This window comes from Amblyomma americanum, chromosome 5 (genome assembly GCF_052857255.1).
Source record: "Amblyomma americanum isolate KBUSLIRL-KWMA chromosome 5, ASM5285725v1, whole genome shotgun sequence".
NCBI lineage: Eukaryota > Metazoa > Arthropoda > Arachnida > Ixodida > Ixodidae > Amblyomma > Amblyomma americanum.
This window is the reverse complement of record NC_135501.1, coordinates 32800391-32872479: the sequence shown is the minus strand read 5'-3', so window position 1 is coordinate 32872479 and position 72089 is coordinate 32800391. Positions and strand designations below refer to the sequence as shown.

At 48.1% G+C, this 72089-nt stretch overlaps 2 pseudogenes; both read left to right on the top strand.

Moving 5' to 3' along the window:
- The first annotated feature begins 31430 nt into the window (after nucleotides 1-31430).
- LOC144133788 (uncharacterized) lies at nucleotides 31431-33095 on the top strand (annotated as a pseudogene).
- Nucleotides 33096-33134: 39 nt separating this feature from the next.
- Nucleotides 33135-48489, top strand: LOC144133787 (uncharacterized; annotated as a pseudogene).
- The last annotated feature ends 23600 nt before the right edge of the window (nucleotides 48490-72089 follow it).

Here is a 72089-nt window from a genome sequence, read left to right as displayed (position 1 = left end):
AGCTCTTGTGAAGTGATATGCGTGAGGAGAAATTGAATTCAAAATACTGGCGAATACCAGCAGCTCTGCGCTATACACATGCTGTTTCGCGAGGAGAAGCTCTATCTGCTCAACCAGAAATTTCAGCAAAGAAGACTGTTCTTTCGTCGTATCACTGTCCTCAATGAGGTCTGCAAGCAGTGAACCGACAAACTGCAATACTTTAGTATGTTTCGACTCTTTCGTCACCTCAGGTATATTATGCAAGCCTATCTCGAGTTCTTCTAGCAGCAAGGACAGGCTGGAGGTGTCGCATACTTGAGCTGGCAGAATCCTGCCTGAAGGAAGCGACAGAAGCTTCACTCCATTCAAGAAAACAGAAAGTGACAGATCAGGGAGAACTACCAAGGCGCATTTCACATTAGGTGAAGGATCATTCTCGATGAGAAGGAACCTAACGCACTGCTCATCGACAGAAACGGTCCAGAATTTCGTGTTGCAGATTCCAGGCAACTTAGATTTGAACTCCTCGTAAGATGAAACTTTGTTTCTTTTCTGTTCAAGCTCATTAGACTGAAGTGACTTCCTCATAGCCTCCTGCAAAGCAGCGTTTTCCCTTCTTGCTTTTTTCGTCTCTGGCGATTCACTCCGTCCAGGCGTTGAGGACAAGTATTTTGGGCAGTTTGGAAAAACAGAAGGCGCAGCATCAATCTTCAACTGTAGCCTGTCACGCTTCACCTCTATTATTTTCCCTGTCAGTTCATCTTGGTGTGACAACGTCGTAATGAAGTCGCCTGCGTGGAAGTGCAGTTCACACACCTGCACGAGAAAATGAAGCAAGGCCATTCGCCATGACTCTCCATTGCCTAAAACACTAAGTAAAAAGAGTCTGAATAGTGAACAGCTTTTACATATTTACACAGCTTTTACACAAGCCTTATGCACATCCACAGAACTAAATGCTTCCTGGACAATTCATACATAAGTGTAAGAAGTGATATCATTGCCTACAAAGACAGCATGCCTTTCCGGGAGCGACAGCTCACAACTAAGATAATTACCAGCGCCTATTAAGAAATATTTCAGAGTCTTACCCTCGAATGCTCTGTAGGTGTGAAATCCTTCCGTGGAATGGCTCGCAACCAGGCTTTTCTTCGTACTTCGTCTCTTGGGAAGCAATAAACACGTACTTTGGGACCATTCTGGTAGTTCCCGCGGCACCCGGGAACACAGCACCGGCCCATGTTTCACGAAGTTGCACTCGCTACACGGCAGGCAATCAGTTTCCCATTCGTGCGCTAGCACAGGTACGCACGCCACACAAGAAACGGCCACACGAAACAGACACAGCCGTGCGAGGAGCGAACGGAAATGCACCCAACGCCAGGCTGAAAGACTCAAGCAGCAGCTAGACGCTCACTGCAAGACTGCGTTCGTGTCTGTGCTTGCCCGGGCAAGCGCGAGCACATCGAGGGAGACAACCGAGCGGAGCGGAGCCGCGCTTGGTGAGCAGCCTGACCGGACACTTGGCGTGACGTAGCGCGTGTGGAAAGGAGGGCCTGGAGAGGCCTGAAGAAAGTATTTAGAGGGTGTTGGACCGACTCGCGGATTCTTGGTCGCATGTAACTATAACCGCGCGTCAGCGATCCGTTCCGCTTGTCTGAACCCACCTTATCGTCCCGGCGACGTAGACGGCTCCGGCCGACTCGCTCCGTCGATCGCGAGAACTACGATGCGAATTCCGCGTGAGCGGCGCCGGCTCCTTTTTTAGCAAACGGCGAGTCACGTGGCCACAGCTGCCAAGGCGACGGTCGGCACAGCGGTGGCGTGCGTATGCACCTGCGGCGAGTGACGGAGTATGTCATGTGGCTGCCACACCTCCACTGCTCCTGCACTTGAAGATCTAATTGCGGCGCCGATGACCTTGGGTTGACTAGGCCAGTAAAGCTTTCGCTTTCATAATACGCAAAACGCTGGCTCCAGCGATCTATGCGTTAACAGGTGTCTTTGTTCCCTGTTTCATAATAAAAGGCTTATCTTGCTTAGTGGTTGGAGCCCATCTTCTTGTTATATCGGTGCGACCCGTCGGCGCACCGATCACAATGTTGTCAAGGGACAAAGAGAATAGGCACAGTACACAAGTAGCGTTTTAGCTCCAAGAGGGCGCGAGTCTTCAACGGATGGAATGGATGGGTGGATGCTAGCGTCCCCTTTGAACAGGGATGGTGGCAGGTACCACAATGCTCGGTAATTCTTTTTCTTCATATTTCTCTAATTTGTCAAATTTAACAGTATAATCAATACATCCGCCTATACACTTGGTAAGCATTGACAGGCTAGCATCTAAGCCCCTACCACTTTTTAACCCATTGTGAAGTTCTCCCAGTACGCTGATACTTTCTGTCATTGTCTATTTTTAATTTTACCGCTTGCATTGCCAGCCTATATGCAACCTAAGTTACCATATCAAATGTCCGAAGAATTTCTTGTTGGTCCTATCCCCTTCCCTTTTGTAGATCACATTCATTCTACTCTGTCTCCAGTTGTCCACATTTTGCTTATTTCATGTGAATGTCTGCACGGCTGCTAACCACGCTTCAATTGGAGCAAGTATAACAATCAGCTTGATTGGAAATCTGTCTGTCCCTGCGGTGAGTTAGGAATATATCCCTCCGCCTATTTTCAGTTACGATTGTTCAATCCTAAATTCCTATCCGTTGCGCTGTCCTGCGATACATCTTCATTTAGCGAAGCAACTATCTTAACCCATACCCTGTCCTCAGGCGCTATTTATGGACACAAGTATGCATTATTGCTTAACGGAATAATGGCGCAGATCAAGTGACAGGACAGCAGGAGAGTACAAACGCGCACAAGCGCCAACGTCAACCGATAAAGCCCAGAGCTTTCTACAACAGTGCGTTTGTAAAAAAACCAATGACTGACAAGTCATTGACAAGAATGAGTGACTTGTCAGTCATTGGTTTTTTACAAACGCACGGTTGCAGAAAGCTCTGGGATTTATCGGTTGACATTGGCGCTTGTCTGTGTTTGTACTCTCCTGCTGTCCTGTCACTTGATCTGCGCCATTATTCCGTTAAGCATGTCTGACCAACTTGTACAATCGTTTACGCTTCTGGATGCATTATTGCCCCTCCCGAAAAAAAAATTGCAGGCTTCGAGTGAGCCCCTGGCTAAAAAAGAATAAAGGGCTCTGTGTTTCTGCGTGAAGCAGAGCGTCTTGCCGTGTGTGTGAAATGCCTGAGGCTGAGGTCGACGGCGTTGGCTATGGACAGTACCGTGGGGGGGCAGTCCTAAGCCATATCTTCGATGCGGCGCAGCGCTTTGTAGGATCGAAACTAGCAGCTTCGGAGTGATCCACACCCATGCTGGGCTTCCTCGGCATGTGGAGTGAGCGCCTGGTAGACGGTAGTGCACCGAAACGCAGCATCCGACTCCATAGAACAGGCGGAACTGCGTAAAGCCAGACTCTTCCTTTACTGTCGTGTCATACGTGAATGTCACGTGTGGGGGGATCTCGTCCCAAGCCCTACGCTGTACTATCTTTGTCAAAAGTTCAAAGCCCAGGGGGCTTTATTCTGAGCCGCACATTACGGTTCCTAGAGCATCACCATCGTTACAACCTGAAACTAAACAAAAAAATATCGCTTCCTGCCTCCTGCAATGGTTAGGGCTTCCACGAATGCTAGAGAAGCCCAACTACATGGCTTACACTCAAACACCCTTGGCTGTGAACTTGAGAAAGAATTTATGAGAGAGGGCGCACACTGCGAAAATTTTCACTTTGGTTTTGTTGGGTAGCTCCGTCAGCCTATTGCGCTAGGGGAAACTAGTAATCTTTTGATGGCGGGCTACTCAACTGTAACGCCTTGTGCGCGAGCTACGATCAACGACGGCTCTCAGATGGTTGATTAATTCCGTCAGTAAGCATATGCTTCACCTGCGTCTGGATCGCGTTCCTTTCTTTCGGCGAAATTCAGTACGGCTGTGTATGGCGCGGGCATTAACGGACGTTATGATTCGGTGCTTCGTGACAGCAATTTAGCACACTTTCGAAACAGACGCGAAGCAGTTACACTTTATGCTTAGCGAGTTGGTTCATATCTCTACTGCAATATCGGTATTGTAAACACATGTAGCGATATTCACTTGTACTTGGCGTCTCAGTCCCTCTTTTTTTTTGTCACGCTGCGTGCATTTAGAAACCTGAAGCAGGTTGTGCATAGGAGCTAAAAGGCACGCAGCTAGTGATGTTGGACCGCCGATATCCCGTAGTTTATGTCAATGGGATATAGAGACGTGTCCGAAAGTTCCTAGGCGCCGGATGCAAAACATTCAAGAACATCTGCTAATTGGCCCGCAAGCGCGATGGCAGGAGCACGGGAGAGGCGGCAAGGTTCGTTCCTGTAAATCACAGCCTGTGGTTCTAGCTTCCAACCGACCGTTAGGATGGTGGACGAGGCTTAGGGCCGCGCAAATGCCGTGCGTCAGCAAAAGTGAAAGCCGGCCCTCGACTACTGTGGTCTTTTCACGTAGTCCGTCGCGTTCGACACTCACGAAAACACTGGCGCGTTGTGGAATCGAAACTGTGGGAGGAATTTCCCAAGAGCAAAGCTGCGTTGATGATAGTGGGACTTATGAGCTTGTCAACAAAAAAAAATGCCGCTGTCCACTTTCGGAGATCGATGATCGCCTCATTATAACGGCGGAAGTGAACTCTCAGAGTCAGATCAGGGGAATAGTCACAGAGAACCAGGCAGCTCCCAATTAAAGCGGAGTTGCGCATCTGGAGCCCAGCTGCCGAAGGCTTCGGAGGCGTGAATGCATGTCAGTCAGCCGTACGGATATGCCTGCCAGACCTTGGTGTCGTACTCGTTAAGAAGCGCTGCCAGTATGCCGCTTAAAATCGAGCAGTCTACTCAGATTCCCGCAAGTCTGCCAATGTTATGACCGTCGAAAAGCATGGGTATGTCTACTGAGAACCAATCTCTGGTTTGAGACCCGAGATTGGTTCTCTCTGGAGAGTTGAAGCGATGTCGCCGAAATAGTCCAGTACCTGTCAGCCGATGTCAGCGTCATCGGCGGGACTTTATTGCGTCCAGTTCCAGCGACCCCACCTCCGTGCGTTTCTGTATTCAGTTTTAAGGGGAAAGTCTTCAATGGCTCATCGTTGTCCGTCCGTCCACGAAGTCTATCACACTATAGCTGTCAATCGAACGACGTCAACTGGGTAAGAAAGAAAACATTGTTCACGGTGGGATTCGAACTACCATCCTTCCGTTCCGCAGCCGAGCGGGCTAACGACTACGCTACTTCCTGCCAACGCATATGACGTTCTCGTGGGGCTGGGCAACATTATTTTTCCTTCTTTTTCTCTGCCCACACTAAAATATGCGTAGCGTAAGGACGCTGGACAGTGTTTGCGGAAAGGCGTCGCATCAGACGGATGCCTCCTAAACGCCCTACAGTGTCTCCAGCATATAAGATTCACAAACAATTGTGTACTTCATCAGCATCTCAACCACACATCGGTGACAACAGCAGGAACACCGCGCTATAGGCTTTCGCCTCACCGCACTTTGGGTCAGCGAAGTGCCCCTGAATTTTTCCCGGCCAGGGCTGTGCGACTGACCCTGCGCCTTTCGCGATAAGAACAGGACTGTTGCTGAGGATGACAGCAGCCAACCTAGGTGTCACGGAGAGTGAACTGCTTTGCTTTGGTTGAGTTAATGGAGTTTAACGCCCCAAAGCGAGCGACTCAGGATATGAGGGATGCTGTTCTGGAGAGCTCCGGATAATTTGAACCACCGGGAGTTCTTTAACGTGCATTGGCATCGTACAGTCGACGGGTCTCTAGCATTTCGCCTCCAACGAATTGCGACCGCCGCGGCCCGAATCAAACCCGCGTCTTTCGGGGGAGCAGCCGGGCACTATAACTACTAAGTACTTGCGGCGGTGGGGAGTGAACTACTAGGCAATTTAAACAGTTGCAATAAATAGAAGCAGGAATTTTGTCTCCCTTTTGTGAGTGGCTAAACTGAATCCTTTAGTTTTTTTTTCATGTTTCGTAACTCCGCCTTGCGAAGTTGATAAAAGTTGGAATAGCTGGCGCGGAGTTTATGCCTGCAGTAATACTGCGGTCACAGCAGAGCCACCTGCTTGCAGAGAAAAGCGCATGGTCGTCACAGAATACAGCTCGGCAGAAAGAACACATGCATTCGGTGAGCCCCTCCCTTTGGCTGCCTCGACACGCAAAGCGCTTTCAGAAAGCAAGCACTTCTCTCTCATCGTCCATTGAGCCGCCAAGCGACCCAGTCAGCGACTATAAGGAAACCTCCTCTCACATAGTTGCAACTTGTCCAACATAACTCGGTCTGTTCCACGCTGGAGCGCTTCCATGGTCTGCAGTCTTTTGTACTGCAGGCATTGCGGCAGATCACATATAGCGTAGCTTGGGGCTGTTCGTTAAAGGTCGCACCTCTGCGCTTGCTACGTGCGACGGTTCCCACTCTTCCCGCGATGCAAATCGACAAGATGGAAACCATAGCGGTTTTGACTTGACTTGTAGACCGCGCCGTTAGCGGTTATGCGCAGCTGTTTGCTGTACCACTTTTCCTCGTATTTAGCCGACGCTTTTTATTGTTTGGTGACGGTGACGCTGATGAAGAACCGCAGCTTGTCAAAGCGACAAAGTGGCGACATGTACGACGTAGCGGGTGAAATGACCGTTATTCTGTTCTGCCGTCACTGGGATTTGTTTATTTCTTCTTGAATTATCTTATGATCATGCTCGGCTCTTGGTGATGTTCCGCTCTTTCAAAAAACAAAGCTTTCGCAGCAATCTTCGCCACAATAGACTAGAAGCAGGAAAGGACACATACGTTTATGATCCGGCCAGCAAACAAGTTGTTCTTCGTTCAACATAGCTATTGGCACGTGCCAACCATGGCACTACAAAGAAAACCCTCTCTTTCATTTTCACTAACATTAGTAGCGTGATTACCAAATGCGACATCCTTGATAAACATATCGATTCTTCAGATTCTAATGTCATCGCCTTAACCGAGGCTTGACTGAATTCGTCTATAGATAATTCAGAGATTTTTCTTTCGCACCCAGACTTCCAAATCTTCCGTGCCGACCGCAAGAGCAGACGCAGCGGTGGTGTTCTCATCGCTGCTCATCCTGATTTGAATTGCCACCGAGTATCCATTCATACTTCTTTTGAAATAGTGTTCGTAAGCTTTAGAGTGGCACACCCCCATATCATCCTAGGCGCATGCTATCGTCTGCCTTATTCCGACAGCTCATTCGTGCCCCAGTTTCATGACTCACTTAACTCTGAAGGATCTCTATATCCGCATGCCCCTATATTTATGTTCGGTGATTTTAGCTTTTGTGATATTACTTGGTCTGACCTTGCCCTCTCCATCTCAAAAATAATACTGAAAGCAATTTTGTTAACACATGCCTAACATTTTCGGTATTCCAGATAGTTGTATCAGCAACAAGGCATACCCGTCATTCAGCTAACATCCTGTAACTTGTATTTACAACCCACCCCGATAGCATTCCTTCGCTGTCATACCTAGATGAAATTAGCGATCATAAAGTAAGCCATGGCACGTTCTCCACCAGACTGAACCACGCAGCCAAGAGCAATAAAAACTTACTTTGCACTAAAAGTTAATTATCGAGATTTCAACGAAGAACTAACCGGGTTTTGCTAATTCCTATCTGTTGATTCCTGCATGCAATCTGTCGAGCAAAACACGTAAAAGTTTAAGTCCAGAATGCAGAAACTAATCAATACCTATATTCCAACCATAGGCATTAGCAAGCATAGTTCCTCCCGTTGGTGTGACTGTGCACGCAAGCGTCTTAAAAACAGGAAGAATCGCCAATTCCGTACAGCCAAATCGTACTAAGAGTCCAGAGGCGTGGCAGAAATACCGCACCACGTCTAAATTTTATAACTCAGTGATTCCTAAATCTAAACGTTCCTTTTATGAAACCACCCTGCCTAACTTACTTCGAACTAACCGAAAACAATTTTGGAAAGCAATTAGTCAAAAAGAGAAAGTCAAATCAGTTTTATTAATGAATCAGGCAAGTCAGCCTGTCCATAGTGACGAGCTACCGGAAATACGCAATCTAACCTTTTCTTCTATTTTTAAAAGAGGACCAGATGATAACCTCCTGTACATTTCCTCGTATAACCATCGCATCATGCCAAATATCACATTTTTACCCCAAGCAATATTGAAAGAAATCGAAACTTTAAACTTGACTTCATCAGCTGGCGTCGACGGCTTCAATGCGAAGTGCTCAAAAGCACAAAGAAAATCACTAGTTTTATTTTGTCCCACATTTTTCAGCACTCATTGTCATCCGGCATCGTTCCTCATGATTGGAAGGTGGGTAGGATTGTTCCAGTTCGTAAGCCAGGTTCTACTAAGTACCGGCCCATATCTCTAACCAGCGTCTGTTCCAAAATTATGGAGCACTTTATTTATTCCCAAATCACAAATTTCCTTACGTCTGTTAAGTTCTCTAACCCAAACTAGCACGGATTTCAAAAAAGACTTTCATGCGATGCCCAACTTGTTCTGTTTCTTCACGACATTTCACGACATAAGTGCTAATATAGACCTTAACACACCTGTTGATGCTCCTCTCTTCATCGACTTCGAGAAGGCTTTCGACAAAGTCCCTCACAAACGCCTACTACTGAAGCTTTCACAAATAAATCTTGACCCGCTCGTCTTCAAATGGATACAGGATTTCCTCACTAACCGTCAACACTTTGTTGAAGCCAGCAACAAATATTCACCCTACCCTCTGACTTACTCTCTGGTGTGCCGCAAGGCATAGTTCTTGGCCCTCTCCTTTTCCTAATTTACATCAATGACTTGCCCGATCATATTTCATCAAACATCCGCTTATTCGCCGACGATTGTGTCATTTACCGCTCTATTATTAGTGCAGCAGATAATAATGTTCTTCAAATTGATCTATTAAGGCTGGAGGAGTGGCATCGTAAATGGCTGATGGTCTTAAACATTAGCAAAACTGCGCTTGTTTCCTTCCACAGATGACAAAATTACCCTACCCCAAATTATCTTCTGAATGGTTCTAGTGTCTTAGCCCGCAATTGCACTAAGTATCTTGGCGTCGACATCTCGGGTACTCTTAACTGGTCTACGCATATAACGCGGATAATTAACAATGTTAAGAAAATTCTCGGCTACCTTCGTCGTAATTTACGTTTAGCTTCACCAGCAGTTAAATTTATAGCTTATAAAACAATAATTCGGCCAAAGTTAAAGTACGCATTAGCCATCTGTAACCTCGCTCAACTTAACCTAACCAACTGTATTTAACTTGCTCAAAAACGCGCAGTTCGATTAATCTACAAACTACTTATACTCCACCCTTGTTACTTCTCTCAAAAATAATGCATGCCTACCTAACCTCGAGCAACGTCTGATGGTAACAAGGCTATGCTTGTATCACAACTTTCCTCACAACTGTCCTATCCAGACTGTTCATCATTCTTCAGCCCGCACACGCGACCACAAGGCCGTTTAGCCACCTCCTGCTCGCACCGTGACCAATCTTCATTCCTTCATTCAAACAGCGCGTGACTGGAGCAGTCTTCCCACCAGTGCCATCCTTCTTACAATCCCGGACCATTTCCAGAAAACCATCGAAACAATGTTTTATTAACACCAGGTTGCTAGCCAACCCGTCATGTAAAGCCCTCACCCAAGGACCCCTGAGGCATCTGTAATATATATATATATATATATATATATATATATATATATATATATATAACATAAGTTCCTGTGTACAAGCTTACTAAATTAATAAGGCAATGTTTACTCTTTGTACAAAAGCAGGAAAGGGGAAAATGCAAAGCAATAAAGGGGCGTGGATATCGCAGCCTTGCTCAGTGACCAACCATAACGGCGCATGATGATCCGGTACGCACGCTAGTTCAACCCTACTGTTGCGTTGCGCCTTTCCTTGTCGAGCGCCCAATGTTGTTCTGATTATGTCCACGTCGCATGACTGGTCATGGGTCCAGAACGTAGCTGGATAGCTGGATATTACACAAACATCTCTGGTGTTTATCGCAGGGGCATCATAGAAAGCCATCTGGACAGGAAGGTGGACCCGTGCGACGACTTCGCTGCCCACGTATGCGGCCGATGGGCACCTCGCAAGGAATTCTCCGAGCTGTCGCGCTCGGCACTCATGGACATGGTCATGGCATGGCTCAGCCAGCTACCTGACACACTGCAAAAGAGCGCCGACTAGCTGCCTGTGGGGAGGAAAGCAGCAGCCATGTTCAACAGCTGCATGACACAGACGGACTCGCAAGGGGGCGTTCTCAAGAACTTCATGCGAGAGCATGGTCTCGTATGGCCGGAGGACCCTACCGACAAACTCGGCCCAGCTGAAGTCCTTTTTGACCTGGCGTTTAACTAGAATGTGAACCTCTGTTTCTCGCTGAAGCTGCTCCCGAGTACCGCGGACGACCACGAGAAGCGACGCATATTTCTTGCCCCTAACGAGCTGATGTGGCAGTGGCTGAATATTTTTTATTTATATTTATTTATAAATACTGCGGTCTTATAACAACAAGACCATCGCAGGTGGGTACATAATTTGTGTAACACCAAAGGACAAAAAAAAGGAAATACAGCAGACTAGGCGTCACAGCAACGAAATTAGTACATCACACTGTACTGTATCTTTTCACAACCTCAGAATATATATACTGCAGTCATAGAGCCAAGCATATAATTAGGTAAATCTCAACAAATTACTCATCAACCGAACATTCAAAATTTCGTCACTTGTTGCAGCAGCGCCTCAAAATGGGACAAATTATTCTCTTCGACTATATGACCAGCAAGGTTGTTCCATTCGGTAATAGTTCTAGGAAAATAGGAATATTTGTAGCAGTTTGTTCTTGTGGATAAAGGTTTTACGGAAAGAGAATGTCTCAGGCGTGTTGCATAACCACTAGAGTAACTAACAATTTTCGAGATGTCAATGTTGTATTGCCCATGAATTAACTGGAAAAAGAATTTCAAACGACAGATGCGGTTTCTATCAGTAACGGATGGTAAGCCACTCTTTTTAATAAGATTAGTGATAGAAGTGCGACCATAGGAATTATAAATAAATCTTACTGCTTTCTTTTGAATCCTTTCTAATTTGTTAATGTTAATCTTGGTATATGGGTCCCAGATCATTACGGCATATTCTAAGATTGGCCGCACAATAGTGTTATACGCAAGGAAACGTGTTTCAGGAGTAGCGAACCGTAGTGCACGCCTCAAGAAGAATATTTTGCGCAGAGCATTTGCCGAGATGGTATCAATATGTTTGTTCCAGGAAAGATTATTGGAAATCCGTAGGCCGAGATATTTGTAGCATGTTACCTCTGAGAGTGCACTATCGGAAGTACCATACTGGTAGAGAAGAGGATTCCTTTTAAGCGTTATTCTCATATATACTGTTTTATCAAAATTTATCACCATTTGCCACCTATCACACCAGCGCATTACCTTCCGAAAGTCATTATTTAGCCTGATTTGATCTTTACTTGAGTTAATTCGTTCATAGAGGACACAATCATCGGCATATAACTTAACATTAACAGAGAGATCTTGGACGATATCATTAATATAAATAATAAACAAAAGCGGTCCAAGCACAGATCCTTGAGGAACTCCCGATTCAACTACAATGCAATGTGAGAGGGCACCATTTAGTGTAACAAACTGGCGCCTGTTTGTCAGGTAAGCCTTAATCCAGGTTATTAGTTTATCGTTTTTTATTACAGAACTCAATTTATATATTAGCTTGTTATGAGAAACCGTATCAAAGGCCTTGCGGAAATCTAAAAATATTACGTCAGTTTGTTTTCCTTCGTTTATGGCTTCTGCAAAATCATGAATTGTTTGTATTAGCTGTGTACATGTCGAATATCCTTTCCTGAAACCATGTTGAGCTTTCGATATTACGTTATGTTCTTCAAGAAAGGTAGATAAATGTTTATGAATAATGTGCTCAAGTATCTTACACGCTGTGGAAGTAAGTGAAATAGGGCGATAGTTCTGCACCTGTGTTTTGTCACCAGTTTTATGCAAAGGTTTAACTCTGGCAACTCGCCAGTCATCGGGTAGGGCGCCTTCCTCTATAGACCTTCTAAAAATGACACATAAATACTTGGAGCACCATTGCGCGTACTGCTTCAGAAAGGCATTTGGGATGTCGTCTGGGCCAAACGATTTCTTAACATCAAGATTTAGAAGTAAATTGAACACTCCATTTTCAGATATGGTAACATCAGGTATAGGTGGTAAAGACAGACTGAAAGATGGGAGATGACCATTGTCTGCAGTAAAAACAGTTTTAAAGTGGTTATTAAAGGCTACACAGGCTGCATTATCATCGCGAATACATTTTCCATCTATTACAAACATGTCGGCACTGCGGGAACTCGGGGTAATCGTCCTCCAGAATTTTTCAGGAGATTTTTTAATAAATGATGGGAAATGGAGACCAAAATATCTTTCTTTGTCAAGCAAAGTCTGATCTTTTAATTGTTGTGACACCTCCTCACCGAAACACGGGATACATTCATGAACCATGTTCTTGAAGATGAGCCACAAGTCATTAATACTGCAAGGATTCGTTTGGAAATCGTCATAACGAAGGTCAAGAATGTCAATGACGGACTCATTATCTGCTCGTGAAAAATTTGGAAAGGAATGAAGAGCATCTTCATGCTTTAAAGAAATATCATTTAGTGACAATAAAACTGCCTTATGATCTGATATACCAGTAGCAACATCACAAGAGATGTTTTCCGTAATGTTGCCACTTAAAAAGAAGAGATCTAGGATGGACATCGAACCGTGCTGTATTCTTGTAGGCTCATTTACAACTTGCAGCAGATCAAAGTTTAAGGCAAGGTCCAGCATTTCGTTTTCCATCAAATTAGAGGACTGTGAAGAAAAAGTGCACCAATCAATATTCGGGAAATTGAAATCACCAGTCATAATTATTCTGTCTCCCGGTTTTACATGACACTGGATATACTCTTTTAAATGGTGCAAGACAGGGACAGGAGAGTTAGGGGGCCTGTAAATGGCGCCTAGTAAATACTTGATGTTATCAGCATAAACTTTGCAGAATATGCCCTCGACTCCGGTGACATCAGGTAATCTTATAAGTTGTAGAGATGCTTTGTATAGTATCGCAACTCCCCCACCTCTTCTGTCACGATCTTTTCGAAAGACCTGGTAGTTATTTGGAACAAATTCACTGTCATATATATCTTCACTTAACCACGTCTCAGTTAGCACTACTACATCAGGGTCATGCGTAAGTAAAAGACCTTCCAACTCAACGACTTTATTAACAACACTGCGACAGTTAGTATTTAAAATTCGAAAACAACCTTTTTTAGTTTTGTTCTGTCAGGTGTGCTTGGTAATCCTGTAACGCTTGTTTTTAGTTTTGTCCCAGGCAAATAAAGTCCCGTTCACACTTAATTTATCGAAGAATAACTTGACCTTCGCACCGTTCGACCTTTCCTCTGCAGAGCTTTCCCATAGTTTTTGCCTTATCTGACGAACGCCAAGAGAAAAATCCTCTGAAATCGATATTTCAGAGCCCTTGAGTTTGGGACAGGCTTTCATTATCGATACTTTTTCACGGTAGTCTAAAAATCTCACAATTACTGGACGATCACCATCTTTCTTCTTTCCCAGCCTATGACAGCGTTCAATTCCACTAATGGTTAAATCAAGCTTTTCAAGAAACACACTTTCTTTTATCTTCTTGATAAGATCATCAAATGTTTCAGTGCTCTCTTCTTTAACGCCATAAATTATCAGATTATTCCTTCGACTCCGGTTTTCTAACTCATCAACCTTATTCAAGAGGCTGGAAACATTTTGTTCTAGTTCAGCTATAGTTGATTTCAGGCCATTTACCTCTGTCTTCAATGTACCAAGAGAAGCCATTTGAGTTTCTATGCCACTTATTCGTTCATGTAAGCTAGCTACATTTTTTTCAAGTTTTTCTTGTCTAGTCAGGACATTGTTGATTGAAGCAGTTATGTTATTTTGCCCCAAGAGAAGTTGTTGCAACATTTCCTGGTCTGTCGGCCCCGGATTCGACTCAATGTCACCACAGATCAAAAGGCTTATTTTGAAAGAAACAGCAGAGACAACACTTTGTAAGCCAAGTGGGCATGGCAGCAGCAATAGAAAACGGTCATCACTGCGAAAACACTTCATTCGAGAATAATCACTAACCTGCACGATAAAGCAGAACTGATTGAGCATCATGTCCGATGTGCTGCTGCCTAGCCCACTAGTTGAGATGGCCGGGGGACAGCTTCTTATAGCCGCAGGTATGTCCACGTGACTTGACGTCACCGATGAGGTGGCAGAAAGTGAAACGAAGAAAGGCTGGACGATCTCGATGACGGGGCAACGGCTGGCTCGTGCGAATGACTTGATGTCTGGTTGATACGGAAGAGCAGCAGTAAATCCTTCTTCAGCGCAACCAAGGGAAGGCTGAACTTGAAGAAAGAGCGCCAAGGCCTGCACGATAAAGCAGAACTGATTGAGCATCATGTCCGATGTGCTGCTGCCTAGCCCACTAGTTGAGATGGCCGGGGGACAGCTTCTTATAGCCGCAGGTATGTCCACGTGACTTGACGTCACCGATGAGGTGGCAGAAAGTGAAACGAAGAAAGGCTGGACGATCTCGATGACGGGGCAACGGCTGGCTCGTGCGAATGACTTGATGTCTGGTTGATACGGAAGAGCAGCAGTAAATCCTTCTTCAGCGCAACCAAGGGAAGGCTGAACTTGAAGAAAGAGCGCCAAGGCCTGCACGATAAAGCAGAACTGATTGAGCATCATGTCCGATGTGCTGCTGCCTAGCCCACTAGTTGAGATGGCCGGGGGACAGCTTCTTATAGCCGCAGGTATGTCCACGTGACTTGACGTCACCGATGAGGTGGCAGAAAGTGAAACGAAGAAAGGCTGGACGATCTCGATGACGGGGCAACGGCTGGCTCGTGCGAATGACTTGATGTCTGGTTGATACGGAAGAGCAGCAGTAAATCCTTCTTCAGCGCAACCAAGGGAAGGCTGAACTTGAAGAAAGAGCGCCAAGGCCTGCACGATAAAGCAGAACTGATTGAGCATCATGTCCGATGTGCTGCTGCCTAGCCCACTCTTCAGACAGATACCGGAGGTCTATTTCAAAACAGCGTATAGCAACCTCTTCAGGCTGTTTAATAACGACATAAATATATTTCCGTCAACTGGAAGAATACAGAAATACTACGATATGCTGAAGAACGTTTTCGACGTTCTCTTGCGGCCGCACTCGCGTAAGACCCGCGTTCCCGCCGTGATGCCGCTCCGCGATCTGGGGAGTCACACGGAGGCCACGAACGCGCAATACATCACAGATGCCATGAATGCCAAGCTGAGAATCGAGCCGCCCTTGACGATGGACGAACTGGTGCTCGTCAGCGACATGGTGCTGCTCAAGGCTGCCTTCGAGATTTTCGGCAGCGCTGAGGATGACGCTGTGCGCCGGCACCTTGCGCTCCTCTTCCTTCAGGCATACGCGGCCGTGGCGGATCCCGCGGCTGCGCTGCTCGTGTTGCTAGACAACAAGCAGCGGGCACAACAGCAGCGGCCCTTTTTCTGCGCCAGTCAAGTGGAGGCCAGCTACAGGCTCCTGGTGTCCGCAATGGCCACGGTTGCGTACTTCTCGCAGGACGAGCGGCGCCGCGTCGACAGTCACCTGGCCGCCATTCTGGAGGTTGCTTCACCTTTTTTGTCAAGAGCGCACCTGTTGCATGATAGGAACACTTTATTAACCGGCGCTGAGAGCTTTCTTATGCGCAGGGCATTTTTTAAAATGATAAATATACTAAGATGGTTTTTGATTTAGGCGCCCTGAAAATTCGCTAGCAACTCAGCATATGGAAGAAAAAAAAAATATTCTAATTTACTTGAAACGTAGCTAAGCAATGTTTCTTTTTATTTCAGTCAATCATACCTATTATTAACGTAAGTACGCGTAATGGGCATTTAAGAATGACTTCGAAGGTTCGCTAGAGCATAACGTTCCCGCTATTTTCGTACAAACGGCGATGATACAAGTGTTTTGAATTGTGTTCTAAGGATCTAGATTTCATGAAATGGCTGCACCAAACATCAATTTAGTAATGAGCCGCATTTTTTTAACGACGAATGTTGTAGCTGTCCACCCCTGTTGTTCGGCTAACTGCTTAGAAATTTATTGTAGTGCCTGCATTACCTTAAGGGACTATTACCTGGTGCCCCTGCACTCAGAAGCAATAGTCACATTTGCTACAAAGGCAGAACCTATAATTTATACCATTTTAGCAAATAAAAGGTTAACGGCTCACTTTGACCGAAAGAATGAGTTTTGCGCCTGAAGTTTGTTTCGCTTAATCAAGGGACACTGCAAGGCAGACATTTCTCATAGTTGTTTTTCTACACGATGCGCTACATGGCAGAGGCACGCCCTGACAGTGACGATGTTCCACTCGCAATAGCTATTTCATGTACTGTTTCTTTCCTGGGGCTCTTGCTCAATGAATAAGCTTGATATTGACAGCTTTACCGATCGACTTCTCTGAATATTTGTTCTTGCCCCTCAGTCTCATAATTTGACCTCAACTTATTTCATCAGTTTTATATATTTTCTTTCACGTGATGCTTTGTGTTTATGTTTGTCTGCCCGTTACAATTGCTCTCTTTTTGTTTACTAACAAATTTACGTCTCCATGAATTGGTTTCTATTGAAATGCGAGGAGGGCCTGCATAAAAACAAACAGAGAGAACAAACTTTCACATTGCGCTCCAAACTCCGGGTTAGCATAGATTAGAATAGGGCGCAGAGAACACGGATTAAATTTTGCGACGATAAAGGTTCCGCTAAGTTATTACGAGCTGCCAAAAAGTTAATATAGAGATGTGCAGTCGGTGCGTGGACATAACTTCAGAGACGCGAGTTTGAGTTCAGGGCGATGGCTTTAGAGTCCAGTTCAGCGGAACAAGCGGCGCCGTCCCGTCGGCGTCGTCGTGCAGTGAAAGTCCGGCGTTACGTCACACGTGCATCTGTGGAATGAAACATGGCATTTAATGCGAATTACTCGTAATCGATTTTTTTCCAATGCTGTAACTTGATAAAGTAAACGAGAAAATTTTAAAGAACCCTATTAGAGATTAGAACCTGGGACTCTGGCTGCTAGTTACACAAGCTACCACCTCTGCCACGTAGGGACGTTCGCTTGGCGTTATTGCCATAGTGATGTATGTGTGGCACATGGTGTTACGACATTATTATTGAGTTATGTGCAAATCGCCCTAATTGCAGACGCCACTAGGTAATGAGTGATGTATGTACCACGTGATGTAGCATCCCGTGATTGGATGTGCTAATTATGCTCATCAGTGTACGCGTCTCTGCGTGAAGAGAGTCCGCTGAAGGAACCCATTAGCGCTATGACGTCACACCCTTAACGCGCAGCTTAAATGTCGCCATAATGTTTAATTTTCTGTCGGTGAATGCTTCGAACGAACAGTTGGGTATTATTCTCGTTTTTGGCCGTAATGCGGAAACATTTTCCATTTTTCCATGATTTCGTGCAACCTACAGAATAAGGCGCATGCTACTTAGTGCCAACTGCCAACACCGTTCCTTTATTTCACTAAGAGTTACAACGAATGCCTCGCATCCCACTTCGAGCCCATACATACTGCACAAAATTTCATGTGCATCTTGTGGAAGGTGCTCCAAAACTGCTGCACAGAGCTTCTTGAAGCGGCTGAAAGCTTGACATGCAGCCACCTGTCTTTCTTGTCTTGTGTGTTGCGCTGAGTAAAACCGCTTCTAAGTATGTACCAACTTGCCCAGATCTCCGCCTTGAAGGCCACCTGTCATGGACGCTTAGTATATATGCTTCGATGCCACCCTCACCTGCTGGCGAGTGCTGGTGTCGTTGTATGGAGACACTCTGAAATGGCCTAGAGAATGATGTGGCAAGCGATCAAGAAACTCATATATATGCAGTCGCTAGATTGGTGCTAAACTTGGTTTAGAAAAAAGAAACACCGCACATAAACGCCAGAAACACAATTTAGTGGATGCAATTAGCTGCCCTCAACTGAAAGAATAACGAGGCACAAAAAAAAAACCAGATTGACGGCGACACGTTGCCGGATTTGGATGAGATCAGCAAACCTCAAGGAAATTAAATTTCCTGTCCGAGGCCGCAAAGGGCTTAGCTAATGAGCCTGAACTAGTCGCCGTTCATGCCGAGATACTTATCCCTCTGCAAGATATAAATACACCTGTATTAACACCGCAAGGCAAAGTGACCTGTGACGGGGTTGTCTAGGTTGCATTCGCATTCACGTAATAATTCGTTACCGCCTTCAGCCCCTTCAGTCCGAAGGCTATAAATTTCCCGAAATGTAACCGAATGCAAGGTACCATGCAGCCGTACCAGATTACCAATCGCTTCTAATATTTTTTGAATGCGTGCGTTCCTATGCTGGGTTGCTGTATTTTAATCATCATCATCATCATTCGCCATCATTTATTGATCCCTTAAGGACCCTTCACAGGGTAATACATAAGGGGGGGGGGGGGGGGCGACGTACGTAGGACAATACAAGAACAAAGTCTAAGAGGTTGAAAAAAAAAGAAGAAATCTAGTAAAACATATATATAAACATACAATGAGGGCAATTAGGACAACGAATACAATCAGTAACATCAAATGAGAACCCATATAAAACAGTCACAAAAAAAATCAATCGAGTAGAGAAGGGGATTTACAAACGAGTGGCTCAAGCACATCAAACTATGGGCGAGAACAGAAATATACACACATTTAATGTTCAAAGAAAGACAGTAACCGGTCTTTGATTTTGACAGGGTCACTTTCCATGACAGTAGAATCTGGCAATTCATTCTATTCCTGTATTGCGATTGGTAGAAATGACTTATTAAAAGCAGATGTTGATCCATGCTGGCGCTGTATACTTAAGCTAATGAATAAGCGTCGAGATGAACGTGCTGGTGGATGAAAAAAGATTGGCGCAGATGCGTGAAATGATAGAATATCTTGTGAAAGAGGCATAGTCGTTATATCTTGCGGCGAAAGACCAATAAGGGGAGACCCGGTGATGATTTTATACTGCTGATACTGATTTTGTAGTCGTATTTTGAAGATATAAAGCGAGCGGCGCGGTTCTGCACAGATTATAAAGAGTTGATAAGTCTGATGTGGACACCAGATTGCGCATGCGTATTCGAGTTTGGATCGTACGAAGGTTTCATATGCCAGTTTACGGACGGCCGGGTGCGACAACGATAATGTTCTTCGAATAAAGCCCAGTGTTTTGGAGCACTCCGCGACCAGTATAATTATATGCTCGGACCAATTTAGATTGCTTGAGATTAGGATACCGAGGTAACGATACGTTAGTATTTGTGAAATATTGACAGAGTTTTAAGAGTAGACGTGGTTGATGTTAGAGCGTTTGCGCGAAACTTGCATAAACTTGCATTTTGAGATATTAAGCTGCATCTGCCACTTATTGCACCAGTCATCTATTAAAATTAAGTCATCGATTCGGCGGTAGAGGACACAGTCATCTGCGAAGAGACGTATTGTGGATGAAATGCCACAAGGAAGGTCGTTAATATAGATGAGAAAAAGAAGCGGACTGAGCCCTGTGGAACGCCAGAAAGAACCTTGGTTGAGGCTGAAGGATGCCCTCCTATGACGGTGAACTGAAAGCGGTCGGTGAGGAAGCATTTGATCCATGATAAGATTAATGGGTCTAGGCTGAGAGAAGAAAGTTTACAGATGAGTCGCAAGTGAGGAACACGATCAAAAGCCTTAGAAAAGTCTAAGAATATAACATCAGTTTGAAAAAATGAATCAAGGTTTAAATGAAGATAAGTCGTGAATTCAAAAAGCTGCGACTCACAAGAAAGACCAGAGCGGGAACCGTGCTGATTAGCGAAGAAGAATGCGTTGTTATCAGGGTGTACGGCAACTTGAGAAAAAATGATGCGTTCCATTAGTTATCAGTGAACATGTTATTCATTCTCATCCTTTACTATAAACTTGAAAGCCAAAAGATGGAATAAGGGAGAATCATATGACACATAACATGGTGCACGAACGCTACGAAACGCCACAGAGAAGAAAGACGCCCAGAAACATTCAAGAAGGCTGTCTACCACAGACAATATAAGAGGGTCAAGAGAACAGATAAACAACAGAAATGGCGAATAAGTTCACTTTAAAAGGTCAGTGACAGCAGATTGAAATTTGTTAGAAATAGTTGCGGTAACAACTCAGTCACGGGGCTATTTCCATGACTGAATGTTACAGTTAATGGTGAGGAAGAAAATGAGGATGTAAACGACATTGGAAAGAGAACTTTGCAAGAGCTATTGCTTCTACCAGCAACATGGTTAGGAGGCAAACAAAACAGCCGCTTTTGGTAAGGCAGGTTGTAAAATATTGTCAAAAAATACTTAACTTCGAATAGTACGCCCCTCAGCCAGGTTCTCTTGGTGTCAGACAAAAGATGTTCGGCTGTAATGGGAGAGAACGTACCAGTTGGGGCGGCTTCTGCAGGGACTCGAGGTGGTTGACGTGTGAGAACGAGGGTACAAAATTTAGCGGGCGTAGTTTATTTTAGGCCTGAGGTGGGCTCTGTAGGCAATGAGTCTACCGTTGGTGCCAGAAGTAACCAAATACCGACAGAAAAATGCGTTCTTGGTGTCTAGTTCAAACTTAGCGCGCACGCTGAAAGCGCCCGGATTTCAGCCAGAGTCGTCGCTCGTGGTGGTAACGCTGGTTATGGCCGGGACCTCTGTGACTCTTGAAGTAGGTGGCAGGACAGGGCCCTATAAGCCAAGCTATCTAAGCTGGCGTGCGGAGAAATGAAGATCGCTTACGTGTAAAAGGCGTGCGCTGTATACGCGACGTGGTCCCGCGTTGCGTACATAGCTTACCTGAGAGCGTAGGCAGAGATAAATTATTCGTGCAGCCCTCGCGAGCTTTGAACAAGATGGTGGACAAGAACTAGTAGGCGAAGAAGAACAAATATCGGTTGAAAACATGGGTTTATGTCCGCAATCGGCGGAATGGCATTCATAGCGCAGTTACGCTCAAGATTTTCCGCATGTATATAGTATTGTTTTAGAAATTGTCGGTAGGCAAAAGGAGTAAATTGTTACCACTCCAGGTCAAAGACCTGTTGAATGCGAAGCTTTCTGCCTATATGCAAAACGAATAATTCTTTTGCAGCTCAGTATACTATGCGAGGTGACTCAATCTACACGCTCAGTTTATTCATTGGGCGTTCAAAGACGGGCGATAAGAACACGCCGACAGGACAATGAATCCAGGTGTTGTTATCGGTGTTTGCGTCGTAGCGACCACCTAGCGCTGGCAGGATATTTAGTCATTTCCCAATGCCGCAGGTGACGGTAGCTCACTAGACATGTTTTGAAGTTTTGAACAAAAAACAAAAAAACATTCACCGACTCAGTCCCATTTAAGGGAGCCCCATGAATGATCCCATAGGCTTTGAAATACACAGATTATATTTTTGCTACACTTTTCTGTGACACAAACTCTCTGATAGAATCCCAGACCGTTTCGCATGGCTGGTAATCGAGGCCCTGTTAAGAGGGGTTCATAAAACTTCATTTTTAGCAGAGAGGGTAATAACACGTAGCAAAGATTCCAAGTCCAGAGAGCCTAAACATGGCGGAACTTCAGGACTTGTCAGAGTACTCTTGAAAATTGTAGCAGCTGTGGGCTTCAGTTATCAATGCCTCAGATGGCGTTAAAAATAACTACTGTGGAATCTGGATAGAAAGTGAATACTCTGGTGTATTCGGGCAGGTAGACGCGGCTTGGCGTCTCTAACGTTGAGTGCGTTCCGTACACCGAATAAGAAGCGCGCCCACCCTGATGGCCTGATGACCAAAACAATAAAAACATTAAAAAAATAAAAAATAAAAATAACAATGAAAACCTACCAAACAGTGCACAAGTTTCACACTTTCGCCCTCTGCTTGTGCACTGTTCGGTAGGTTTTTATTGTTTTTATTGTTTTTTATTTTTTATTGTTTTTATTATTTTGGTTTTCTTCTTTCCTTGACACATCATGACCTTGAGAAGATAATCATTGTTAGTTGTTTGTACGTGCGCAATACCTGAACTTTATAAGGCTGTCAGCGCCAAATAAAGACCATTCAGTGGAAGTAAGCGCTTGTGCTCTGTCCTGTGTATTCTGTGCGCTATGAATCCTCATGCTGATTACCCACTAGCCTCAACCCTGACTCTTCTAAGGTATGCAGACGCATACGTCGCTCTTTGGTCGGATGTTGAAGGCTTCTTCAATCTCCCTGGTCCGTTGATCAAAATATGACTTGATGACCATTGTGTTGATAAGCTGAGGAGAACATTCATGTTCTGTGCAATGTTTTGCCATTCTCTGCTGATGGTGCCCTTTAGGGATCTTTTGTGCTCTCGAAGCCGTTTATTTAAACAGCGCCCTGTTTGACCAATGTAGGTGCGTCCGCATGACAGAAGCATTTCGTAAAACCCGCTTTTCAGACATTTCACATGTTTTTTTTGGATGTTTTTTTCTTGCATTGTTTTTCTTCCTCGTTGTTGACTTTGGCGCACAGGCTTCTTAAATTGTTGGGCGCTGACATGAGCACTTTTACGCCAGCTCTAGCGCCTACCTTTTGAGACTGTGGGAAATGGCATTAATGTAAGGAATGACCGTGTACGGCTTGCTTTATTCTGATGTGGTTGTGACACATTTTCTGCCTTGCAGAATTCCTTCTGCGACCCTAGATAGCAGTCACGTCGGGCAACCTGCTGCTTTAAGCCGACTGTTTAGGGGCATCACCCGATCTAATACAAGAGACCAACACAACACCGACATTAAGGGGCTTTCAATGCCAGGAGAAAGGACGGATAGCAACCCTAATTAGCAAAGACCTAGTCACCATAGAGCACAATGAAATTGCGGACACGGGAATCGAACACATAATCACGGAGGTCATTCCCAAAAAGAAACGCAAACCCAAAAGCACGTTCATCATTAACCTATATAGCCCGCCCAGACAGAAGAACGGCAACTTCCAAAGACTGTGCGGAAGCGGGCAATCTAGCAAGATCGAATACCCTAATCATAGCTGGGGACTTAAACGTGAGAGACCCAAGCTGGGGCTATCAAAAAGGCGAGAAAAAGGGACAGCAAATATGCATAGCAGCAGAGAATACAAACTGCATCCTATTGACCGATTAAAATCAAACAACGCGCCTAGGAAATAGCGTCAGCCCGGACACGTGTCCCGACCTAACCTTTGTCACAGGAGCGAGACAGACTGAGTGGGAGAACCTGCTGGAGAACCTAGGGAGCGATCACCACATAATAAAACTAGAGGCGGAAAGGATCAAAAGGAAAATAGGATCAGCCCACATTACCGACTGGGATGCATTCCGAGACAGCAGCAGACAAATAAGGGACAAAATCACCTCGATCGAAGACATGGAGCGAGCAAATCAGACAAATACAGGAGCGACATACGCAAGAAATAGACAGGACGGAGACCACACCGGAAGTGGACCCTAAACTTCTCAGGCTATGAGAGGCAAAACATGGGCTCACGAAGAGATGGAAAATACAGAAACTAAACAGAAAGCTGAAGAAGAAAATAGCGGAGATCACGCAGAAAGCAGAAGAGTACGCAACGCAACTGGCTAGGCAGGGCTGGGAACAGTTCAGCAGCTCACTGAATGGTACGCTCAGCACAGCAAGAACGTGGCGGATTCATAAAGCGCTAATGGATCCCAACAAAACAAAAGCAGTAAACGGCAAAGCCATACAAAGACTCGTACACCAATTCAAGGGCAGCAACGATGACTTGATCGAAGCGATCATGACGAAATGCTACGGCAACAACAGGCCCCAAGAATACAAAGGAGAATATCAGGGAGAGAATAATTCACACTTAGACAGGCCGATAACAAATGAAGAAGTCTACGCAGCAGTTAGAGCGATCACCAATTATACGGCAGCGGGAGCAGACAAGATCAGGAATTCGCTCATCTGCAATCTAAGCGATGAAGCAATAGCCCAGCTTACGGAATACCTAAATGAACTATGGGCCACAGGCACCGTCCCCAAAGACTGGAAGCACGCGGAAGTGGTCATGATACCAAAACCAGGCAAAAAGCTTCAGATAGAGAACCTAAGATCCATCTCGTTAACATCATGTCTAGGCAAACTGCACGAAAGAGTCATCACGAAAAGAATACAGCAACGCCTTGAAGACGAGGAGCAATACCCCCAAAGTATGTTCGGCTTCAGAGCAAACTTGTCAACCCAAGACATCCTCCTACAAATCAAAGAGGAAATAATAGACACAATTCCCAAAACAGGAAAAAACATCGTAATGGCCGTGGACATCAAGGGGGCTTTTGGCAACACCAGTCATGTAGCAATCATGGAAAGAATCAACAATACCAGGTGTGGGAGAAGAATCCACAACTATGTAAGGGCCTTCCTGTCAAACCGCACGGCCATGGTGGGACTGGGAGACCTAAGAAGCGAAACATTTAACACACCAGACAAAGGAACTCCACAAGGATCGGTGATCTCACCGGTCCTGTTCAACATGGCAATGATCGGCCTCGCACGCAAGCTGAGCAAGATCGAAGGTATCCAGCATGCCATGTATGTGGAGGACATCACTGTCTGGGTCAACCAAGGGTCACTTGGCCGAAAAGAAGAACTATTGCAGAAAGCAGCGACATGCGTGGAGGAATACGTCAGGGCTAGAGGACTCGCGTGCTCAACCGAGAAATCGCAAATTCTGCGGGTCGGAAAGAAGCCAACGCCGGAAGAATTGGAAGTGCGTTTGGAAGGGCAGACCATTGCAGAACGAATTATGATAAGAATTCTGGGTATGTGGATCCAAGGATGCAATAGATGCAGCCACACACTCAGTCTCCTAAAACAATCACCACAGCAAGTCAGCAGAATGATCACCCGAGTCTCACAGAAAAGGCACGCGATGAAGGAGGGAGATACAGTAAAGCTGATTAAAAGCCTCGTAATCAGCCGGATCACCTATTCCCTGCCGTATCACCACATTGCAAAGAATGAGAAGGAACAAGCGGACGCGCTTATAAGGAAAGCCTTCAAAACAGCGCTAAACCTACCAAGAAATACATCAAATGAAAAACTCTTGGTGCTGGGCATCCTCAATACCATCGAAGAGCTACGAGAGGCGCAAGCTGCATCGCAACTAACCAGACTCCAGCAGTCGACCACCGGCCGTGCGCTCCTCCGCAGGTTAGGGTATAGCAGTAAAGAAACAGAAGGCAGAGTAGCAAACATACCAGACGAAGTCAGACAAACCATCAGAGTCTGCCCCTTACCGAGAAACATGGACCCAAACCTGCACGCTGCTAGACGAGCCGCTAGGGCAGAGTACGTAGAAAAACACCTAGCTACCAAAGAAAACACGGTGTACACGGATGCAGGCCTCTATCCGTGGAACAGGGACACCAAAGAACATAGAGTTACATCAGTGATCGTCAACCAGAGCCTAGAGGCGGTCACGTGCGTAACAACGAAAAAGTGTTCGGTAACCGAGGGGGAAGAAATTGCCGTAGCTCTGGCAGTAGCTGAAGGGAACCGACTAAATAAATCACTCACGATTCTGACGGACTCGAACGCCGAGTGTAGAAGCTACACGGCGGGAAGAATATACAAGAGAACACTGCAAATCATCCTCCAGGCAGGGTCTCCCAATACATCATTACAACACAAAATTTTCTGGATACCGGGACATGCCGGAGCGGAAGGGAACCTGAGGGCAGACAACCCACATATGCAGAAATACTAAATTACCACAGAGGAAGGAGACTGACGTATCCTCCACCACACCCGTAGCTGACACAGCACGAGGCAGTGGGATGGCGAAGATTACAAACAGGTACCTTTACAAACCTATACACACTACATAAGATGTATCCAGGACAATACAATGACAAATGCACGTGGTGCGGGGCAACCCCCAATCTATATCATATTGTCACGACTGAAGTCACAGGGAAGGTACACGTTGCCGAGGACCAGAGAATAAGGTCGGCTTGCCGTTCCGATCACAGAGTCGCAGAGACCAGCACCAGCGCGCCGCTCGTGCCCACAACAACCGCTTCGTCGTCGTCGGCACCAAACAAGGCTGTCGCGCGACGCTAGGAACGTGGCATTTTTCTTCCTCTCACCTTGTCATCGGGACGATGTTTTCTTTCACGGGGGGGGGGGGAATAATGCCACGTGCCTAGCGCCGCGCGACAGCCTTGTTTGGTGCCGACGACGACGAAGCGGTTGTTGTGGGCACGAGCGGCGCGCTGGTGCTGGTCTCTGTGACTCTGTGATCGGAACGGCAAGCCGACCTTATTCTCTGGTCCTCGGCAAAGTGTACCTTCCCTGTGACTTCAGTCGTGACAATATTACATGGGAATGTAGACACAACTATGCATTCCTTAAACTAGAAAAGCCCAGTGCGGAACAGTGGGAGGGCCTGCTCACCAGCAGCGAGCTGGCGGTCCAGAGAGGACTCGTGCGGCACGCAAGCGAGGTGGCAAAGCTCAGCGGGGCCCTGGAATGAGGGCACCGACCATTGGAACTCGGAAGATGAAGACGTCCGGAATCCGCTAAACCCAAAGAAACGAAAATAAAGTTTTATTCATTCATTCATTCTGGGTGTCAAAACTGCCTTTGACAGGATCTCGTCATTGCGGCTCTCATTGGAGTGCGCAGATGTGTAGGGGAGCAGTCCATTCTAGCCCTTTGTGGGATAACGAGACAGATAGGTCCCGCTTTTTACTCTGACAAAGATGCATTAACAACCGATACCAGGCAAACGCAGTGCAATAGTAATGTGCTGTCATCTATCGTGGGTGTCTGAAGATGTTTTCTGCTGATGTTTTGATGTGCTTTCGTAGGTGGCGCTTCAGGTTCGTAAAATTGAAAATTGAATGTTGCACCCAGAATTTCCGCCCCCGTAGGACTCGATCAACGAGAGCTCGGCATGAATGGTAAGATTTTCCTTTTCTGCCCATTCGAAGGAATACTTGTTGAATGCATTGGTGCGAGGAATTTGAAAATCAGAGCAATGGGCCGCTCGATAGTGATGTCAAGTCCAGGATACTCTAAAAGCGTATCCTTATTTTGATAGGCCTAACTGGCCCGAACTATAAATGTGACACATTCGCAATATTTCTGGTTTTGTGATTTTGCAGTGGCCTCGCTCACACGCGAAGAGGCACTGGAACACTTTTTCAGCCTGCCAGATGAGTCAGAAACAAGTGAGGATGAGGCACTGAGTAGCGAGGATGAGTTCGTTCCGGAGCTTGCACCACCAGATTCGAGTCCCGACGAAGATGACAACGAAGCTGCTCCATCAACACGCAAACGAAAGAAACGGCGAGCAACAATTTCAAAGAAGATGGAAAAAAGGAAGCGGGAATCAGTCGACCCGTATCACCAACTAGATGACGTACTAGAAGAGAAAGTTGGGGACAACTGGAGTACAGATGAACCGCCGATCCGAGTTAGGATTCCAAAATCATGCGATCCTCAGAACTCAACAAAGCCAGTGGTGCGGGCAGCCGACTGTTTTGATCTGTACTTCGATGAATAAGTGTTCGAAATGATTTTAGAGCGCACAAACCGTGCCGGGGCACAAAAATACCCCAAGAAGTAGACAGTACTCACAAGAGATGAGCTGCGCGCATATTTTGGATTGCTGCTTCTGATGAGCGTGTCACCATGACATCACTTTTATCATTACTGGAGCCGTGATCCTCTTTTCAACTGCGAAGATATCGCCAAAATGATGTCTTTCAAGCGCTTTCAGTATATATCATGAACTCCCTTCGTGTAAACGACCCAAACAAAGAAAAGAAAAGAGGAGAAGATGGTTCTGACAGGCTTCCTATGCTGCGTCCTTTGATTCATAAACTAAACAAGAAATTTCAGGAAGAATACTCGCCGTCATCTCACCAGGCAATTGAGAGCATGGTTGTTTTGAAAGGAGGATCCAGTATGAAGCAATACCTTCCAACGAAGCCCATAAAAAGAGGGTATAAAATCTGGTGCAGGGCAGATTCAAAGACAGGCTATTTGCTGCAATTTCAGGTGTATGAACGGAAGAACGCACAAAGACCGGCCATTCAAAGCCTTGTTGAGCATGTCGTGCTTTCTCTGTCAGAAGAAGTGCAGTCTGGAACGCAGCTATTCTTTGATAACTATTTTACGTGCACTGGACAAATGGAAACTCTCGCTGAGAGCAGCATCGTAGCCGCAGGGACGGTTCGCATCAACAGAAAGGATTTGCCCGAAGAATTGAAGCGAAACAACAAGCTAAAGAAGGGAGAATACTTGTGGCGCTCCGAAGGTCAGGTGACAGCCTATCAGTGGCATTACACTAAATATGTTCACCTCATCGAATTTCCATGTTCCCACGGAAACTGTGGAAGTAACATGGAAGCTTGCCAATGGCTCTTCGGTGGCCGTCATCTGCCCAAAAGCACTGGCAGACTACAACATGTCGATGGGGGCCGTAGATAAATTTGACCAAAAGCGAAATGCCTATACTTCTGACTGGCGTTCCAAGAAGTCCTGGTATAGAATATTTTATTTTCTCTTCGATGCATCTGCCGTCAATGCATTCATTCAATACAATGCCAACAATGACATAACATACTTGTGTTTCTGGCTTGTTCTAGGTCGGCAACTCATAAATGGACAAATCTTCAGGCACTACAATAGCACGGGACCATTCCGGAAGAACAAGGAGGGCCAAATGAATTGCCAAGAAATGGTTGGAGTTTAGGAGGAAATTCGGTTTACAGGGAGCGACCACAATCCACAAAAAGTGCCCGCAAGGCGAAGGTGCAGGTGGTGCTCCACCACAGGAATTGAGGTCCGCACAAAGTTCATGTGTGGGGTGTGCAAGGTGCCCCTGTGTGCCACTTGTTTTGATGCCTTTCACACTAAATAGGCACATAGTTGAACTGAGGATGGTGCCTTCATGAGACAACAGGACAGTGTTGTCCCACTTCCGAGAGCCACGGAATGTGCCAATGGGACATATAAGTCCCACTTTTTCTAATAAACTAGACAGGTTATAATCCTCAAATTAGTTTAGTATCATTGGCGAAGCCTTCAGGAGCTCAAAAAGTCAAAGCATTTTTCTTTTTTGCCAGGGAACCTTATATGAACTCGCAAAGGGCTAGCTAAGTGGTCCGTGCCTCCAGCATATGTGAGCGCCTAGAAAGGCTAGCGTCAAGTCACGAAATCGCATAACGTTGTTTTCTGGGAGTTCACTCGTTATTTCTAGTCTTAGCTCTTCTAGTCCTTAGCAAAAGCAGCAATGAGAGCCGCATTGACGAGATCCTGTCACCATGAAGTTCAAGGCAGTTTTGACCCCCAGAACAGTTGGCTGAAAACATCAGGTTACCCGACGAGACTGCTATCCAGTGTCGCAGAAGGGATTCTGCAAGCACTTAGAAGCAGAAAATATGTCAGAACCACATCAGAAGAAAGGAAGCCGTACGCGGTCATTCCTTACATTAATAGCATTTCCCACAGTCTCAAAAATGTAGGCGCAAGAGCTGCTGTAAAAGTGCTCATGTCAAAACCCAACAAATTTAAAAGCCTGTGCGCCAAAGTCAGCAGCGAGCAAAGAAAAATCAGTGCAAGAAAAAGCAAAGGAAAAACATGTGAAACGTGTGAACAGGGGGTTTATGAAATACCTCTGTCATGCGGACGCACCTACATTGGTCAATCAGGGCACTGTTTGAATGAACGGCATCGAGAGCACGAAAGATCCCTAAAGGGCGCCATAAGCAGTAAATTAGCAAAACATTGCAGAGAGCATTAATGAGACCTGCAGCTTAGCAACACAATGGTCATCACATTCATATTTTGAACAACGGACCAGGGAGATTAAAGAAGCCTTCCACATCCGACAAAAGAGCGACGTATGCGTCAGCATACTTTCGATAGCGTTTCGTGACAACGAACTTGATTGTCTGTGTGCGTTTCCCTAATATTTTACCACGTGTACATCTTATGCGTTTGTCATGCTTCTGTCCTTTCCTTATTGCACGAGCGAGATGTATATATTCGCCAACCGTGCATTAAAAAATCTGGTTGTTAGTAAGCTTCGATTCCCGCCTGTCTCTTATTTGTTTTGTGCTGCGCTGCTCCCGCCACAAGAACATGAAATATGCTAGAATTTTACACACAAAGGAAATATGAACACAAAAAGTCGCCCGATTCCGCCCATATCACAGGAAATAGAAGCGCAATACAGATGTAATTTCAGTTTATTAGATGTGCTCTTTGCATTTAAATGAATACAAACAGGAGACGCATATGTATGCACCATTTAGCACGCAATGTACGGAGCGCTACGGCACCAGCATATAATAATGGCCAACTTTTTCTCTAGCTCTGAGAAATCTGAAAAAATGAAGCAATAAAAACATAATACAGGCTGAAAGTTGATGCACCTTAAGCAAACATTCTAAAGGGTACAAAAGCATATATGCTCACGCAAAAGCAAACGCATGTAAAGTGCAGCCTGGGTGCCAAAGAAAAGACGAGATGGACGTGCGATACAGATGCGCGGTTTCAGGTCACGGATATTCTGCAGGGTGAAACTTCCCTCTCGCTTTGCCTCTTGCTTGAGCCTCGGAGTAAGCTTGAGCGTGTTATCAATTCAGGAAGAAAAGTTAATTCTACTAGGCGAAAATAAAAAAAAACGAGCACAAACCATTATACCATGACGACGTTGGCAACGGTAACCCGGGGATGAAATAAAATGCAACTATATATATATGAATTCAACGCAGCCTTCTGTCCTGCGCATTCTCACGGCACAGCGAACACTCAAGCATACGTGTTACATCCTCGTTACACCCCCGTTGTGAAGAAAACGGAACTATAGAACTGGCTACAAACGCACGGTGTCGGCTCCGTCATTTTTCGGCTGGAGCCACGGCTAAACCTTCTTCACCCCTACAAGACCGACGCCTTTCGACGCAGCAAGCAATCTGGACTACGTGGACACCAAATTTCGCCAGGTGGGCCGAAGTTTTCTAATTCCACGGCCGATTTACACCCGGGCGACGTAGTTTGGCCTAACGGCGTTGTCGTTCCACGCCGACGCGCGGCGGCGTGGAGCCGGCCTCCCTAGGCAAAATGGCTGACCCTGCATCATTCGCGAGGTGTTACGATCCCGACGGCATGATCTGGACGACAGTTTCAACATCGGAAGGGGACAACTCCGCTTCTGTTCTGAAATTTCGGCACCAATCTCTTAACGAAGCGGTCGCGCGCCGCTCGATCGTTCAAGCCAAGCTTGCGGCGTCCATCGCTGTCCCGGCCTTCGGCACACCGGATGGCAAGACGCAGCCTCCTGCTTCGCGCGCTGCAGGAAGCAAAGGCAAGGGCCGTCCTAACTGGAAGCCTCGCCGATTCCCAAGACCGGGACCAGACGACTTCGTGGTTGTGCTCAAGCCATGCAAACATATGTCGCTGCACCAAGCCTTTTCAGAGAATCGCTACGGCGCTGCCATTACGGCCTACCTCGGGCCCGAGGTAGCAAGGTCTGTTACGGTCCTACCATCCCGTGAACAAAACCTCATTGTGATTTACACCCCGAATCCGGCGGCGGCTGATCGGCTCCTCGGGGACATCTCCATTAACACCGAGCATGGGAATATTCCACTCCACGGATACCTTCGACAAGACGGAGGCGATGTATGCCATGGCGTCATCACCGTCAGCAACTCGGACACTACCGAATCGCTTTGGAAGCAGGTGCAGTGGAGGGCAGGCACCCTCGCCGAGGTTAGGAAATTCGGCTCCGCTAACAAAGCTCGGATCACCTTCACCGGGAGGGAAAAACCGCTATTTATGCACTACGAGAACATGCTCATCCCTGTGCAAAACTACTACCGTACGATCCCGGCCTGCGGCCTGTGTGGGGCAGTTGGCCACCGAGTGGATGCTTGTCCCAACACGCAGCCGAGCACGTGCGGTCTGTGTGGGCAAGAGGCTCCGCTTCAGGAGGGGGTGCGGGCCCCTCACGAATGTGTGCCGCGGTGCTCGGTTTGTGCCGGTGCACACGCCACTAACTCGCGGGAGTGTGCGGCAAAATTCCGCAAGCACAAGATGACCACCACAAAGAAAATTGCTGCCAAGAAGAAGAGCCGCCATCTTGACTGCCCCGGTGAGTTACCAAGCCGGGACAACAACATCGAGAAGCCGGAGAAACCCACCGGAGGAGCAGACAAGCGCCCGTCGACGAAGCCGCCACCACACGGCGACACTGGAAAGCAGTCGACAGCGCCACCACACGACAAGACCAGGGCCTGGGTCAACGCCGTGAAACATGGAACGCTGGTGAGCGGTACGGACAGGGCTGCCGCCTCCTCCCCTCCCTCCTGCCCCCCTGCGGCACGCAGTGCCGAGCAAACCAAATAGCAGCTCTTGATGGCAAAATTGAGATGCTGCTCGAGAAAATTGCGCTCCTAGAATCGCAATCAAACCAGCCTATCACTCCCCCCTCTCGTCCCGCTACCGAGACATTGGAGAGTGAGCCAACGGCACCGAACGCCGCACTGAACGCGGATGCTGCACTTGAGGCCGGTCTAGAGGCCCGCATGGACGCCCGTTTCAGTGCCCTAGAAAGTCGAATTCCCGCGGCAGTCATCTCCGCTATCGCCAAAATGACCGAAATTGTACCCACTATAGTCGCACAGCACATCGCACAATCTTCGCGTGGCGTCCGACGAGTCGGCGGTCTAATCAAAGGCGTGTCTGGCCGCTATCCCAAAATGCGTCGCACCATGGAAGCTTTAGCAGAAGACGACGACAGCTGCTCGCTCTCCGGAATAGAGGATGGCCCCCTCACCGCGAGTGCTCGCTCCGGAGCAGCGTCCCCACAGTCGACTTCTCGCCTAACTGGCCATGGCGGACAGACCTCAAATTAGGCGCTCTCCTCATACCAATTCGGCCACCCCCATCCTAATGACCCAGTGGAACTGCCGCGGTTTCCGTTCCCGTGCCAAGCGGGCGAACCTCCGGCTTTTCGTGTCAACATTCGATTCACTTCCTGCGGTGGTTGCCCTCCAGGAGCCAGGTAGCGGCGCAACCCTTACAAATTATGTTACGTTCCAGCAGGACTCCTCTTTTTGTATCTGCGTGCACAAAAATTATACAGCCAACTTGGTTGACTTGGACCTCAATGCTGCATATTCCTAGGTGATGGTCACTCTTCTTCCGCTTAAGAAAAAAAAGGCACCCTTGCGTATACTTAACATCTATTGTTCTCCCAAGATAAAAAATGTAACTTTCGCAGCCCTCTTCAGTCGCGCCCTGAAGGCAGCGGGCAGTGACCCCCGGTGATTTTGGGCGACTTCAACGCTCAAAGCACCCTCTGGGGGTACGTGCGTGAAGAGAAACGCGGCCGTAAGCTAGCGGAACTTGCGTCCACGCTGGGCCTGACCCTTCACACCGACCCTGCACATCCAACGCGGGTGGGTAACTCCGTGACTCGGGACACGTGTCCGGACCTTACCTTCACCAAAAACATAAGACACGCAGAATGGGCCAACACCGGGAAAACCCTCGGCAGTGACCACTGCATACACAACACCAGCGTCAGAACCAAACCACTGGCAAGATCCCACGCCCAAGCACGCCTACCTGACTGGACAAAGTTCCGGCAGACCTACACTAATTCGGCCTCTATTCACAAACAAGGCTACCACGCGTGGTCACAAGAATTGGTTACACACCTTCGTTCGGTAGAAACTCAAGTTCAACTATCGGAGGCCACGCCGGAGGTGGACAACCACCTCCTGCACATCTGGGAGGCGCGGCGCAGCCTCGTCCGCAGACGGCGCCGCCAAAAAACATAATCGGAAACTCAAAATTCGCATCGCCGAGCTCACCCAGCGAGCGGCTGATTACGCGGCACAGCTCGCCGACTCGAATTGGGTGGACCGGTGCAACACGGCCGCTAGACATATGTCTAGCCGGAGCACTTGGCGTCTCTTTCGCGCCTTGATCGATCCGACTAAAACCAGAGCCGAGACACAAAAACATCTCCAACGCGCTATCCGTAGCTTCGACGGAGATACCTCTAAATTAGCATGGAAACTACGCGATCAATACCTCTGCATCCAAAAGGACCCCCGAGGGCCAGCGTACTCGTATGCAGGTTCTGAGAACGCGGAGCTGGATCAACCGTTCCGGCTTCACAACCTGAAGGTGGCCTTGAGTAAATTTAAAGGAGGAACGGCGCCGGGAAGAGACAAAATAACTGTGAAATTACTTGCCAACCTTCCCGACCCGGCCTACGAGACACTCCTCGCATATATAAACTCAATCTGGCAAGGTGAGACACCCCATCCCAATCGAATGGAAGACCGGCCTGGTCACATTCATTCCTAAAGCCGACAAAACCATAAACACGGACAACCTCCGCCCCATCTCCCTCACGTCTTGTGCGGGAAAGCTGATGGAGACTATGGTGCGAGACAGGCTGTCCGAGTTTTTGGAAAACCGAAATGTATTCGCAGACACCATGTTCGGGTTCCGCCCGCACCGGTCCGCACAGGATGTTCTGCTTCAACTAGACCGCGAAATTCTGAATCCCGTTGAATACTCCCTTAATGACAAGGTAGTACTCGCCCTCGATTTGAAGGGGGCTTTCGACAATGTAACACACGACATAATTCTGACGCACCTCTCCCAAACCAGTTGTGGACACAACACGTTTCAGTACATTAGGCAATTTCTCTCCGACCGGCAATCGTATATCCGAATACAAGATGAAGAACGCGGCCCCTACTGTTGTAAAGCTAGTTCTTGTTTCCTTTTCAATGTGAACACTGCCAGAGGGCTACAGTTGTGTGCATATATATGTGCGTGCGTCACTGAATAAATGGGGTTTCGTTCCATGCGTTTGCTGTCATGGTTCACGGTCTTCAAGGGCGGTTCCCGCCTACACTACATTGGCGACGAGGATGAACGGAAGAGCTGGCGTATCAACCTTTTCGCTTCCAGTCATGAGCTTTTCCGGACTCGCACCACCGCCCCCATTTCTGCCTGTTCCAGGTCGCCCGGCTGTACCTTGGTCACAATGGGTGCGACTATTCGAGAACTACATGCTGGCTTCGGGAGCTTCTGATTTTTCGGCAGAGCGTCGCAAAGCCCTTCTTATCCACAGTCTGGGCGTCGAAGGCCAGCGAATATTCTTCACGCTTCCTGGGTCAGCCAAAGACGCCAAAGAAGGTGAGAGCGCTACCGCTAAAGGATCTGCCAGCAGATAGTGAGGGCGCAAGCACCGGACTGTTACCAAAACAGACAGAGACGGCACCTTCGCCATATGACGATGCGGTTACAGCCTTGGGGAACCATTTTACCACCCGAAATAATATCGTCGTAGAACGTCACCGTTTTCGCAAACGCGTCCAGCAGCCAGGTGATTCTATCAACGATTATGTTGTTGCATTACGTGAGCATGCAGCTGCTTGTTCGTTCGCCGTGCTTGAGGATGCGCTCCGTGATCAGTTCCTGACAGGCATTTCTTCGCAACATGTCCGTGAGCGTCTGTTGCTCGATGGCTTGAGTCTTTCTTTTTCGCGTGCTGTGCTTGTGGCCACTCAGCTAGAACAGACAACTCAAGACGTCAAAGCTTTTGCGTCTACAAGTGTACAGCATGTTGCAACTAAGAACAACGCCCCCTTCCACTGCTTTCGTTGCGGTTCTAATCAGCATTCGGCTGCGTCGTTCCACTGCCCGGCTAAAGGGAAACGCTGCCATTGCTGCGGTCGGGTCGGTCATTTCAAGTCAGTGTGCAATAAAGATCGACGCGTTGCTTCTGTTCGGGAACTAAGCAGCGAAGAACGCAGTGACGTTGCAAACATTCTGGTAGTGGCCACATCCACTCACCCTGGTATTCATATTGATGTCTTAGTAGGAAACACCAGCGTAGCATTCTTAGCTGATTCGGGATCAGCAGTTTCCATTATGTCGTACAGCCTCTTCAACCAGCATTTCTCCAGTAAAGCACACTGTACTGCCCTGCTAGTTGAATTATTGGACTATTCAAGACAGCCCATACCGGTGCATGGATGTTTTCTCTCTGAGGTTACGTACATGGCTCGTACAGCATCCATTTTGTTTTATGTCGTGTATCGGGGCACTTCGCTTCTCGGTATCGATGCGATTAGAGCTCTTAATCTACGAATTGAGGGCTCATGCCTTTGTTGCCTTGAGAGAACTGCCACTGCAGCTGGTAGCCAAGAACGATGTTCTGTAAAAGAAACACATCCGTGTTATGCTGGGCTCCCCAGCTACTTAATAAAAGAGTTCCATTGTCTGTTTGGAGAGGGCATTGGTCTGGCTAAGGCTTTTGTTCACCAGGTCAAAACGCGTCCATCCGTCCAACCCACTGCGTCTAAGCTTCGCTGCTTACCACTGTCATTACGACCTTTGGTCTCAGAAGAACTTCGTCGGCTGGAAGAGACGGATGTGATTGAGCGCGTCAACGCATCAGAATGGGTCTCCCCTATCGTCGTGGTAAAAAAAAAAAGATTGAGGGATTCGCCTCTGTGTCGACCTTCGAGAAGCCAACAAGGCCGTCGTGCCGGACAATTTTCCGCTTCCCCACACTGAAGAACTTCTGCACAGCCTTGTGGGTGCACCACATTTTTCCAAGTTAGATCTGGCATCTGCTTATCACCAAGTTTTGCTACATCCAGAGAGCTGTGATTTAACAGCCTTCGTAACACACGACGGACTTTATCGCTTCAAGCGTGTGTGCTTTGGATTAGCTTCCGCCCCCTCGGCCTTCCAACGCACGATGTCGCAAATTCTTCAAGGATGTTCTGGTGTCTTGTTTTACATAGACGACATCATCGTTTTTGGAAAGAGTGAAAAAGACCACTGGGCAAACCTTGCGACCGTTCTCAGGCGTATAAAAGAAGCAGGGCTCAAGCTAAATGACAAGTGTGTATTTTGCACAAATGAACTTTCATTCTTGGGCCACAAACTCACGCCCGATGGCATCATTCCACAACCTGATAAGGTAGAATCCATCAAAAACATCCTTGCTCCCACGGATGCTGCTGGTCTTCGATCCTTCCTTGGCATAGTGGAATATTACGCAAAGTTCGTTCCAAATTTAGCACATGTTGTCGAGCCTATGCGGGCCCTTCTTCGCAAGAATGTGCCTTTTATTTGGTCTGAGAATGTTGATGCCAGCTTTCAAAAAGTCAAGTCCATGCTCGATTCCGGGACAGTGCTCCGGATGTTCGACGCATCTCTTCCAGTCGTTGTCGCCACAGATGCATCCGACTGCGGCCTCGGAGCAGTTCTTCAACAGATGCATGGGCACAAGTTATTCACAGTGGCGTTTGCGTCAAGGACTCTGTCGCCTGCAGAAAGAAGGTACGCCGTGGGAGAACGCGAAGCGCTCGCGTGTGTCTGGGCTATCGAGCATTGGCACACGTATCTTTGGGGGCGCCACTTCACACTGTACACAGATCACCAGGCTTTGGTATCTCTCTTGTCAAGTCAAGGTACTGGTCGACGGCCGCTGCGCATAGCACGCTGGGCAAAGCGACTTCTTCGGTATAACTATACGGTGCAATACCAGAAGGGATTGGAAAACCAAGTTGCAGACGCTCTGTCCCGTCTTCCAGTTGCGTTGCAGCAGGACGAAACGTCTATAGACGAAGTGGTACCATTCATTCAAGCGCCATCGTGCATCACCAAAGAGCAATTCCAGCAGAGTCTAGCTGAAGACAACACGTTACAACAAGTCATTTCTTACGTCCAGTCGTCGTGGCCTTCGCACAAATTGCTTCCGGTTGAACTTAAGCCATATGGCAAGGTACAGCAAAAATTGTCCGTTGTTGATAACTTGTTGCTCCGCGGAGAGCGTCTTATTTTTCCAGAAGCACTGACTCCGCAAGTGATCGCCAGAGCACATGAGGCCCATCTCGGAATTGTTAGGACGAAGGCGCATCTACGAGAGCGGTTTTGGTGGCCGGGCATGGATCGGCAAGTCGAGCTCGCGATCCAGACCTGCAGCATCTTCCAGGGAGCAGACAAGAGCGCCAAAGTATCTGCTACACCACTGCAGCCAGTGCCATTCCCAGACGGTCCATGGCAAAAGATAGCACTCGACATCGTGGGACCCCTGGAGCGAGCTCCGCATGACTATCGCTTTGCGATTACTCTGGTGGACTATTTTTCGAAGTGGCCCGAGGTACACTTCAGCTCCGACGTCTCCACCACTACAGTCACAAAGTTCTTGCTTTCTGTATTTTCCCGTGAAGGTTACCCGGATGAAGTCGTTTGTGATAATGGGCCACAGTTCACGTCTAGAGAGTTTGAGCAATTTTTAAAAGATCGTGGCATCCGCCTTCTGCACTCGTCCTTGTATCATCCTCTAGCGAACGGGGAAGTTGAACGCTTCAACAGAGTTTTAAAGCGGTATGTTCAAGTGGCAGCGTTAGAGCAGCGTCCGTTTCGTCAAGCAGTAATCGAGTACCTTGGAATTTACCGCTGCACTCCGCACGCTACTACGGGGCTTACCCCTGCATTACTGCTCCATGGACGCGTACCAAGAACAAGACTTGATATTGTCGGATACCCGTCGCCTGCCTTTTTCAGCTCCCCAGACTCTGAGTTGGAGCGCCTGCGCGAACGGGTGAAGAAGCAACAGCAGTACAGTAAAAAGTATACGGATAGCCGCAGGTCTGCGAAAGAGACTACTGTGAAAGTTGGGGACTATGTGCGGGGGAAGAAGCCAGCTACTTCGTTCAAGGGAAACTTCGCTTTCACGGGTCCCCGCAAGGTAACGAAGAAATATGGGCGATCGTCTTTCCGTCTCGACGACGGCAAGATATGGAATGCGGCCATGCTATCGAGGATTCCAGCGGCGCTTCAATCGTGGAACCCCAGCGAGAGTGGTCAGTGTTCCCGCATCCAGCATGGGTCGCCTTCTGACGCCCCACGATTGCTCGGACCAGTTCTTTACACTCCGGACCCACCTCAAGACACAACAGAGGCGTTGCTTCCAACGCCGGACCCTCCGCGCTGTGTGCTGCCACCTCGCAAGAGACGACCGCCTGACCGATATGGCTACATGTAGGCTAGTGTGAACTCCAGGTGAAGAGTGCATGAATGGACTGTGTTGTGATCATTTTTGTAAAACTGCAATGGTTTACATGCACATGTGCATTTGTTATTATTAAATCCTTTGAGATGTTGCAATACGTACTAATCCACTAATTCACTAACCTTAACACAAATGGAGGGAATATGTTGTACAGTTAGTTCTTGTTTCCTTTTCAATGTGAACACCGCCAGAGGGCTACAGTTGTGTGCATATATATCTGCGTGCGTCACTGAATAAATGGGGTTTCGTTCTATGCGTTTGCTGTCATGGTTCACGGTCTTCAAGGGCGGTTCACGCCTACACTACACCTACCAATTAGGTACGAGAGGTACCCCGCAGGGCGCGGTCCTCTCACCTCTACTATTCAATTTGGCAATGATCAAACTTCCGGCGCAGTTGGAAAGTGTCGAGGGCATGCAGCACGCGCTATATGCCGTGTTGCAAATGGGTTGCAAGCCCAAAGGGTAGCGTTGGCCTGGCGGCCTGGGGCACAGCTGGAAACATCCGAAGGTCCTGGCAAAGGATGAGTCGACTGCCAACAGAACAGCTTGTTTATTCTGGCATCGCAAAAGAGCAGCCGGTCAGGGCGACCACGTAACTCGAAGGAAGAAATCGAAGTCTCTCTTTGGCGTCCGGGGCAGCTGCTTTTATACCCTCGGAGTCGAGGGCATGAAGGAACGGCTCGGGATGAGTCGCACGAGACGGCGACGCACGGACATGTTGAGACGTGAAGTGACGCGTCCGCCGGGCCGGCGCCGGTCAGACCTCCTCGCCTCCCAGTTGGGGAGCTCCTCTCCCCGGCAGCCGCGCTTTGACAAGCGTGGGCACCAACATGCACACACACACACACACGCACACACACACGACGACACGTGGCATTGAAACCTGCCTGGACGCGCTTGGCGGGAGGCGTTGCGGCAGCGATGAACGGGTCAAAATGACCGCCACTTTGAACGAAGCCCCGGCGTCCGTTGCATCCGCGCCGGCTATACCGCGCGTCGTAGGCGAAACGTAACAGACCGCCCCGCCGGGAGGAGGAGATCCCGATGGTCAGGGGACTGCATCCGCTGTCCGGAGAGATGTCGCTCGATGATGCTCGTAATCGAAATCGGTCGTCCCTCGGCGTTGCTTGAGCGCAGCGCACAGAGAAGGCCTCGTTCTCAGGTTCAGGTTCACACAGGACCCTGGAAAGTGACTTCGGGAGAGTTTCCACTTTTGTTCTCGTTCCCAGCAAGCGTTAGAACTACGCCGAAACGCAACCGCTCAGTCAGCAAGCACGAGACAACCCTCACTAAGCACTGCCAGGCTCTTTCCCCTTTCATACTACTGCCTAGTTCCTTACAGTAATCAAGCAGCACTCAGAACGTGTCTACAAATTGGAAAATTGCACTAAAAAGCACATCATCACTTTGAAACACTAACAAAAGCAATATGTTAAAAATCCTGCCTCAGGAAGAAAACATCAGTAACAAACAACTTTGAGGCGGATTCCTACGTTAGGAGCCTCGACTTAAGCCATCGGCGTTACCGTTGAGACTCCCCTTTTTGTAACGCACCTCAAAGGAATATTGTTGCAAAGCGAGGCTCCAGCGCAGGAGGCGGCCATTTTTGGGAGAGATGGTCTGCAGCCAATGGAGAGGGCAGTGATCCGTCTCAATGATAAACCTCGAGCCGGCTAGGTAGCTGTGGACACGACGAAGCATGGTGCATGAATGACGCTTTATTGAAGAAGGCGAGCGGTTATATAGGCAAGCGGTTAGATAACAGAAATGGGGGCTGCTTCTGTCCGGCTAGGCGCGTGTGCATGACTTGCACTACGTCACATCTCCCCTCTCTCTCTTTTTTTTTTAATCGTCGAATCAAGTAGAGTTTCAGAACTCAGGCGCCGGGTATCTTCGTGGTGGTTGGCGCTTCCGTTCACTCCTGCGGAGCTGTGTAGATTCGGATGTCCCTGCAGTGTCTGGGACTCCCACAGCTGGCAGCGGCGCGGGAGTCTTGGGGTCTGGAGACGAGGGAGGAGGAGCCGGATTGAGGTGTTCTCTTGTGCGCTGAAACTGTTGACCCTCTTCCGTTTTGACTATGTAGGCACGAGGAGTCTCAGCCCGCTGTACGACCGTGACAGGGGACCATGATCTTGAGGGCACATTGTACATAGTTGCGGTGGAGCCAGTGCGAAGCTCTGGAAGAGGCCGTTGCTAGTGCTTCGCGCAGTGCTTCAAAGCTTTTTTTGATGTCTGTCTTCCCAAACCCATGCAGCATTCTTTTTTAAAAGTTCTCGGAGCGATGCTGTGAGCGTTGACATATTAGGAATGAAGCGGGAAACGAAGTTCACCATACCCAAGAATGTCTGTAGCTCTTTCCGGTTGCAAGGGGCCTGCACGTGGAAAATATCTTCCAGTCTCCCTGGATCCAGGCTCAACCCGTCGCGCGTCAACACGTGGCCTAGGTACTTGACGGATTCCTGCAAGAAGTTACACTTTGTTTTGTTCAATTTCAAGTTGTGCTCCTGACATCTTGTCAGCACATTGACAAGATTTGCGTCATGCTCTTCTTTAGTGCGACCCCAGACTAGAATGTCGTCCATTACGACTGCTGTGCCAGTGAGACCTTCTAATACTTTGTGCATGGCGCGCTGAAATATTTCGGGAGCCGAAGAAATGCCGAAAGGCATACGTAGGAACCTGTAACGACCGTACGGAGTGCTCATTGTGCAAATTCTGGAGCTTTCCTCATCCAGTTTTATCTGCCAAAATCCCGTAGCGGCATCCAAAGTCGAAAAGTATTGTGCTCCACACAGAGACGGTGCAATGTCTTCTAGCGTTGGCATAGGATATAGTTCCCTCAGCAGCGCTTTGTTCAAATCAGATGGATCGAGACATATGCGTACCTTGTCGTTCTTTATGACGGTAACCATGTGGCTGGACCACTCGGTTGGCTCGGTCACCTTGGAAACTACTCCGGCTGCTTCCATGCGGTCCAGTTCCGCTTTTACTCTGTCCTCGAGTGCGAACGGAATCCGGCGTGCTGCTTTGACCACTCCTTGGGAACCTGGCTTGAGCTTCAAGTGGTAGACGACACCCTTGAGCTCGCCTAATCCGGAGAAGACGTCTTCATACGGCTTGACTACGTCGTACAGCTCTTGGTGCTCCAGTGAAGCAATTCGGCGAATCAAGCCTAGCTTCTCGGCAACTGAGCCGCTAAGAGTCACGGGTATGTCGTCTTCCATTATGAAGAATGTCGTTTCAAATGTTCCCTCGGGTCCGGTCACATGAAGGTGACTACGTTTCGTTGCTTTTTTCTGAAAGCCAAAAAATGTGTTCAGCACGACAGCGCAGTTTTCGGGTTGCTTTTGAGTTATCTTCTGCAGCTGGCTGCGTGATATGACCGAGCAATTGGCTCCTGTATCAAGCTTGCAGGCAACGGGCGTTTCTTCTATTTTCACGATTGCAGTCCACCATGTGGACACGACGAAGCATGGTGCATGAATGACGCTTTATTGAAGAAGGCGAGCGGTTATATAGGCAAGCGGTTAGATAACAGAAATGGGGGCTGCTTCTGTCCGGCTAGGCGCGTGTGCATGACTTGCACTACGTCACAGTAGCATGACAATTTCTGAACGGCCCACACGAGACACGCACACTCTTTCTCGGTGGCGCTGTACGCCTGCTCACGACAGGTCAGCTTACGACTAGCATACAGGACGGGGTGTTCCACTTCTCCATTTTCCCGTTGGCACAGTACAACGCCCATGCCTCGCTCCCTAGCATCGCACTGAACAACGAACCCTTTTGTGTAGTCTGGCGATCGTAGCACAGGCTGGCTGGCTTGTTAGGGCGCTCTTTAGGGCGCTAAAAGCTCTTTCCTTTGTCTCGCTCCAGACGACTGTTTGGGGCTCTGTTTTTCTTAGAGCATCCGTCAGTGGAGCCGCGATATCGGCGTACCTGGGGATGTACCTCTGATAGTAGCCGGCGACACCTAAGAACGACCGAATATCGTTCTTCGTGCGCGGTTGCGGGAAGTCTCGCACAGCGGCCAACTTTATTTCAGAGGGGCGGCGACGACCCTGTCCAATCACGTGACCGAGGTAGACAACCCCGGCCTGTGCTAATTGGCACTTGGGAGCCTTGACTGTCAAGCCCGCTTCGCGCAGGCGGGTTAGCACTGCCCGCAAGTGTGCCATGTGCTCAGACCAGGATGCGGAGAATATCGCTACGTCGTCTAAATACGGTAAAGCGAATTCTTCCTGTCCCCGCAACACTTTGTCCATGAGGCTTGAAAAGCAGTATGGCGCGTTCTTCAAACCAAAACTCAAAACTTTAGGACGGAATGTTCCCATTGGTGAAATGAACGCCGCATACCTACTAGCCTCTTCTGTAAGTGGAACCTGCCAATAACCCCTGACAAGATCTAGGGTGGAAATAAACTGAGCGCTACTAACTTTCTCAAGGCGCTCCTCGATGTTAGGGATCGGATAACTTTGATCCTTAGTGATGGAATTAAGCCTGCGGTAGTCGACGCAAGGACGAGGTTCCTTGCCCGGTACCTCAACTAAAATCAAAGGGGAGGTATAATCACTCTCACCCGCCTCAATAACACCGAGCTGTAGCATTTTCTTTACCTCAGCCTCCATAATATTGCGCTGGCGGGGTGACACCCGGTACGCCTTGGATCGTACTGGCTCTGGGGAGGTAAGTTCTATATCATGAGTAAGGACAGAAGTCCTACCAGGCCTCTCAGAGAATTGACTTTGAAACTCTTGTAAGAGTTGGTGTAGTTCGGTTTTCTGCTCAGGCGACAGCGGTGCTTTACCGAGTAAGTCACTAATCACCTGATCGGTGTCTTCCCTGTTCGTCACTGAGCTTAGTCCCGGAAGCTCGACCGGAAGCTCTTCTAACTTTCCCGCGTCGGGCATTTCCTCTCCAGTACCTGGTGCCTTCAACGCTACAGGCTCAATTTTATTCAGTTCGGACGTGCTCTGAATATCAGCTTGCTGCGCCTCCGACCCTTTCTCATTGTTCGACAACGTCGGCCCCGCAACTACCGCCTTTGCAGCGAGCTCCCGAACTCTCGATCTGGTTAAGGCCTGAACGCTAGCCTCACCAAACAAAAGCCCCTTCTCGCGCAGGAGGTGATCGGACCTGTTCGAAAATAGGTACGGGTACTGGGGGGGGGGGGGGGGGGGGCAGCATAGATGACACTACGGCCTCCGTCTCAAGTGCTCCGAAAGGTCCTTCAATAAGCACTTTTGCTACGGGCAGACACACGCTGTGAGCTTCCACAGCTTGCTTGATCCATGCGCACTCGCCCGTGAACATATCGGGTTCTACGTAAGAGGGGTGAACTACATCCATTGTAGCTGCGGAATCACGAAGCACTCGGCACTCTTTCCCGTTCGCGAGGAAGTCTCGCATGTAAGGCTCGAGAAGCTTCATGTTCTCGTCAGTGCTACATAATGACAAACACACGACTTTTCTTTTTGTTTCTGGACACTGCGCCGAAAAGTGACCCGGCTTCTGGCACGTATAACACACGCGCGCTTGCCTCGTCTCGAACCGCTTTCTGCGTTCGGCTTCGGCTGCCGCCGTCTCCTTACGTTCGGTCGGACTGCTTTCACTCGCATCCGCACTACGTGTGTCCCCCCTTGCTCTCATGGGTGTGAACTTCGGCCTCTCAGACTCGGAGCCAAATTCACCCTTTTGACCGTCCTTAGCTCCGCGAGCCCGACGCGTCACAAACTCCTCGGCTAGCTCGGCGGCTTTAGCCACTGTACTAACGTCTGGCCTATCCAAGACCCAGTACCGCACGTTCTCAGGTAACCGACTATAAAACTGTTCTAGCCCGAAACACTGCAGAATTTTCTCGTGGTCACCAAACGCTTTCTCTTCTTTGAGCCACTCCTGCATGTTTGACAGAAGCCTGTAGACAAACTCCGTATATGACTCACTTCTGCCTTTTTCATTTTCCCGAAACTTCCGACGGAACGCCTCCGCTGACAGCCTGTACTTTTTTAGCAGACTCGATTTCACTTGGTCGAAATGCTCTGCCTCCTCTCTCTTCAAGCGAGCGACTACGTCGGCCGCCTCGCCGGGTAACAAAGTGAGCAAGCGCTGTGGCCACGTTTCCCGAGAGAACCCCTGCTTCTCGCACGTTCGCTCAAAGTTAACCAGGAACAAACCAATGTCCTCTCCAAGCTTAAACGGCCGCATCAGGTCAGTCATTTTGAACGATACTCGTTCTCCTGCACCGTGTGCCTGACTTCCATTACTAGCGCGTTCCATCTCTACCTCGAGACGCTTCATTTCCAAAGCGTGTTGACGGTCGCGCTCTTCTTTCTCTTTATCTTTTTGTTCTTTACGTTCGCGCTCGTCTTTCTCTTTTTGCTCTTTACGTTCGCGCTCGTCTTTCTCTTTTTGCTCTTTACGTTCGCGCTCCTCTTTTTGCTCCCTCTCCACAATGGTCTCAAGGCATTCCGACAGTTCGTCATCCTCAGCCTCCAACTCAAGAATAGCCCTTAGCAGTTCTGGTTTTCTGAGTTTGTCTGAGACATCCAGACCCAACTCTCTTGCAAGCTCCAGCAATTTCGGTTTGCGCAACGACTTCAAATCCATGGCTGCTCCGAATGCTGCTTTCTCTACTGCCTACTATTGTCTTGCCGCAAACTAACGCGGCAGCAACGACAACACAATTACCAGCTCTGTTTCTGACACTAACAAAAGCATGGCAAAACTCAGAAGAAGAAAGTCCCGCACTCACCAAAACTCGCAGCCAAGAATTCAGCGCAGTCGTTCCACTGCAGGCAACCAGTCATCACACAGGGCTCGTTGCACTGCTCCCGGATGGTCGTTGTGCTGCACAGCATACAGTTGACCGCATATCTTCGCTGCTGGCCTCCGTTGTCGCGATCTCACCGCTGACAACCAGTTGTTGCAAATGGGTTGCAAGCCCCAAGGGTAGCTTTGGCCTGGCGGCCTGGGGCACAGCTGGAAACATCCGAAGGTCCTGGCAAAGGATGAGTCGACTGCCAACAGAACTTGTTTATTCTGGCATCGCAAAAGAGCAGCCGGTCAGGGCTACCACGTTACTCGAAGGAAGAAATCGAAGTCTCTCTTTGGCGTCCGGGGCAGCTGCTTTTATACCCTCGGAGTCGAGGGCAAGAAGGAACGGCTCGGGATGAGTCGCACGAGACGGCGACGCACGGACATGTTGAGACGTGAAGTGACGCGTCCGCCGGGCCGGCGCCGGTCAGACCTCCTCGCCTCCCAGATGGGGAGCTCCTCTCCCCGGCTGCCGCGATTTGACAAGCGTGGGCACCAACATTAACACACACACACGCACACACGACGACACGTGGCATTGAAACCTGCCTGGACGCGGTTGGCGGGAGGCGTTGCGGCAGCGATGAACGGGTCAAAATGACCGCCACTTTGAACGAAGCCCCGGCGTCCGTTGCATCCGCGCCGGCTATACCGCGCGTCGTAGGCGAAACGTAACAGCCGACGATATCACCATCTGGGCTAAGCATGGATCGGTAGGAGACATTGAAGCCAACCTGCAGCAAGCGGCGGAGATTGTGGACGCTTACGCCCGCCGCCGCTGCGGCCTTGAATGCTCCCGGGCCAAATCGGAATTTGTGCACGTTCGACCCTCGCCGAAGTGCACTACCAAAATCGAACTGTCCCTAGCGAGCGGACCCATCCCAGAACACGCGGAGATCAGAGTACTGGGTCTCTTTATCAATAAATACCGCCGTGTCGACACAACACTGGCCAAATTGCGCAAGGTGGGAGACCAGGTGGGCCGCATTATCCGCCGGGTTTCCAATAACCGCGGGGGGTTACGGTGCAAAGATGCCTTGCGGCTGGCGAACGCATTCGTAACCAGTCGAGTCTTGTACTCGACTTCTTACCTCCACCTTCGCAAATGTGACGAGAAAGCCCTTGAGGTGATTCTCCGTAAGACTTACAAACGTGCTCTCGATCTCCCGGTCACCACGTGCAACCAGCGCCTCCTGGGCTTGGGGATGGTCAACACCTTCATGGAGCTCTGAGAAGCACACTTGACAAACCACTACACAAGACTCTCAAAGACGCCGTCGGGTCGCCGCCTGCTTGCCCGACTTCACATCCACCATCCAACACTAACGGAAGAGCGCGTGCGCATCCCCGAGATCTGGAGATACGCCCTGCACGTACGCCCTCTTCCGGCCAACATGACACGAGACGACCATAGTGGCCGGCGCCTCGCGCGGGCGGAAGCCTTGGCACGCTACTATGGAAACAAACACGGAGTATTTTACGTGGACGCCTCCGGCCCACATCATGGGGGTTGGTACACTGCCGCAGTCGTCCACCAAAACACCGCAGTGAACAGCCTTACGTTCAAAGCTCAAGACATTACTCATGCGGAAGAGGTGGCAATCGCGCTCGCCGCCGCCGATCAGGATTCGCGGGTCATCGTTACCGACTCGCGGGGGTCCTGCAGGAACATAGAAAGGGGCTTTATTCCCTATTTGGCATACTGAATTCTTCAACATAGTAATTATCCCGGGGCTCCCGCGTCCCGCACAATAGTATGGAGTCCCGCGCACACGGGTCTCGAGGGCAACGAAGCGGCCGACGCCGCTGCCCGCGCGCTCAATCTCCGGGCATCACCCTCGCCTCCCCCCGATGCGGACTCCGACCCTAATCCGGCTTTTGCCTTCAAGTAAATCATCCAGTATTACCAATTCGGCCACGCAATCTTTCCTAAGCCCTGCAAAGGCCTCACGAAGGCGCAGGAACATTTACTCCTTCGTCTTTATACTAAAACACTTCTGTGCCCGGCAGTAATCAAACATTTCGACCCTGCGTGCACAGGGGAGTGCCCGCACTGCAGGGAAAAGTCTTCGGACATTTACCACATGGTGTGGGCATGCCAATCAGCTCCGCATCTCCCCCTATCCCCAACCCTGCCCCGGAGGAATGGGAGGCGGCCCTGATCGGCTGCTCTGACCTGGCGAGCCAAAAGGCCCTGGTCGGGCGCGCCCGAGCAGCAGCTACCGCCAATGGGCTGCTGTAAAAGCCCTGTCACACTAGCCCGACACGCCGCCGACGCCGACCCGACAAAGACACCAAAGATCGGCCAACCCGGTCGGCAGACATTGTCTGTGGCAGACCAAGCTGTCACACTAGGCCGACAACGACACCAACTCGTCCGACGACCAGATGCTTCCGTAGTGTGACATGCTTTTGACGCCCGCGACGCCGACAAAACCGGTCTGCCGACCGTGTCGTCGCGAGATCGGTCGCCGAGCAAAAGCATTCACGAGACACGAACACGATTTCGCTATAGTACTATTTGTTTATGTTCATAACAAGCTCTGGGATAGATGAATGTCCAAAAAAGTATTATTACTGAGGATCGTTGGCCAATGCCAAGGTGCTGGTTGAAGTGATAACTACGATACAAGCAAATTTCATCCTATAGCCGCCTGCTGCTGCTACTGCTGCTTCGTGCGGCTCGCCTGACGTCTGCTAGATCCGCTGCTTAAGGCGTCGTGGAAATCGTGCATAACTTTATTTTATTATGGGACAGGTTGGTAGTAAAGGGGTGACTGGGGAAGTTTCTTTATTACGGCGCAGGCTTGTTCTAAAGCGCCCTGAGCTGCGGCATCGATGCGAAACCATCTAGGCTTAGCGACGAATACGGCAGCCGGGAAGCAGCGCAGTTCGTCGCCCTGGCGCTCCCGCAGGCGTCGTCGTTGCCGAAAGCGCGGCTGTTGCGCAGGCATGGTGTCGTTGCCCGAATATAGCATGCGGCCTTTCTGATAGCATGGTTGTTTCGTTTTTTTTCTCTTGTGCGAACGTGAAGTAAACCGAGCCTGCTCGCCGGCAGGCCAGCATGGATCCCGTCCGCCGCCGTAATAAAAATCAGCTTAAGATTGTTTTTGACGTAAGCAATAAACGCTGAGACTGAAAAATGTGACAAATGTATCATTTCTGAGGATCGTTGATCAACACCGAGTTGCTGGTAAAAGCAACAACTTTGATATGAGCAATATTTCTCGCCAGAATCGCCCCGCAAGCTGCCGCTGGCCCGCCGTTGTGGTCCGGCTTGCCTGTCGCCCGCAGCGGTCCGCTAGCTCCGCAGCCGAAGGTGTCGCGGCAATTGACCATAATTTTAGTTCATGGTGCGATTATACTGTCAACAGCCAAGCGATATGGTTACTTGCGAAGCGGCGTCCGCTGCGCCAGGCAGCAGCACAGTTCGTCTCCTGGCGGGACCGCAGCGGTGCCGTTGCCGAAAGCTCGCTACTAGCGCAAGCATGCTTTGTCGCTGCTCGTGTATAGCAGGCGGTCTTTCTGATAATATGGCTATTTTGTCTTTTCTGGTGCGAACTTCAATACCAAGCCAAGCAGTAATCAGACCGCTGCGGGTGGCAAAGCGTACACTTTGAGCTCGAGTGCTTGAGTCGAGCGGCGCAACGATACTTGCTGCTCCGTGTGTCCCTGCTTGCAGTGGGGCTGCAATGCGCAAGCAGCGACCGGTGCATCGCGCCGGCCGAGTTTTCGCACATGGGTCGCCTGCTTTACTTCTGTCGCGAGTGTAATACTGCGGAGTGCTTCTTATCAGCACCTCTGAAGGAGGAAAATTACTCTCTTCTCCATGGCATTGTGGGTATGGCAGTAGCTTCGCATTCCAGAGGTTCCGAGTTCGAATCCGCGTGGCCGGAGTTTTTTCTTTTTATTATTTTAGCCTTAAATAATCTCTCCCGTCCTGTTTACCCGCGAGCGACTAAATTTATTTTTCGAGCCATGCCTTTCTGACCCAGCAATAAGTGCCGCTAAGTACTGGGCTGCCCTCAACCTAGGTTCATAATCACGATTGTTAAAGAGTTTGTTTTACTATGATGGGATTTATTTAAAAAAGTTAGAAATGAAGCGTCCCGACCCATGAATTTCCCATAGCCGGAAATGACAGAAGAGTGAGAACGAGAAAGAGCCAAGTCGGCGGGAGGTCTCGCACGCTGTCTCGCTAGTGTGACATGGGAGTTGGCGGACCATCGGCCAACTGCCGTCTTGTGGGAGACATGGCGCCGACGGCGACAGTCGGCCGACTGTTTTCGTCGGCGCAGTGTGACATAGAGCCAGACATCACGACGACATGGTTTTGGCAGACCGAATCGGCCGACTGTTGGCCTAGTGTGACAGGCCCATAATGAGCAGCCCACCTAGCATTTGTAAGGAACGGACCCTTAAGGACCGCTCCACTAGCTCCCTGTATATATTTTGAAAATAAAGTTTTCAGTCAGTCAGTCAGTCAGTCACCCCTGTTTTATTTTCTTGTGACTAAGTGTGGAGATAAGAATGCTTGGGGCCGGATGGAAAGGGGGGACGTCTTGAGGTAGGAGCCCTGGCGCGCCGCACCCATGGTACAGCAGGCCGTGCGTGTGGCACAATAAGGCGTGGGAGGCGAGATCAAGGTGATCATGGCACAAGTAATCCGGTGGGGGTGGGTTGGGAGTCAGCGACGTGAACACAACACAAACTATACCGCTGCGACAGGACGGCAATGTAGGTAGAGCAGGTTAATCCATGGGCACACGCAGCAAGAGTCTGGTGGGCCTCCGAAAATCTCTCCCGCCTATGACCGCAGTGGACGGCCACGCTGCCACCAACAACACGCCACAGTCGTCGAGGCGCTGAGGGATGCAGAGTGCGCGCTAGGAGACGCCCATTGCCTTGAAATCCGCTGCCGCGAACGACGCCTGTAAGAGCGCCGTTATGGTGTAGGGCCGTGAAGCTGCGCAAAAGACTTGCGATGCGCCGCGCGCCGCTGCACCAGTTCCAAAAGCAATTATTAGGGCACGCCGAGGTGCACGGGAAAGCTGCCGCGAATCCTTAGCTACAAAGTTCACGACAGCCCAGTGATGAGAGCAAGAGCTGCCGCGCGCTGGGGCTTGCGCGCGAGAGGCTAGGGGCTGCGCGAATGCGTGTGCGCAAGATGGCTTCCGTCCAGCGAGGAAGCCGGGCGAGCGACGGGAGGCCCTTACTGCGCCTCTGCTAGACAGCGGCGCAATGACGACTGCTCGTAGTTGGAGATGCCTGCAGGGACCGCCGCACCGTGCTGAAGTTGGAAACACTATAGAGGATGAGCACGTTGGTGGCCGCCGCTCCGGGCGGTGCGATGAAAAGGCAGACCGCCGTCGCCTGCCTGCCTGCAGCATGGAACCGACGGCCCACGAGAGAGATGCGGGGTTAACTGCGCTTCCTTCGGCTGTTCGAACAAAACTGTTTGATCTCTCAAAGCGGCGAGTGCAAGAGCAAAACCTTCTCTCCCCGTAGCTTTTGGCGCGAGGGAGAGAGAAAAGGGAGGGAGGAGTCAATTTGTATTTTTTTGAAAAGCATTGGTCCCAAAAACGTTCTCCCAGTTACCTCTCTGGGACCAAAATGCTATGATTTGTTTTTGTTTCTGCTTAACACCCTCGAAAAAACGTTTCTAGGCCATTAGTGGGCGCACTACCCTTTTGCTTGTGTTTTGTTTGTGCTGCCTCTACGGCCTGGAAACGTTCGATAAATATTGTACGGGGACTGGGACATTCCATCCTTTCTTGGTGCACCTGGGGAGGTACGTTGTTTGCTGGGAACTGTTTCAGCAACATTGCAATCGATCATTGCGGCAGATAGTGTTTTTTACAATAATACAAACGCCCCCATTACGTTGTCCCTGTCATTTCTAAACGTTATAGAGTGCGGAGGAATAATGCAGTCAGCAGAAATATTGTTATTCAACCAGGTTTATGTTATTATTACAACATCCCGGGCCAAAAGTAACTGAGAAGTTAGAAGAAATTCTTGAGAACCAAGGTGCGTTCGCGCGTAAGATGGGTGACATCAAAGGTGAAATTGTTGCAGTGAGCGCAAAAACCGACCACTTCGGCTGTGATCCCAGATATAGGTTTCGTTGTTTACGCGAAGTTTATCACGGGCAAAGAAGTCCTTTGCCTTGTTAGCCCTGTCTGTGGCCGCACTGTCCCATAGTTTTCGGCGTACTTCTACAGTATCCTTGGCATGGACAGGGCTTGTACGCCAAGAAGATCCTTTCAGCATTGTGCCTTCTTTGAGGAGACTATTTTTCTCTGGGATCGTAAAATTTAAGAATAACTGCTCTACATTTCTGTGGTTGAGCTTTACCAAGGCGATGAATTAGCTCCACTGTGTCAACCTGCACGCCCTTAGTCTTCCGAAATATATTCTCCACAACAAGTTCCTTCAGTTTTGATTCTGCTTCCGTTTCTCTGTCTGTCTCAGTTTCAGTGACACTAAATACTAGAAAATTGTTAGGTCGGCTTCGGTTCTCATAATCGATAAGGTTTGCAGCCTGCTGTTGGACTATATTTTCTAACTTAAAAATCCTGTTTTATTTATTTATTTTTATTATTTATTGATACTGTCAGCCGTAACGCCGTTACAGGGTGGATGCATACAACTCAAGAAGTGCACACAGCCACAAGTACAAAATTTTCCCAACTTACATGAAATCATCTTGCCGGCAGATAAAACCACAAGTGCGTCAGATAGATAAATATTCATAATAATACGCTCGGTTTCAGACCACCGATGATCGGAACCGCAGGCAAAGAACATAATGAATGACAGCAAAGGCAAATGGTTTCTATAGGCTTAAATAACGGAACAGATAAGTTTCAAACTGGTGTAGATTGTCTGCATGTAAAATGTCCTGAGGCAAGGAATTTCATTCAGCTATGGTTCTGGGGAAGAAGGAGTATTTAAAGGAATTGATTCCGGCCGTCATGGGTATAACCTGATCTTTGAGAATATCTCACAGCTCTAGAGGAACGCTGTTTGAAGTAGCTGCTTGACTTCAAGTTTGAGTGGTTATTATTACAGATGAAACATTTTTAGCCTGGCAAACTTCCTTGGCTTTGAAAGTTGAGGCAAGTTTAGTTCACGAAGCATGTCAGTCATTGAATCTGTAAATCTTTATTTTGACAAAATGAACCTAGCCGCCCTTCTCGGAACTTTTTCAATGCTGTCAATTTGTTTTTTTTCTGATGCGGATCCCATACGACGCTCGCATATTCCAGTGTCGGTCGTACCAGCGCGAGAAAGGCTGTTAGTTTTGCTTTTGTGGAAGCAAGCTTCTGTTTTCTTCTTATCAACCACAGTTTTGTTTCGGCCTTTGAGCATATGTTATTGATGTGTGTATGCCAGTTTAGATTTGAAGTTATAGTGACGGGAAGATATCTGAAATGGTGGACTCGAATTATATAGTGCCCATCTATTTCATAATCAAAAGAAAATATATTTTTGGTTTTATTGGAAATTGTAACAAATGAAGTTTTTGTATAATTGATTTCCATTTTAGATAATATCCACCATTACTGATAGCGCTCAATGCCAAATTTAGTAGTAACTGGTCTTCTTGGTTTGAAATGAAAGAGTAAATTAAACAATCATCCGCAAAAAGCCGGACTGTAAATGGGGTGGAATAGAAACTGCGATATCATTGACGTAGCATAAAAATAACAAAGGACCCAGCACAGACCCCTGAGGCACTCCCGAGGGTACCCACAGGACGTCTGATTTAGCGCCATCTAATTCCCGAACTGGGTTCTGTTAGTTAGTGTGGGGTTGAATTGGGGAGATAAATACGTTCTCCCCACTCAATCGCGGCTGACACGGTTCAAAGCCGCCCGGACTTCACCCCGTGGTCGCGTACGCTACCGAGTGCTCGCCGACCACGGCGGGCCTTGCTCCGGGGGAACAAAGGAACGGCACATTGGCTGACACAAACAGGCATTTATTGCTACAGAAACAATAACGCCAGCTAGCAACAAGATACGCTAATGAATCGAGGTCGTCCGACCCACCAGAAAGGTTCCGAGCAAATGTTCGCCCGCGCTAGGGCAAGGGATGCTCCGAAGGCCGGACGGGACGAGTACGGGAGCCTGTCTCCCCGTCGCTTCCTCGCCCCGCCGGCGAAGAGCGGAGCCGCGAGCGACACGTCCGCTCATGGCCGACGATCCCAGCAGAAGCCCTCCTGCCCCCTCTCCCGCGCGCGGGCTTTGGCAGTCACCGCGCAGCGATGCCGGCGCCCTCTCTTGCCAGTTAATGTAACTGACAAGGGAATGCGCTCAGCCTCGAGGTGAGACTGCCGCTGCACGGTGCCTCGCGGGAAAGGAAACTCAGGGGGCTGCAGGGCAGGTTCTTACATTAGATAAGCCTGTATCAACCGTACAATATTCCTGTTTATGCCTAGCTCGAACAGCTTATCAATAAGTTCATCATGTGGGACACGGTCGAATGCTCGAGACTTGTCCAGCCAAACTACATCCACTTGATCCCTGTTGTTTATTGCATTAGAAAAATCGTGCACCGTTTCTACAAGCTGGGTAACAGTAGATAACCTCCGTTTGAAACCATGCTGATTGGGATTTAGCTTGTTGTTGCCCTCAAGATAGTCGGATAGCAGTTTGCCAAGACATGCTTAAGTATCTTGCAACAGGCGCAAGTAATACAAATAGGTCTGTAATTATCGGGAATGTGCTTGTTTCCAGAGTTGTGTATTGGTACTATCCTAGCCTGCAGCCAATCATTTGGTAAAGAATGCTGCTCTAGAGATGCCTTAAATATGATGAGTAAATATTTAGCTACCCATTCGGCATATCATCTAAGGAAATCATTTTGAATAGAATCAGGACCAGACGACTTTTTCGTGTCTAAATTAAGCAGGAGGGAAAATATGCCTTGCTCAGACAAAGTAACATCTGCCATGTCTGACGGGGGTATGAACTTTTTGCTCCTAGAATTCTCAGGCGAAGATGTAGGGCGGCGGAACACAGACTGAAAATAAGCATTTGCACCTGTTAGGAATTTCTGATTGATCAATAATAACATGACCATCCACTTCAATAAACCTCATTTGTACATACGAGGGTGAAAGGTGACGCCAAAAACGCTGTGGGGAAGTTTTCATAACTTCTGTTAGCTTTTTTGAAAAATACTGCGCTTTTGCCATCATCAACATCTGTTTAAGCATCAAGAAAAGGCGCGAAAATTCATGTATATTCTTGTCAATATTCCCTGACATCTTCCATTAGCGTTTTCTGCCCTTTCATGAGTTGACTAAACATTTTCTCGGCATTTTCTAGCCCAGGGTTTAGCTTAACATTCCCGGAAGGCATCAACAACAAGGAAATGCACTCCAGCACGACATCAGCAAACACTGTGGGGCACGGCAGAACAATGATGAACCTATCATCACTTCTAAAACATTTTACATGCTTACTAACCTGTAAAAATAGGATAAACGGTTCAGAAGGCTTCATCCTGAAGGCTTCGCCGTGCCCACAGAGTGGCTAGATGTCGACTGTGCTTAAGTAGCTGGTGCTGTCCGTAATCATTGCCGAAGGGAACACGTGTGCAGGTCGTCCCAGGTTGCAGCTTTCCACGCAGGTAGCAGCGAAAGATGATCTTCAAAGCTGGTAGCGACAAAGCACGTACTTGAGGCGTGATGCAAAGTTGAAGCATGGCACAGGAAAGCCTGTAAAAACAGGATAAACGGTTCAGAAGGCTTCATCCTGAAGGCTTCGCCGTGCCCACAGAGTGGCTCGAGGTCGACTGAGCTTAAGTAGCTGGTGCTTGAAAACTAAACATTTTGACAGATTTGCCTGTCTGGTTGGGTTTGAAGACTTATAATAAACTGCACATCTCGAACCAAAAATTTTAACTTTAACCCAACGTTTCGAAGCCGACTCGGCTCCTTCATCAGGGAACAGCTGGTGCTGTGCGTAATCATTGTCGCAGTAGGCATCGAAGGGAACACGTTCGCAGGTCCGTCCCAGGTGGCAGCTTTCCGCGCAAGTAGCAGCGAAAGATGATCTTTAAAGCTGGTAGCGACAAAGCACGTACTTGAAGCGTGATGCAAAGATGAAGCATGGCACAGGAAAGCCTGTAAAAACAGGATAAACGGTTCAGAAGGCTTCATCCTGAAGGCTTCACCGTGTCCATCGCGTATACATCGCGTAAAATGCATGAAGAAGGCCCTGTAAATTGTCGATTTTTGCGCTCACTGCAACAATTTCACGTTTGATGTAATCCATCTTACGCACGAACGCAGCTCGGCTCTCAAGAATTTCTTCCAATTTCTCAGTTACTTTTAGCCCGGGATTCTGTTCAACGTCACCCGACATAAGCAATAAAAGAAGCATTGACCGGCAGTCATACAAAATTTCACAACACTTGCGAGGGCCCGGCAAGACTATCAAGAAGCGTTTGTCCCTACAATGAGCAATCGTATTGCTTGGAACACTTGTTTGCAAAAGCAGTAGCGGAGTCTTAGACATGTTGCTTGCCAGCCAAGTGCCATGCCCTCTGAAGCAGTGGTCGCTGCGATGCTCCTTATGTACAGCGTTGAGTGATGACTTCACAGATGGCGTACGGTAATCGTAGATAAGGCTTTCTACGGTATCATTGTCCCGAGGCACTCGGAAGAAGGCCAGTCGTTGAACGTTGCTGGTTGTTGTAGCGGTGAAAATCCACGACAAAATCTGCAAAAGCAGTAGCGGAGGCTTAGACATTTAGCTTGCCAGCCAAGTGCCATGCCCAGCCAAGTGCCCTTATGGAAACTAGAAAAAGGTGAGAAAATAAAATGAAATTGAACAAATCTTTCCCTCCATTCATTTGCGTTTAGTTCTCCATATTTTCATTTGCTTTCATTGCTCAATTAGTCTTATTCCCTCATCTGCACTTCTGCTCTTGTTTTCTGCGTTTCCATTCCATCATCTACGAATTTTCATTATTTCTTTGAGAATTTGCCTTCCCAGTGGCCTGAATTCTGGAGTGACTAAGGTTTGATGCCGCCCCTGGCTCTGTATGGCTCTGGTCTCTGATGCCACTCTATGTTCTGTAGCCCATGGTGTGAATTAAAAGGGAATTGTAGGGGTGTAGGGTCGGCGCGCTTTCGCATCTTTTTGTACATGTGTTGCGAATATTCCGCGAGAGGGCAGTGACCTAGGCTGCGCGTCCGGTTTTGTTTTATTTTGTTTTGCTTTGGTGCACGCCGTTAGATGGGGACTCATGCCTTTTTAATTAGCCTCCCCATTTGTCCTTGCGGTTTCCTTCGCCGCTCCGGACGGCGGGGCTATCTGCCGGCCTCGGCCTTGGACCCCTGTCCCCTTGGCGAAGGATTGCGAGACCACCTAGTGACGAACTCGGGGGTAAGGGAAAACGCTGACATCAGTTCTGAGCTTTCCTTTTCGTCAAAACTGATGAGCCGCAGTTAGCAGTTTATATTTACGTGTGGAAAGGGCCGCGGGCATCTTCGGGGTGTACCCGCGAAGGGAGCCGCGCCCGTGTGCTTTTGTCTCGAGCGACTCCTAGCTGGCAGGCGCTCGGTCTGGCCGAGTGCGGAGGGAGTGACCGTTGAGAGCTGGTGCAAGGCGCGCCAGTTTGACTGTTGGGACGCGGTGTCCCTCGCCTCTGTGCAGGCGGTCGGCTAGGCCGGCCGCGGATAGTTGTGGGCGTATACTGACTTTTGTTTGTACCCATCTGTAAATAGCCTGTATAAAAGTTCGTTTCTCACTAAATCGCTTCACCTGCAAGTCATATCATGGAGAAGCCTTCAAGCGGTGCATCCAGTTTCTGGAAATCACCGGACCAACACCAACGGCAAACCTTTACTGGCGCAGTCGACAGTACTGGTGCTCTGCAGCGGCCCCGAGGAACGGAAGAAGACATCCACGGAGAGAATGACGAAGTTCGGCATCCAAGGCGAGATACCGAAAGGACGACAGGCTACGGGGGTACGAAGGTGCGAACCGCATCGGGCGTGAAACGACGGAGACAAGGCCTTCAACAGACAGAGTGGTATCCCTGAGCAACGGCGACAGTTGGAAGATTCAATCGGACACGGCCCTCAGCGGACAGAAACGGCATCCCCAAGTAAAAGCAGCAGCTAGTGGCTTCAGTCGGCACCTGGTCTGAGGTCGCCCCTTTCCTGCCCGAAAAGAGGACCCTGAGCGCAGCTCCGAGTGAGTTCCCCGGTTCCTTCGTTTTCTTAGCGGTCACTGTTTGACTAAGGCTTCCGTAGTTGATGATAACCTGATTTGGTCATCTTAACCAGGACAAGGCATCTACGATTGACAGCGGTAGTGACAGTGGTGACAGGGGGGACGGTGGAGACAAGGGCAGCAACGAGGCGTCGGGGTCACGGCATGGCCAAAACATTGAGAAAGTGTTGGAATTGTATGAAAAAAAGATAAGAGCCTTAGAGCTCGAGATGCAAATCATGCGTGCTCGAAGCCAGAATGCGGCGCCTTCCGAGGACGAGCGGTTGAGACAGTACGCTAAGCTACTCGCCGGCGCGTTCCCCAAACTGCCGGCAGACGGTGAAGTACCCGTCTGGTTTGAGTCAGTGGAATGCTCGCTCGTGGCTTAAAACTTGCCGAAGGAACATTGGGCGCAGCTTGTGTTCCCGGTGCTGGCTGGGCGGGTAACCTACTTATCGACACGGTTCACCGCAGAGCAGCACAGGGACTATGACAAGTTGAAGACGGTGGTCCTAGACGAGTTGAAACTTTCAGCAGCAGAGTATCAAAGGCGGTTTTCTGGGGCCACCAAGCGCCGCGAAGAAACCTGGAAGGCTTTTGTCACACACGTCCAGAGTTACTTAAATTTTTATTTAAAGTCACGATGCGTGTCGTCTTTTGACGGATTATTGAAGCTACTGGTTGCCGACCAGCTCAAGGCGGGGCTATCAGAAGAAGCACATAAATATGTCAAGCTGCGCGAGGGTGAGAAATGGCTGAATGCGGATGAGATAGCTGCACTGCTACAGACATACGGGGAAGCCGCCGTGAAGGGAAGCGCTCAGAGGAAAGCCGACAGCTTTAAAGGTTTTGACACGACCCCAAAACCGAGAACTGAAGCCCCACCTACGCAGAAGCATGGAGCATAGCGAGGAGACAGAATAGCTGCAGTCAGGTCAGGAGGTGAAAAGAAAAAGGTATCGTGGTCGGGTGGCTGTTTCCGATGCGGAAGCTGGAGACATGTTGTCGCGAACTGCCCATTTGATCGTGAGAACCCAGCTGACAGACCAGAGAATCCACCGCGCGATGATAGGCTAACGGCACGCGTGTCCACCCATGCCTTGCAATCCACGCGTCCAGCGCTCAGGGACATTAAAATCTGCTGTAGAGAAACTGTTATTGCGCTATTGTGGACACCGGAGCAGATATCACCGTTGGGCGCGGAAGCCTTGTACCTGAGGAGTTCGTATCCCCACATGGGACGATCGATCTCGTCTCCGCTTTCGGAGAGTAGGTAGAGGCAAAACTGTCAGTAGTTTCGTTGGGGCTGTGTCGTGGCGCTCCCCTGATCGAAAATATGGACGATGCGAAACCGGTGTTGTGTCAATCTAAGGCTTTTTGGGTGCAGTGCCTAACATCACCCAATGTTGAAATAAAGGCATTTGTATTTGTTTGTATTTTAGGGTACAACTCCTCGAAAACAAGGAAAGGCTTTGGCCTAAAAGTGAAATAATATCAAGGCCAACTTAATTGTCTCCATCCAAATGGTAATGAGAAGACGTCATACACAAAATTCTAGGGACTATTATAATAAAGGTAGCTTTAGTTCAGGTTCATCACCGGTATTATACTACACCTCTACATTATACCTGAGCAAAAAGCTTTGGTTACTCGACCAGCCTTCACTGAAACATTACGTTAACTACACAGGCAGCATGAAATAATCTCCTTCGAAAGCACTATTTTTGCTTGAGCAAATTACAAACCTCAACATTTTATATACATACTGTTGCTTCCTCCATTGCTTACAGCATATGCAGCAGCAGTAAATCTCAAGAATTACATTTTGCTGGAACAGTAGAATGCAGCCTCTATATAACATTTTTCAGATGGTTAGGATAATGCAATTGTATATATTTAATGACACATAGAAGAATGCCTTTTAAAACAGTTACCTTCCCTATCTGCTATCATGTGCAGACCATCTGAGCTTAATTAAATTTTAAGTTCACTCTATTGTGAAAATGCAAAACTAATATGGGTTCACGTCAGCTAGCGGAAATTGTTCACATCAGTGAACATCACCTTCCTGCTGAAAAAAGTAAGTGTGCACAGTGCAAAAATAACTAACAGCTGCACATCACATTTAGCTTTACATGCATTAACGGTGCTAGTCATACGGTGTTAGACAATTTGCCACATTATGCACTTCATCAATTCATATTTTACATCATTTCTCGCCGATGTCCCTTAGTACGCATTCAATGGCCGCATTTTATGTTCTCTCCATTTATTTATTTAATTTAACTTTTCCTACACTCCTCTCCTTCCGTATTTTCCTCCCAAATTTCCTTCCCCACGCAGAGTAGCATGCCAGCGATTTTAAAACTTCTGCTAAATTCTCTGCTTTTTCATTAAATGGTTTCTCTCTCTCTCTCTCTCTCTCTCTTGGTAGCATGCCAGCCTGCCAAGGATTAGTATAGCCGTGCGCAATTTTTTTTTCTGACTTTTTTCCCGCACACGAATTGTAGGCAGCGCCCTTGATACTAATTCAATATGAAACCTTTGCTGAAGTGCAGCCTACTTTGCAAAAAAAAACATCATTGATACTTCACGCAATAAAAAGAGATTAGAATTATTCAAACCATTATTAAAAAATTCCTTCACTACTAAGTCCTCCAAGACATTGAATGGCTCCAAAATGTGTAATAAAATGGCTGTAGCGGCACAAAATAGTATATTATGTTCATTGGTGGATATCAAGCAATGATGAACTTGCTACAATGTCATATTTACATAACAAAATACATACCACACAAATCTAGTTTTGACTACTTGTGCGGTTTTGAAGAAGCCAGGCTGAACTCCTGTGCCAGGAGCGAAATTGCTTTTGCGCCTTTGCATCCCTCCTACTGCGAGGTGAACTGCAAGAGAGGCACCATTGATAGCATGATAGCATAAATGTAACGGTTGGTCATAGCTTGTATAATCATTAAACCATGTAATCGCAGCACAAATGCTCAAGAAACAACACGAATATTTTGACGGTAAGAAAATACAACGTTTGAATCCAAATTTTATCCATTACAGCCCTGGTCAGGTATGTATAAGAGGTGTAATTGACGCAGGGCACTACTTTATACCGGACAGCTGTTCGCACAGTAAGCATAGACAAACTTCTACACCACAATCGCTGAGTACCAGTGAATTGTCACTGAGTGCTTAACATAATTAACATATTGTCTAACAACAGCAACTGCAGAAGAAAGAAAGAACTATATTGTTACTGTATAGGAGATTCAAAATATTCATAACAGAAAAACCTTAGAAACTGCACTAAAATAACTATACTCTCCCACAAGGATTGCGCTCTGAGCTGAACTCAAGAGAATACAAGAGCACAAAAAGAGGTGACATAGACTGTAAGCTTTTGTGGTCAAATGTTTAGTCACCAAAGCGCTCAGAGCTTTTCATTGTCAAAAGAACTAAACAAGACCACTTTTTACGGTTAGTTCTTAGCCTGAGTGAAGAACAAGTTACATATCAACTTAACACCATTCGCACATGCACCTTCCATTCGAATGCAGTAAAACTGCTGGAATGATAAGTCACTCCCTGTGTTAGCGAAGAATATTGCAAGGTATGTGCGAAAATGGCCGTACGCTTGGAAACGTAGAGCACAAATGAGCTGCGAATTTCTTGCCTATCAACGTTCCACGTTTACTGTTTTATCGTTTGCTTTCTACTCCATGGTAACATAAAGTTCGACGTCGTCCATTCACCCATAAGAGAGAAAAAAAAAGCGACATGGCAGGTGGAGTCGTCTTGTAGCGCTAAAATTATAACAGGTTTACTGTCCAATGGGAATCAGAAAAAGTGGTCCGGTAGATGTGAGCACTGCGCGCAGTACTTGCGACAAAAGCGTGCACATTATTTACTCGCCCCTTTTCTGAACAGAGACTGTGCTTTGGACATACCTAATCCTGAATGGTCGTAAGCAGTGACAAATACGTTGCGTTGAAGAGACCAGAAGCAATATTTTTGCGCGGAGGAGACCAACGATTAGAGCCCGTAGCGAAAGAAAGCGTGAGAAAGATGCACATTGCGCCGCTGCGATCGTGCGTTATACATCAATCGGCTCCCTGTGGCCGCTATGCAGCCAGCTTAAAACAAAAAATAGCAACAAGTAGCAGCTCGCGCACACAATTCATGATAAAACATAGTTATTCAATACGCCATCCGTAATACGAATCCGTATGATGAGCTCGCCGCGACGATCTGGCGTGTGCCGTTTCTTTCAGACGTTGAATCTTTCGCGAAGATGTCGCTCACTGCAGCGTAACACATCGATGAAGCGTGCACGATGAAGTAATCGCTGACCACGACCGAATTCAAAACGCACGCGGGCCCGTACAACACACGCGCGCACACAAACGCCCTGCAAAAACTTCGACAAGCGTGGCAAACAGCTAGGCAGCGAGGGTTAACAGCGGCAACAGCGGCTTGGTCTTCGATTATAAACCTTTCCAACGAAGCTCCTGTGGCTAGCTGCAATTTTAAATCCCTCCACGAAAACGGGCGACGCCTAGCGGCGGCGCCATCTTGGACTGCCTGCGTCCGTGCACTATGTTGGTGTTTGCATACCTTGCTGCGTCTACTCTTGGGTTTCGCCCACAACCTGCGACTGTTTTTGCTAGCAGTTCTTTTTTTTTAATTTCGCGATTTTCGAAATGTCTCTGCGCTCGAAGGCACGGTTGTACTTGATTGTGGACTGTTTGGACGCCGATCTCACTGTGCGCGATTGCCCGATGGCCTCGACGGACACAGCCGTACGCACGCTGCCGTCGTGCGCGGTGGTACCTCAGAAAACCAAACTTGTGGACATTGGAGGTAAGACGTCTTTTTGCACTATTTGGTGACTGTCAGCCACCGACTCCACTACGTTGCTTGCGCAGAAAGACCGACGCGATACCTACCCTTCGCTTGTATACGCCTCGCGTTACGTTACGAGTGGATCCCGCAGATGCGTTGATCGCGATATTAGATGCGCGAAATGGCCTTTAACCGGGAACGATATGTGCGCAGAATAGAGTGACGAGGCGAGGACTGCGGTTTTTGCTTAATCGTAGGGGCAAGGCGAAATACGTGACAGCCACAAATCAGTTTTTTTTTTCGTTCGGAGCCTGCCCACTTCGGCTGAGTGAGCACTCCCGTCTGTGCTGTCGCCTCGGTCTGTGCGGCAGTCCACAAAGCATGCAAGTGAATATTTGTCTCCCAAGTGATTCTCCGCTGAACGCTGAAGCGGAGGAAAGGGGATCTACGTGACAGAAAGCCTGTACCAAGCACGACATGCAACTAGCCGTACAGAGCACCCTCCCGCTGCTGGCACGGACTGCCGTTAACCCTTCATGTAATCTTCACTTTTTTTAACGGCTCTATCTCACAGAAAAATGAATAACATTATGGCTGTGCAAAGCCAGCGGCGTGCTGCAGAGATTGAGGAGAGGCGAAGGTTAACAACGCACGAGAGAGCAGTCACTCCAAGCTGCGTAAGGAAGCAAGCGATACGGGCAAAATCTTCGCGCGGCGGGGCCTCCTTCGCATGGGCCTTCGTTCGGAAGTTTGATTATGTGAACAGTTTACTTCCGAGGTTGTGTATGCGGCTGCACTGCCAGAAGGGGCTTCCAGTAAAGTAGAATGCATATTGCGGGCGACTAGCATACTGCGATAGTTTCTTCCCGCTCCAGAGTCACAACGAAGCACAGCTGACAGCTATCCGTTGTGTAATGCGTTGTGGCTATCCGCCATAGTCAGAGGCGCGTGCCTGATTACGAGCGTGGCCTCTAGCGCTCGCAGTATGCATACACTGAGTATGCATGGTACTTATCGCCAAATACGGCTTGCTGTCTAGCTTGCTTTTTCTTCTACCATTAAACGAAAATAAGTAATGCCAGGAGTACAAATGTAGATTATGTGCATGAGTGTGGAATTTTTGTTTTGGCAAATGAAGTATGAACAGTGCTAGGCAGGGGCATTCATACTGTGGCAATAAACCAGCAGCGTTATTCTGTAAATGGACGCACCATTGCAAAAGTAGCAATGCATGATTTATGAGGCGCAAGCAATTTTTGTCATGCTACTCGCTAGAACTATTTTGCCAGGTGTACGCAAAAAGCCAAGGGAATTAATGATTCATTTTTTTCCATATCTTACTTTCAGACAACTGCACATACAAACATCCAGAAGGCATTACAGCCTAGATATACGACATCCGGGAATGGCCCTCGATCTCCAGCCCAGATGTTCTGTTTTACCTGCTTGACTCTAAAGCCTGTGGCCTGCAGGCAATCAGGAATTACAGGTCACTAGAGTCATACAATTATGTGCAGAATGTATATTTAGGAAAAGTATTATTCCACAAAATCTCTGCTGATGCTTGTTATGTCAAGGCAGCGGTGGGCCCATCGCAGTCCGTAAATGCTGCTCAAAGAAATGCCTGGGCATGTTTTAAACGCACAGGAAAACTGCAGGGTGCTCATGTATGGCTGGCAACGGCAAAACATGCAGCCATGTAGGCGCCCTGCTTTGGAAAGTGCAAATCGGTGTCTCTAAAGGACTAACTGGCACTTCATGCACAGACAAAGCTGCACTGTGGAATAGCGGCACTAAGCGCAATGTGGAGTCTGCCATGCTGGAGCACATTGACTTCAAGCTGCAGAAAGGGACTGTCGATGGCTCTCCAAGAAAACGCCCCAGACCACGATTTGTACCCATGACTCAAGAGAAAATTCAAAATATGCACGAAGAACCACCGTATGCTGAACTTTTCACCCTTCCAGGTACGCCAGAAAATGTCTTAAATCTATTATGTTCATGAAACAAAATATGAGCAAAATATTTTCATCCTCAGTTTATTTCATGCATCAGTATGACAGAAATTTTGAAATGGTGTTTACTTCAGATTAGTGTAATGTAACTCAAATACTTTCAAAATTGGAGCGGTTCTGGATCTAGCCTGTTTTTGTGCTAGTTGTCAGAGCAAAGCTAGGCATTCATTGCAATTAATTATTACAACCAGCATTTATGTACTGAAACACAGGTAATGCAGTGCCAGCGGACATAGATTTGGATATGTGGCTTTCCCTTTGTATCAGGCGGTTCTTATGAAAAAAAATCTTTGTTAGTGTCCTGGCAAGTTTTGTAGGAAGCCATACAGTCTTCTTAGTCTTCATAGAGATACCCACAAAATCAGTCTATGCTTGGGTTCTTTCCACCTCACCAACCACAGCATATCTGTTCCTCCGATATCCGCCATATCAGTGGCAGCCAAACTGACATGTGGTGGCCGCAGCGGCGGAAAACCAAGGGCCTGCTCAAATGGCATTGCCATTGTTATTGTTTTTATGCAGGCACAATACTCTACGAGTCACTACATGCACCAGACAGGCAGCTGAAGACTCCACCTCTGCCTTTGAAAACTACTTACGGCGACCACACTGACAACAGCTGCACACAGTGCAAGCGGTTCTACGACAAGTACGTGGCTTTATCGCCTCTCGCAGCTAGTGCTCTGGAGCTTGAGACTGTCAGCCAAGCTACCTCACTGCGGCAATTTTCACGCAAGCTGCGTTTGACTGCCTCCAATGTAAGCAAAGTGCCAATAAAAGGCTCATCAAGTTGTGCGAAGGCAGCTACAAGAATGCTGAATCCAACATTCAATGGGAATGCAGCAACAAAGCACGGAAAAAGATGGAGCCAATTGCTTTGGATCAGTTTGTGACAAAAACACAGTTTTATGCTAAGAAAATAGGAACAATCATAAACACCGCCTTTCCGAGGCTCTGCGCTTCACCTGATGGAGTAATTGAAGGAGAAAATACCATAGTTGAGATTAAGTGCCCTTATGTGCTCGACTGCATGTCAGTTATCAATGGTGGTAAGTACTATGTCCGGAGAGACGAAGAAGGCAGGATTTTACTTGCAGAGAATGGCCCAAATGGCTATTACCGTCAAGTACAGATCCAGATGCTATGCACAAAAACAGAAACATGCTTCTTCTATGTCTGGAGTGTACAAAATGGCGTAATTGTTCCGGTACCCTTCGATGCGGGGTACGTTGAAAGCAATTTCCCACGGCTCAAGAAATTCTATTTTTCTGAATTACTTCCCCGTCTTTCAGACTTCGATGTTTGAGACGAATTAGACAGAGTTGAGAGGTACAACCAAATTTGCTTAATGTGAAACATTTTGTTGCATCTAACCTGACAATAAACAAAACAAGGCTCCTGTAGGAAGTGCGTAGATCTAGAACGTGAGAAAGAAATTACTGCTGGACCAAAGCAGATTTAGCAGCCACTTTCAAATTTTGAATGGCAGCTCACGAAATATATAAAATAATAGTTGGTTATTGGGAAAGCACATTATGGAATGCATGTGTCCCACTGAACATTATCCCCTTGTTTTTGCTATCTGTGAAACACTGTATCCCACGTGTCAACATGTGGCAGTGCTTCTCATGTGTGGCAGATTGTTTTACTTTATTGTGCAGTTTCTGAAGCAACAATTTGGCTGTTATGTGATTGATGTTTGATAACATGCTTCGTGGAAATTATGTATTTTGCTTTTATTTCCATTTTGAGTGCTGAAAATGTGCACGGCACCAACTTTCAGCGATGTGCAAGTCACCTTGCCCTTTACCCACTTGTCAGCATTGCTCCTTGGCAGGATTTCAGATGTTATGACATAGCCTGAACTGTTTTGTTTTCGGTTGCGTTCCCTGAACAGTGGCTTTAATTAGCCCTCCAGTATTCTATATTGTGTACCTACTTGGAAATCAAGTCCTTGCTTACATGAACCATCTTAGTGCTATATAAGTTGTTTACTGTGATTTTTTGTGATGTTTTTACCTTTACTGAAAACATGTTTGCCATGTAAAAACGAAGATGTGACAACGAGGTAGCGGCAGTGCTATCGCTGAGCGCGTGCTGCTGCCGGGCTCTAGAATAACCGCGGACGCCTAGAAGGGCTCGTTCTGCGCCTGGTCCTGCCTTCCTGGTTCTGGTGGTGCCGGAGCTATTAAACCCCCTTCCAAGTGGTGGAAGTTGCTCCTGATCCCGTCCTGGAGCTCCGCAGCGGCACTGTAACGTCAGCAATGCCGAATAACGCCCCCCTGGCTCCCCAGCCACCGGCTGCTCCGCTTGTCTGCTCCGGCACACCTCGACAACGGGACCCGGCTGTCTTCAGTGGGCTCGGCGACTCTGACGTCGAGGACTGGCTGGCTTCCTACGAGCGGGTCAGCACGCACAACCGCTGGGACGACGCGATGAAACTAAACAACGTCATCTTTTACCTGGCTGATGTCGCCAACCTCTGGTTCCGTAACCACGAAGCCGATATCGCCACATGGTCCACGTTCAAGACGAGCTTCACTGAGGTATTTGGCCGTCCTGGCGTGCGCAAACTTCGCGCCGAACAGCGCTTACGCGAACGGGCTCAGCAGCCTGGCGAGACATTTACCTGTTATATTGAGGACGTGGTGGATCTTTGCAAGCGCCTGAACAGCGATATGACCGAGGCTGATAAGATCCAAAATATCATGAAGGGTATCGATGAAGATGCGTTCCAAATGCTTCTAGCCAAGCAGCCGGCCACCTTGGCCTCTGTCATCAGCTTGTGCCAGAGCTACGAGGAGCTCCGCAAGCAACGCGTCCTCACTCGGCGCACCGTACAGCGTGCCGACGTCCTGTCCGCTGATGTCGAGACCGCAGGAGGGCAGCAGCTCAGGCATGACATTCAGAAGTTCATTCGAGAGGAGATCGCACACCAACTAGCGCTCATCTCTGGAGTTCGGAACCCCCCGTCAGCGCTGTCTCCCACCCTTCAGCAGACGATCCAAGCCCAAGTCGCGGAGGCCCTGCCACCCCTGCCCCAGCAACCTGTGGCTGCCCCTCTTACGTACGCCGCCGTTCTTGCCAGACCACCATCCCATCCCTTGAGCCCTTTGCAAGACGCCACTCAAGCGCCGCCACCTTCGACGCCCCCGCCTGATTTCTCGTATCGGGCTCAGGTGGCACAAGCGTCGCCTCGCTTCACCCCGGCAGTCTCGCACTACGGTCGTTTGTGGCGTACTCGCGACAATAGGCCTATTTGCTTTGCCTGCGGCTTCGCCGGCCATGTAGCCCGCTACAGCCGCAGACGTCCTTCTTCGCCTGCTGACGTCCTGCCACCATCTGCGCATGGGTCTTACATACAGCCGCTCTGCGTGCAAGCGGACCCATTGCCTCCTGCCTTCTCCACCTACCGCCAGGCTGCCACCTCTCATCGTTCCTCTTCTCCGCGGCGCCGGAGAAGAGGAACATTGTATTATTTACAATGCAGTAATTTTTGTAGCAGCAGCTGAGGCATTCTGTTGCAGTACCGCTATTGTATTCAATTTCGTTGCCCACATGCAATGAAAATGTCAGGGCGAACCCTCGGTCTGCCATGATTTCATCTCCGGGCACAAGGCAGTTTGCAATATGGCAATCCCTTGTTATATATTTGTCTGAAGCACGCCCACCATAAGCTTTTCAGACAAACATAATGCACCCACTATGGGATACGGCAATAAGAAACTAAACTGTGTTCCGTGCTTTGTAGCTGCTATAAGTTTGTGCTCTCGCCCTCAGCTTTTTAGGGCGCTGCAGAGCAACTTCGGCACAGTCAAGTATGCAAGTTGTGTTGCCATAGCCATTCTTGATAAATGATGCTGGCATGCTGTTCCTGATTGCCTTCCTGGGGAGCCAAACAACTGCCCTCTTTATTATTTGGCTGAGCAGTTCCAGCATATACTTAATATAGTTGCCCACACTTGAAACTGACACCTCGAAAATCCGTGCCAAGTGGCCATATAAAAGGCCAAGGCGAAGCCTCATAAGGCACATAAGAATTTTATCCTCTGCTGATAGTAAAGTTGGCTTATTTGTCAGTGCACTAATGAGTTTAGCCAGCCTACTGAAAGCTGGACAAGGTAGACCTGTATAAAAAATGTCATCTTGTGATAATGTCTCAAGAACTGACCTTCTCAGAACCTCATGTGTAACCATTTGTGCGTATAGGTGGTCTTTATGTGCTATGTGGTTAGATGAAGCATCACTGCCTGTTGACACCTACAAGAAAACCGAATCAGTGCATCAAAACAAGAAAAGTACTTAAGTATCTGTTCAGAACACTCAGCAATTCAAACAAGTCCAAAATGTTAAGTCCTGACGCTCTGGTTCCGAGGTAGCCTGTCATAATAGCCTGACAATCAGGTCGCAGTTAATCACCCAGACAAGCATGTGTACCAGAAGTGATGAAAGCATAATTTCAGTAGAATTGGAGACATCACTTTTTTTTGCTGAAAATATAGATGCAGCAGGAGCATCGTATATGCTCTGTTATTTGTTGCTTATTAGCAACACAAATTTTTTAAATCTTTATGTAAAACACACAATGCCTGTCCTACAGCGTAGGTCAAAGCTTGTGACAGCTGGTGTTTGTGTTGCCTGAAACAAAACAGGCAAGTTTCGTTATAAAAGCAGAATTCTTAAGTTTCACTAGCTACAGTAGTATCATGGCCAAAACACACACCTCCTGGTTTTAGTGCTTTATAACACCTCCTGGTTATAAGTCCCTAACATGACAGCACAGCCAGAAGAGTGCTAGGTTCACATTCATTTGCCTTGCCTACTTGCTACAAGATTAGCTTTGGAAAACTCGAATGGTTTTATACCATAAGCAGTGCAGCTTCCTGGAAAGAATGTCTACATTTCAGATGCTGCCATAGGTGTGCATTTTTTAAAGGTGATTCATGACAGCATCGTCTGAATCAGTCGCCGTAGATGTTTACTTCAAGCAATAGGCAAGTACCTTTTTCACTTGGTCGCCCTTGTTTTGCATAATCAAGGTGCAAAGGTAGCACATACTGCTATGCCGCACTACTGTGTCAAGTACTATTTCGCTCTACTGCGCCTATGGTAGACCTTCAGAAAGTGCATTCATCCCTTAACCATAGCATCCGTATGGATCCTGTTTTGCCTAATGTAGCCGGCACGCTCTTTCGGTTTGGTATATATTTATGCTGCCTGCCAGTTGTTCAGCTATGCTATGAGCATCAACTAACAACGTCCAGCATGAATAATGTAACAGGTTGCCTTATGGTTGAATAAGTAATATTCACAGTCTGTGGTGTCGTCAACTGCGAGAGCAATGAATGTGGTTGCATGTTCTTTTGTCAGCTGAATTCATGTGAAAACAAGTGCAAACTGCCATATTCAACACGTATGAGAAGCACGTGTTCCTGAACCAACTTACCACATCTCGGTAATGGTACCAGTAGCCTGTGTCACCACCCAAGCCACGGCATGGTGGTGCTACCTGTGTTGTCTAAAAATAAAACAGTGCCTTGTGACTGCAGATTCATCAGCATCATTTAGGTTTGTAAATGGCCACACACTTGCCCTCTGCGCACATAGCTAGACAGTAAAGCTTAGCGGTGAAGTGCGAAACGGCTGCAAAATGTTAAATGCAATTAGTGTTCCACTTGCCCTGTTGGTATGCTACCCCTGAGACTACTGTGTATTCCGGCTAGACGGCACAGGTGCTCGCGTTGCCTGGGAAAGGACGTCGAGCTTCTAGATTGAAGCTTCAGAAAGTTATTTAAGTCGACCTTTGGGCCCTATAATCGCTAGTAAAGCAAAAATGAACAATGTAAGCTTTGCTTGAACAGCCTTGACTGTGTGTCCTTAGTAAAGAGTGTGAAAATGCTATAATGACACTATATTTCACTTGCCACATCTGTAGCATGTCTCTGATAGTCTCCTTCTAAGGTACCAGGTGTACAAAGACCTTCAGATGGGCCTAGTTGGTTTGTATTCTTCGACATTGTTATTGCGCTACTCATGGTTTACACAAACAAGAACGACACATCTGTATGTGTCGTCTGTATGTGTTGTTCTTGTTTGTGTAAACCATGAGTAGCGCAATAGCAATGTCGAAGATACCATGTGCAGTAACCTATGCTGCCTGCATCATTTGAAATGGAATAGCACTTTATTACATTGTACAAGCTAAAGAGACATTAAAAATTACCAAAGATGCAGTATTTTGTTAAAACAACAGGCATGTACCACTTATTCTAATGTGGGATTGCTTAGGAAGCTATACTGCAACAGTTACTATGCTTACTGCATCTGCATGCGGCACGGAAGAGCTTGCCTCACTCCTGAAGCTGTCAGAAACTTCCACGGGTGTCTGTTTTGCCCAAAACAGTTTCGCATTATGACCAATAGTATATAGAGCACATATGTGACACGCTGATATTTGAAGTAAATGCAAGTGCAGCACTGAAACCATTGCAAAAAAGTCTGCAAGCAAGTCCCCTCACCTGTTCACTCTCCATTTCACTGCTCTGCACTTCCTGTGCCGGCTGGGCACAAACAGCGATATTGTCCTCAGATTCCTGGAAGGAGGGATCAAGCTGAACTACGTTTCTTAAAATAAATAGCAATGTCTGAAGAGAATTACCACAGAAAACCTCTTGGGTTCAGTTAGATTCGAAAAAAATCAGTGCTTCGACAGTAAAGAACGACAGTTGCTCTACTTACTC